General features: G+C 35.1%; 4 protein-coding genes across 17 annotated transcripts; 2 read left to right on the forward strand and 2 right to left on the reverse strand.

Annotated features, from left to right (window-relative positions):
* The first annotated feature begins 16084 nt into the window (after window positions 1-16084).
* On the forward strand, window positions 16085-19422 carry LOC112284835 (uncharacterized). The gene is made up of 10 exons (XM_024525124.2): window positions 16085-16370; window positions 16484-16780; window positions 16977-17180; window positions 17321-17443; window positions 17739-17791; window positions 17935-18076; window positions 18241-18336; window positions 18465-18536; window positions 18874-18960; window positions 19096-19422. The coding sequence occupies exons 1-10, from the start codon at window positions 16347-16349 to the stop codon at window positions 19201-19203; spliced, it is 1206 nt and encodes a 401-aa protein (XP_024380892.1). The 5' UTR covers window positions 16085-16346; the 3' UTR covers window positions 19204-19422.
* A 1799-nt stretch (window positions 19423-21221) lies between these two features.
* LOC112284836 (mitochondrial carnitine/acylcarnitine carrier-like protein) lies at window positions 21222-23880 on the forward strand. 5 transcript variants are annotated; one of them, XM_024525131.3, is made up of 4 exons: window positions 21368-21524; window positions 21732-21800; window positions 22334-23131; window positions 23241-23880. In XM_024525131.3, exons 3-4 carry the CDS (start codon window positions 22577-22579, stop codon window positions 23589-23591), a joined length of 906 nt encoding a protein of 301 aa, XP_024380899.1. In that variant the 5' UTR covers window positions 21368-21524; window positions 21732-21800; window positions 22334-22576; the 3' UTR covers window positions 23592-23880. The 5 variants fall into 5 exon arrangements, with proteins under 5 accessions (XP_024380893.1, XP_024380899.1, XP_024380900.1 ...); XM_024525125.3 differs by lacking the exons at window positions 21368-21524; window positions 21732-21800 and adding an exon at window positions 21222-21353; XM_024525132.3 differs by lacking the exon at window positions 21732-21800 and having other exon boundaries at window positions 21369-21524.
* A 14363-nt stretch (window positions 23881-38243) lies between these two features.
* Window positions 38244-41081, reverse strand: LOC112284319 (uncharacterized). Of its 4 annotated transcripts, none has more exons than XM_073535481.2 (7): window positions 40641-41081; window positions 40500-40520; window positions 40115-40215; window positions 39753-39810; window positions 39122-39202; window positions 38767-38866; window positions 38244-38624 (listed from the first exon to the last, which is right to left on the reverse strand). In XM_073535481.2, exons 1-5 carry the CDS (start codon window positions 40675-40677, stop codon window positions 39195-39197), a joined length of 225 nt encoding a protein of 74 aa, XP_073391582.1. In that variant the 5' UTR covers window positions 40678-41081; the 3' UTR covers window positions 38244-38624; window positions 38767-38866; window positions 39122-39194. The 4 variants fall into 4 exon arrangements, with proteins under 4 accessions (XP_073391582.1, XP_090108005.1, XP_024379792.1 ...); XM_090251879.1 differs by having other exon boundaries at window positions 38767-38858; window positions 40706-41065; XM_024524024.3 differs by having other exon boundaries at window positions 40706-41062.
* A 4421-nt stretch (window positions 41082-45502) lies between these two features.
* On the reverse strand, window positions 45503-48602 carry LOC112284209 (riboflavin biosynthesis protein PYRD, chloroplastic). 7 transcript variants are annotated; one of them, XM_024523806.2, is made up of 6 exons: window positions 48332-48602; window positions 47350-47892; window positions 46862-47030; window positions 46600-46729; window positions 46165-46353; window positions 45503-45993 (listed from the first exon to the last, which is right to left on the reverse strand). In XM_024523806.2, the coding sequence occupies exons 2-6, from the start codon at window positions 47884-47886 to the stop codon at window positions 45531-45533; spliced, it is 1488 nt and encodes a 495-aa protein (XP_024379574.1). In that variant the 5' UTR covers window positions 47887-47892; window positions 48332-48602; the 3' UTR covers window positions 45503-45530. The 7 variants fall into 7 exon arrangements, with proteins under 7 accessions (XP_024379574.1, XP_024379573.1, XP_024379575.1 ...); XM_024523805.3 differs by having other exon boundaries at window positions 48324-48591; XM_024523807.3 differs by having other exon boundaries at window positions 47350-47901; window positions 48332-48572.
* Between the last annotated feature and the right edge of the window lie 23487 nt (window positions 48603-72089).

The raw sequence follows: 72089 nt of genomic DNA on the forward strand, positions 1-72089 counted from the left end.
CAATGTACTCAATCTAATGAAATTATAATAAAGTTCTCATCAATTGATTTTAATTTTATAAAATATTTAAAAAAAAATGAATTTTGGACTGAACTCAAATTATTACAACATAAAAATATAAATCAGTTTAAAAAGTTTCAATTAATTATGCATTTTAAAACATCTATTTATTAATTTTCGAGTTTGTGTGCAATGTAAATATAAAAATACAAAAAATATAAACTGAAAACTGAATAAAAGATTGATAAAGTAAGATATTAAAAAATGAAAATTAGTAGATACAACTAGTTAAGCTGGTATATAAATTTTTTATTATAAATACTACCATCAATAAACTTTAAGTGGCATTTTTATTAAAAATGACATATGAAGTAACGTCAAAGTTATAAATTATCATTAATAATTAGAAAAAAATATAACATCTATAAATATATAATTACATGTTTATTTTAAAATAATAATTAGCTAAAAATAAGTATATTAATACATCCAAAAAAATTAGCACAAAGTATATATATATATATATATATACATACATACACACAGACATATATATTAAAAAACAGTAACAAAACTAAAATAGTGAGTTAAATAGTTGAAATTGTATATAATGATGTTTTTATTTTAAATCACTAATTTTATAGTACACTATTAAATTTAGCTTTTTCAAAATCAATAATCTAATCAAATAAAATACTAAGAAATATTGTTGTAAAATTATGCTCTTTGCAAGAAATTATAAATTTGAGTGTAATTTTTATATTATAGATTTATTTTTTTCTATAATATATATATATATAATAAATATTTTTATTTAAATATTTATTATATATTTATTATATTTATTATATTTATAAAATAAATTATATATTTAATATATTCTTAAAATAAAAGTAGAAAAAAATGTGTTTTGATTAATGTTTTTATATTTTTATAATTATTTAAAAAATATGTATCAATAATTTTTTATAAAAATTAAATATTAACTTATTAATTTAAATAAATTAATTGTGCTATTTAATTTCAAAAATAACAGTTTAGTTATTTAATTTATTATTATAATTAATTTATTTGTTATTACTAAAGTATCACGGACATACATATATAATCTATTAAATACCTATATGATTAGGTAGAAGTAGGTAAAAATAGATAAAAGTAGATTAATTTCATAATACCTTCTAGTGAAGCTTCCTAAAAGTTTTATAGACATTACTTTGACTTTATATATAATTGTAGTTGATTGATAGATTAGAAACCTTGTCAATAAGTTAACTACATGTTGGTAGCTTATGAAACAAGTTATTTATACTTAACAAGAATTCTAATCTACTATTTTTATCTTTTTTAGAGGTAAATAGAATATTCTATCTCTATTGTTGTGTTTTGAAGTTTGCAAACCACCCACCTTTAAACAAACAATCTTATTTTCTAATACTGATTTTTTCTTTATAGAGAGTAGATTATCCTTCTTTTTAGAAATTTTCATTTGATATTAGAGATTATAGATTATCTTCCTCTAATTTAATTTTTTGAATTTGTTTGAATTATCTATGGAAGGAAAAATTATGGATGCTACTCTCAACAGAAGTGAAAATAGATTTGCAATTATTGCAGATCTTAATGCACTTGTCAATCCTTTAAGAGTAGAAATCTCACATATTTGCAATGTGAATCATGGAAGCACTTTTCATATGCCTATGGAAGAAGTTCAAAGTTTGCATCAAGAAGTTGTGTAGTTGAAGGAAGCAAGTAGATCAACCTCACAACCAAATTCAGGGAATTTTGCTTCTACAAGTATGATGAGGACAAAAATTAATATGTCTAAGAAGTTAGATATAATAAGATAAAAATTTTGAAGATTTCTACAACAAATTAAGCTCTATTTAAGATTGCATCTCTTCCAATACTATGATAGATTTACTCAAGTTGAATTCATATTCGTACTGCTATTAGGAAGTTCTCTCTCTTGGTTTACTCTTTTAATGAAAAATGATTCGCAGCTTCTTTATAATTTGAATTCATTCTTAGAAGTATTTATGGCTACATTCAGAGAAAGTGATTGAAAAAGACTAGTAGACATTAAGCTCTTATTTTTACACTAAAGATCACAATTTTATATTTTAATTTGGATACTATGTGAAGATATTATATTTATATATTTGATATATAATTTACTAAGTATCATGGTAAGAAAAATATTAGTGGATTTTAATTAGTTGTAGAATGTAATTAGATTACTACTTTAAAAGGAGGTTATTTAAAAGAACTACTATTAAAATTTATATAACTTTATTTTTTTTTTATAATGGCTTTTAAGATTGATTTTCGTTGATAGTAACTTTTATATATTTAAAGTCATCCTTGTTAGACATTGGTGACCCTTGAAGTCTTATTTTTTTTTTTTTTATTTGATGTTTAGAACATATATCATGTAAATCTTATTAGAAAAAGTATTGGAGAGGGGTCTTGGTAGCAAAATGAGAAGTTAGGACATCTATATGGATGAATGGAGATGGATGATAAAAATCTCCATTCCTATTGGCCAAAAATCATGCCCAATAGACTTCAAGGAGGCTGCCCAAGGCCTTATTAGGGTCTAGGATTATTCTTTTGAAGTCATTTGAATCTTGAAGGCTAGGATGAGCAAGTTTAGGATTTTTACTATGGTTTTGGTACATATTTTGTGTAATTTGGAGTTTATATGAAAGAAATATGGGCGCTCAAAGTTAAGGTGATGATTTTGTACTTATTATCACTCTTTTGCATATAACTTATGCTTACAGAAAAAAAAATGAAGGATTGGCAAATGGAATTGGAGAGAACACTTTCTCGATTATATTTTTTGCATATTTCTTGATGAAATTCAAGTTAGGATGAACAAGATATTGGAAGTTGAAGTTAACACTTTAAATCTAAGAGTAGTAAGTGACCCGATTCACTAGTGGTTGTATTTTGAACTATATCTTGAGCAATTTGACGAGATTTTGGCTCAAAAACTTTAAAAACATATAAAATCATGTTAATAAACTTTTTTCATAAATTTTGTGGCATTTGAGTTTTGGATTTTTGAGATATGAAGAAAATAGTACTCTAGTGCTTGTAAATTAGGATTTAGAGCACCTGCTAGGATTTCTAAGATGCCAAAAGATTGGTAGTGAATTTATGGTCCATTTTTTCTATAGTAAAGCTTAAGGATAATAGCTAATTTATATAAATATTTGAAAGAAATTGAATTTTTGGATCAAGAGATATGAATTTTTAAAATATAGCAAGAAAAAATCCTTTGTAAAAAAAAATATGTTTTGAAGGATTTTGCTACAATTTGGACATTTTATATAAAGTGAAGAGGTTTTAGAAGCCAAGACTTTTTATATAAGTTAAAGATAGAATAAAATACTTATTAGAGCTTAGCTAATAAGTTAAAACTAAACTTTCTATAGTTAGATACCTTGTGTATTTTTAAATTGTAAATCAAACCATACGACAATAATCAGCCACCATATATGCCACTGAATTCCAAAACCTGGCTAGCAATGTGGACTGGAATGACAAAGCTTTTATCAATCAATTTTAATATGGATTGAAGATTAATGTCAAAGAGTTTTTTTTGACAATGTCAAAGGCAAAATCTTTAGAATAATTTATTGCTCAAGCCATTACATATGACAATCAATTATTTGAAAGACGTCAAGAAGAAAGACTTGGTTAGAGACAAACAAGTCAAATAATGATTGTAGCTCCTAAGTTTTTGAAACTTATTCATCAAAGCCAGAACTAATGCAAATTGATATGGTACATTTTAAATACCTCACGGAGCAAGAAAAGACTCATCGATGTCAAGAGGGCTTATGCTTAGATTGTGGAGAAGCCAATTATATTGTTCAATATTTTTCAAAGAAACAATGCAACCACAAAATGAAAAGCATGGTTGCCAAAGAAGACAATGTGTTAAAAAAACGAATTTCTTTAGCTACAATAGAGACCATCCAGTTGAAACCTTGCGTAATTCATAATAAAGGTCCTATTTCCTCTTCAAACCTTTCACCTTGTTTTATAATATAAGTTTATGTAGCACCAAAAAATCACAAAATCTTAGCTTTGTTAGGTTTAGAAGCCTCAACTTCTTTTATAAATAAAGGTTTTATCAAAAAATAAGAGATATTTTTTATTAAAAAAAATTAAATTTGTATATATAGAAGTCATAGTTGGTTGTTTGCTATCTATTAGAGATGTTATGCATGAGACTATTCTTTTAGATGTAGCAATTAAAGATCATAATAGTAGAGTTAAAACATGATGAGACTATCTCAAAAACCTAATATCCTTCAAATCTACAACAACATAAGGCTTCATCACAAAATATGACAAAATAAATCAGAATAAAATTAAACGAAATTAAACAAAATAAGACATGAAAGACAAAACTGAGCAAACAAAAACAGAACAGAATAGATCTAAATAGAAAGATGCAAAATCAAACTTTACTAAGAAAAAGGATCCAAAGCCATATCTAACCAAATGCCCTAAAAGGCCCTGACTAGTTTTATTTATACCTTATCCTATCACCCTAGACCTTCTAGAATGTTCCAAGGTCATGGGCTCCACCTAGACAACTGCCTTAAATTCTTTTTCTAGAAGGTTCCATGATATCTAGATAACTACCCTAAATCTTCTTTAGAATGTTCTACAATAGATCCTACTTAGTCCATTAACTTAACCTCAATTTTAAAAACTTCTATCATTCTAATTATCTATATAATTATCTTATCTATACCTTGTTATAATAATAGTATTTAATCTAATAAGATTTTTATTCAATCCAATTATTTTAGGATTATCTTGGTTAAAAAAGTATTATCTTCATATAAATTGAATTTCTTATAAACTTAATTTTTTTGGTAGTTTATTCCAAAATCTCATTAACAAAGTATAAATACATAAGTCTAGTACATACAAGCCCTTACTAATAAATGTGAGATCTTTTATGCATGCATGCTACAAAAAAGATCATCTTTTGTTATATATGCTATGCCCATTTTTGATGGTGGGAAGATGTCAAGTATTATTTTTAGCCAATATCAAGATTTATAAGATTTTTTAAAAAAAAAAAATATAAATACTTTTCTAAAGCATTGTTTTTATGATTGTTCCATTGTTCTTCACAAAAGACAACACATCTTACTCTATTCTAAAAACACGTTAGAGCATGAAGTTTGTATTTGTCAAGCATTACAAGAACTTAAAAATGCAAGATTATATGCCAATTTAGAAAAGAATATATTCTATACTACTTAATTTGACTTCTTAGGATACATCAATTTCATCAAAGAATTAATGATGGATCCGAAGAAAGTCCAAACTATCATGAATTAGAAGATTTTAAAAACAATAAGAAATACGCAACACTTTTTGGACTTTGCCAATTACTTTTAGAACTTCATCAAGAATTTTTCTCAAGTTGCAGCTCTACTTATACCTTTAACTTATAAAGACAAACTTTAGTAAAATAAAGAAGCTGAAGCATTGTTTCATGTTTTAATAAAGGAGTTTATTTTTGTACCAATCTTATATCGTATTAACTTTTCTAAGGCATTTTTCATGAAAACATATGCATGAAATTTTGCCTTAAATGCGATATTGTCACAAATAGGAGCTGATGACAAATTCCATCTCATAGCTTTCTATTCTAAAAAATTTTCAGCAGCCATGATTAATTATGAGTTTCACAACAAAGAACTCCTTGCAATTATAGTTTCATTTCAAGAATGACATCATTATCTAGAAGGCGCCTTGAATCCAATCTTCGTCTATACATATTACAAGAACCTCAAGTACTTCATGTTGGTATGTTTTTAAATCGTCACTAAGTCATCATGATAGTTTGGACTTTCTTTGTATTTGAACATGTCTTTATCAAGATTTGATTTGAAGATCATTTATTGACCCAAAAAATAATAAGGTTTGCTAAACACTCTTTCTAAACATTATTATCTTATACCAAAAGAAGAAGATGCATCTTTTGATCAAAAAAAGATGATTCTCTTGAAGCTAGAGGATTTTCATCTTTGAGTAATAAAATCAACATTGATTGTTGATTCAACCTTTGTCAAGCAAATTCAATCAAATATGTCCTTTGATCTTCTTGTCTATGATATCAAGTATATTCTTCTAAAATTCATGATATTTCCAGGTTTGAATTCAAGAACAACCTACTCTATTTCAAGGGACAATCATATATTTTAGAAGGTAAGGTACGATTACATCTTCTTCAAATTTGTCATGACTTTCCAATAGTCAGACATTTTAGATATAACAAGACTTTGGAACTAATATGGAGAGATATTTAGTGACTTCAAATGTATATGGCAGTCAAAGACTTTGTACAATCATGTGATATTTATTGAAGTTCTAAAACTCTTAGATAGTGATTTTATAGACTTCTTTAGCCATTATCTATTCTTGAACAACTATGGTCTTTCATTTCTATGGATTTTAACTTAAATCTTTCACTCTTTAGTTCGTATTAACATCTATTATGATTACAGATTACCTAAAGATATTATATCCAATAGAAGGATTTAATTTATATGAAGATTTTAAAAAACTCTTTTTAAGATTTTAAAGGTGGATATAAAGCTCTCTTTGGCTTTTCATTCTCAAATTGATAAGCAAACAAAATAGATGAATCAAGTTTTAGAACAATATTTGAGGTATGCTATAAACTATCATCAAGATGATTCGTACTTTGTCTATCAATTAGCAAAGTTTGCATATAATCATTTGATATATTCTCCTACTCAACAAACACATTTCTTTTTCAATTACAATTATGATCTATGACTTGATACTTTTGACTTTTTAAATTTTGATAATCTTGCGGTGGAAGATTTGGCAAATTATTTATTAAAGTTACATGCAACAATGAAGGCACAATTAAAAGGAGCTCAAAAAAGAATCAATGCGGATGTCTATCACAAAAGATCAATGCAGATGTCTATCACAAGGAACAATCATAATTCAATGTAGATGACAAGGTATAGTTACTTTGTCATAACATCAAGACTACTTATCTTTGTAACAAGTTGGACTATTATAAGCTTGAAATTTTTCATATTTGTCAACAAGTCAATCTTATTGTTTATTGATTACATCTACCAAAATCTATGAAAATCCATCTCATATTTCATATGTCTCTTCTTGAGTCATATAAAACACTGAATATCTTGGAAAGAAAATAAATGCCACCTCTTCATATAGAAATAGATAATAATCAAGAATTCAAAATAAAAGAAGTCTTAGATTCAAGGTGGTACTTAAATAAGTTAGAATATCTTGTTCATTAGTATAGATATGATATTAGTGAGTATACATAGAAGCCAATAAAGAATCTTATAAATGGAATAAAGAAAGTTGAGACTTTTCATTGATAACATCCATCAAAATCAAGGTAAAGAAAAATAAATCTTTGCTTTAAAAGAAACAAGATCTAAAAAAGATAACATTCTACCTTCTATCATTTTTTGTATTTTTTATATATTTGTGATGCTAAGAAGATGGAGAACCAATAACTAATAGATTTAATTCAAGAGCTTTGACTTGCTGACTTATCGAATAAGATATTGCAACTGTCACAATCTTCAAGAACATATAATTGAGATGAAGTTCTTGAAGAACAACATATCTTCTCTTAAATAGATGGCAAGATACAACATGTTTGATATCATGACTTTAGAAGTGACTTCCACTATTTGGTGATTTTATTAAAGGTAAGAAGAACTCTTGACGGTATTTCAAATATTTTATTTGAAAGTAGTTACGAAGGCCTCAAAAAGAATCAAATAACAAGGTAGTCTTCTCGCCTTGATATGAAATACTATTGATGGCTAAGAGAACCTATCAACCATCTTCAAAGAGAATAAAGATCAAAATATATGAGAAATATAATTTATTATATCTTGGATTTCATCAATATATTGTCACGGACACAAAATATAGACTTGAAATCTAACAAGAAGTTCAAGAAGAAGTGGCAGAACTAGATTAAACAGATGAGTACAAGAACAACACCAGAAAGGTGAGCTAGAACTCCAAGAGATGTGTTGTCGAGACTGAAGAACTCTTCAGCCTCGACTCCTATATATATTACTGGCCTATGGTTCTAAGGAAGCGCATCAAGAAGCTTCCCAAGAACTATGAAGCTTCTCGAGCAACTACCCAAGAGCTAGGAAGCTTCTCAAGTAACTTCCTAGAATCTACTAGAATATTCTAAGAATCTTCTACAGCCTTCTAAGGGAATATTTAGGGAATCTTCAAAGAATATTTAGGGAATCTTTGAAGAATATTCTAAGAGAATATTCAAAGAATCTTCTGGAAGTTTCTAGAGACTTCTTTCTAGAAGGTTCTAGAAACTTATCTCTAGAAAGGTCTAAGGACTATGTCCCTAACATCACCTCCTCCTTTAGCTTCGAGGTCTCCGAGAAGCAATGTTATCGTCAGTCAATACCAACGTAAGAAAATGAAGATCTGTCGCATAATCTCTGCTATGAACTCCAATTGTTGTTCACGAGGTAAGTGATTCAATGGTCCTTAAAGCCAACGGTAGTGGCCCACGCCTTCAACTTCTGACCAAGCATGAACCTCCGTGTCTTCATTGTGAAATTGTCCTGCAAACACTCCTTCTGGCTGACCATTGTAGGCAGGCTCGACCTCAAATACAATCACCAGCGATCTGTTGCTCGGAATCCTTCGACGTCGTCGTGGTGCAAGCGGTTCTTCATCTCGCGGTCGTCTTCGTGAGCTAGTTGCTTGAGATGACATGACAAGTGTAGTATCTTGGCTATCCATATTCAAAGGCTAAAACAATAAGAACAAACTTGGGCTACTAACAAAGTTCTACGCTATCTTGGAGAGAATGACTACATCAACTATGGATTTTGGTGGTGCTCTCTCCTCTTTTCTGTTTTCTGGATGAGCAAGCTTCAGTAAGAAGCTATCATCGAACCGGCTTGGGTTTCTCAGGATATCGTCGATGAAACTCCTATACCTTTTGCGACGCATTCGCGAGATTTTCGGCCGGCTCCCATATTCGTTCATTAATATCGTAACCACTCCAATGCACAAAGTATTCTAATTTATCCTGTCTTTGCTGTGAATCCAGGACCTTTTCCACCTCGTATTCTTCGTGGTTCTCTATTTCTATGCTAGGTGGTGGACATTGTACTCTTCCAGGAAAAGACGATTCTCGATAAGGCTCCAACAAAGAAACATGAAAGACAGGATGTACCTTCATAGTAGCTGGTAACTCCAGACAATATGCTATAGGATTGATCTGCTTTTGGATAACAAATGGTCCCAATCTTCGATAGTCCAATTTGTCACATGGTCGCTTGGTCTTAATATTTCGTCAAAGCAGCCAAACTTTGTCTCCAATCGTGAATTTAGGTGCCTGATTCCGAAATTTATCCGCGGACGCATTGTAAGATTCTTGGGCAATTTGCAATTGAAGCTTCAATGTAGTTTGAAGCTGCGAAAGCTCCTTTACCAATCCTTCAGCTGCCGGATTGTTAATCGTTGACGAACTCCATAAGTCAAGCTTCGGATGGTATCCATAATTGGAAAAGAATGGCGTTTGTTGAGTTGACGCATGAAGGGTGTTGTTATATGCGAACTCGGCTAGCGGTAGATATGCGACCCAATCATCTTGTTGATAGTTGATGGTGCAACGTAAATATTGCTCTAAAACTTGATTCACCCGTTCTGTTTGGCCGTCCGTTTGAGGATGAAATGCCGAAGAAAGCTTGATATCCACCTTCAATATTTCAAAAAGAGATTCCCAAAACTTTGACACAAACTGGGTTCCTCGATCCGATACGATATCATCTGGTAGACCATGATATCGATACACATTATCAAGAAAGAGTCTTGCTGTGTCTTCGCTTGACGATGTCTTCTTGCAAGGGACAAAATGCGCCATCTTTGTAAGCCGGTCTACTACAACAAAAATACTGTCAAATGAATTCGATGGTGGTAGATCCGTAATAAAGTCCATGAAAACCGAAGACCATAGTCGGTGCGAAATAGGCAATGGCTGTAGAAGTCCATAAGGTCGATGTCGAGGGTTTTTGGATCTTGAACAATTGTCACAAGATACAACAAAATCTTTCACATCCTTCCACATTTGAGGCCACCAGAAATCGCGGGAAATAAGTTCCAAGGTCTTATTGAATCCAAAATGTCCCGCAGCTGGAAAGTCATGACAAGATTGAAGAACTCGGAGTCGTGTTGGCCCTTTTGGAATATACAACCACTCTTCGAAATATACTAGATCTCCTTCCATCTTGAATTTATCATCACTAGCATGTTGCTTGATATCAAGGGCTAGAGAATCTTCAATGGTTGCGGCCCGTACCTGGTCGAGGAAGTCAGCATCAATTGGTACAATAGCTGCGTTGAGCCGAAATTTCTCTGGCTTCAACAATGTCGTGCACTGTTGATCAAATGGTACATCTCCAGCCTTTGGCGCGAGATATGATCTCCTTGATAATGCATCGCACAACCATTGTTGCTTCCTAGGCCGATAAGTAATAACAAAGTCGAACTTGGATAGCGACATACTCCATTGAGTTTGACGCCGATTCAAAATCCGATCCGACATAAAATACTCCAAATTCTTGTGATCCGTATATACGGTCACTGGATGTGCAGTTCCTTCGAGAAAATGGCGCCACTCTTGGAAAGAATCTACTATAGCAAGGAGTTCCTTATCGTGGATCTCATAGTTGATCTCAGCAGTAGAGAATTTTCGAGAATAGAACGCAACTGGATGGAGCTTCTCATCTATGTCCATCTGTGAAAGTATAGCTCCCAAAGCAAAATCCGAAGCATCTGTCTCCAAATAAAAGGCCTTTGTAAAGTCCGGATGTACCAAGATTGGAGCTGTAGTAAATACCATCTTCAAATCTTGAAATGCTTTTTCTGCGATAGGTCCCCATTCGAGCTTGTCCTTACACGTTAACCGAATGAGGGGGGCAGCAACTTGAGAATAATTCTTGATGAAGATCCGATAGTAGTTAGCAAATCCAAGAAAACATTATACGTCCCTAACCGTCTTCGGAACTTCCCAAGACATGATTGCTTCCACCTTCTTTGGATCCATCTTCAAGCCTTCCGTAATCGCGATGAATTCCAAAAACTCCATCTCAGTTTGGTGAAATAAGCACTTCTCCAATTTGGCATAGAGTCCTCGCTCCCGTAGTTTTTTGAGTACCAGACGAATATGCTTCTCATGTTCTTCCTCGTTCTTAGAAAATATCAAAATATCATTTAGATAGATGACAACAAAATCGTCTAGATGCTCTCGAAAGATGTCATTCATCATGTATTGAAAGACCGCTGGAGCATTAGTAAGACCAAATGGCATGACATTGTATTCAAAATGGCCATACCTTGTTCGGAACGCTGTCTTCCATTCATCTCCTTCTTTAATTCGCACAAGGTTGTAAGCTCCCCTTAGGTCAATCTTTGTAAAGATCCTTGCACGCCGAAGTTGTTCTAGAAGACCAGAGATCAAAGGCAGTGGGTAGCGATTCTTTTTTGTCACCTTGTTGAGACCTCGATAGTCCACGCACATCCGTAGTGAGCCATCCTTCTTCTTCACAAATAAGATTGGTGCCCGAGCTGGCGACTTCGAATGATGGATGAAGTTCTTGGCTAGATTCTCGTCAATGTACTTCCGTAACTCAGTCAACTCCGTCTGCGACAAATTGTAGATTGGTCCAAAAGGTGGTTGTGCTCCTTCTTGCAATTCAATGGCACAGTCATAGGGTCGATGCTCTGGCAGCATATCAGCATTCTTCTTTTCAAAGACATCTTTGAATTCTTCATACTGCTTTGGAATAACCAAAGTCGGAGTTGCATCTTCTCGAGTCGAAGTTGCGAAGATGACAAGAGGTGTATTTTGCTTAGCTTCCTTCATGAAAGCCCTTGCACCTATAAACAAGGATTTGTTTCTAGACATTGTCTTGGCAGATTCCACCTTCAAGGAGTTTGTTGGAAATGTCACTTTCCGCAACTTCCAATCTATCAATGGATTATATCTATCAAGCCAAGATAGTGCTAAAATGATAGGACATGAAGGGGTCTTGATAACATTAAACACAATATTGCTCTCATGGTTTTCAAGACGTACCTTCAATGGTTTAGTTTCATGGATAACATTGCCCGAAGACAATGGTCGTCCGTCTATGACTTCTACATGGACAGGCTTAAGTTTCTTTACAAGAGAAATATTGTGAAGCTTGGCAAACTCTTCATCTATAAAGCAAGCGGATGCACCCGAGTCTAATAAAGCATCGACTTATAGTTCTTGAATACCCAGATGTAAAGGTACCATAAAACAATCTGAAGGTTGAGCTGAGAGAAAGGGACCTTGATTAATTTTGGATGTTGAGATGTCCAGCCGTACGGTCCCTATTGTGGCTGGGCGTCCTTGTTTTCCTGCATGCTTGTACTCCTGAGTCTTGTTGTTTGAGGCTTCTGTTTCTTTCGATAATCTACAGCTTTATGGCCCGCTTCTCCGCAATATAAACACAAGTTTTGTTCAAACCGTCGCTTCCTTTCCTCAGCTGTGAGGGGTTTGAAACGTACCACATCAATTTGCATGGGTTCAGGATCTGTGGAGTGATTCTCTGGACCTTTTGAAAATGTAGCAAATGCTCCATCATTTCTCTAGCCTGATCGTCTTTCTTGTCGTAATTCAAAGAGGCGGTTGTCACAAATAATTGCCTGAGATATAAGTTCTTCTAAAGTATCCGCCTTAGGCATGGTGATCAATAAGTTCTCGACATCATCTCTCAGTCCATATCGAAATCGTGTCATGAACGCCTTATCATTCCAATCAAGATCACATGTAAGCTGTTGAAATTCTGCAGCATAGATTGCAACAGAACGTGATCCTTGTCGCAGATTTTGTATCTTTCTTTCAGCCACTCTTTCTCGATCGCTATCTCCAAACGTAGCAGTAAGTCTCTCTATGAAAGCCTCTAGGTCATGCAATATTGGAGAATCCTTCTTCAATAGTGGAGCAAACCAAGAGCAAGCATTTCCTGATAGAAGAGTACTTATGAAAGCAACCTGGGTAAATCCATTCGGATAACGAGAAGGGTATAGGCGTAGGTAAAGCCGTACTTGTTGCACAAAACCTCGGAAGTTGGCTCTTGTTCCATCAAACTTGTCTGGCATACTCGCTTTTGGTTCTTTCGTACTAATCCTTGAAGTATCCATAGGGGTCGTATGTGACACATGTCTTGCTTCTCTCAGTCGAATAATCTCTTGTTGTAGGCTATGAATTTTGCGTCTAGCTTCTTCGGTCACTAGATCAATTTGAGGTTCTTTACTTGGATTGCGAAGAAATGCAATCTCCTTTCGTACACTATTCATAAGAGCTTGAAGATCTGCAAGAGTTGCCACTCTATTGTCTACTTGTGGAGATGCACTGTCTATGACCTGGTCTACTTCCATATTTAGAGAATAGATGGATTAAAATTTTGAGAGAAGAAGAAATTGCTAAGTCTCTTGGAGAAAATTGTAGCACTACCTGTCACTAAAACCTACTCGGAGAAAAGAAAAAAAACACTAAACGATTTCAGTTTTAGAGGAGGGTAATCCGCAACCTCTAAAAATGCCTCAATGCTTTCGAGAAGAGGGGTAATCCGCACTCTATCAAGAAGGCAAAGCTTTGAAATCGATGTTAACAGTCTTTTTTACTAGCTATGCTAAACAAAAAGAAGGAATTAATATCAGTCCAAGAGAGGGTAATCCGCAATCCTTAAACGCTCAAGTATCTATAAGGAAAGGGGTAGTCCACTCTCTGCCTCAAAGAACTAAGCTCTGATATTGTGATTGAGAAAATATCAGTTTAGAGGAAGGTAATCCGCAACCCCTAAAGCGCTAGAATACCTTCAAGAAGAGGGGTAATCCGCTCTCAAACAAGAAGGATTCAGCTCTGATATTAAGATAAAGGCAGTCTCGACAAACTGTCACGGACACAAAATACAAACTTGAAATCTAACAAGAAGTTCAAGAAGAAGTGGCAGAACTAGATTAAATAGATGAGTACAAGGACAACACCAGAAAGGTGAGCTAGAACTCCAAGAGATGTGTTGTCGAGACTGAAGAACTCTTCAGCCTCGACTCCTATATATACTACTGGCCTATGGTTCTAAGGAAGCGCATCAAGAAGCTTCCCAAGAACTATGAAGCTTCTCGAGCAACTACCCAAGAGTTAGGAAGCTTCTCAAGTAACTTCCTAGAATCTACTAGAATATTCTCAGAATCTTCTAGAGCCTTCTAAAGGAATCTTTAGGGAATCTTCAAAGAATCTTTAGAGAATCTTTGAAGAATATTCTGATAGAATATTCAAAGAATCTTCTGGAAGTTTCTAGAGACTTCTTTCTAGAAGGTTCTAGAAACTTGTCTCTAGAAAGGTCTAAGGACTATGTCCCTAACATACATGATGATTGCTCCTTATGGAATTTGTTCCTAGAAGGGAGAATAATATCATGAATATACATATGTATTCTAGTAAATATCTATATGATTAGACAGAAAGACGTAAAAGTAAATAAAAATAGATTAATTTCATAATATCTTCTAAAGAAGCTTTCTAAAAGCTTTATAGATATTGCTTTGACTTAACATGTGTTTGTAGTTGATTGATAGGTTAGAAACTTAGTCAATAAATTAATTATGTGTTGATAACTTGCAAAATAAGCCAGCTATGTGGCATACATATAGAAAACTTATCTTGCAAGTTAAGATACATGTCTTACAAAGTCAATATATTTTAGAGATCTTATAGGATATTGCCACATAGTTCCTACTTAAGAGTATATATAGAAGTAAGAATGAAGCCTTCTTCAGTCTTCTCAATACTTTTTTCATCTTTAATCTTGTTTCAAGTCTATCTAATCTTCTTGGTCTTGGCAATAGCCATTCTAATTCAATATTATATCATCTTTGAATGACTTGCTAATTCTTTTGAGTAATACAAGAATGCATCAAAGATTTCTTTCTTCAAGATTCATGTCTTTGATCTAAAATGAGCAAGTAAAAATGAAAATAAAATAAGTTATCTTGTAGAAGATATTATCTTAGGTAAGTTGCTAATGGTCAAAGGATTGACTCTTAATATATAGAAAAGACATCCTATGATATAGAAAGAGGTTAAGGACCAAGAATCAAAGTCAAGAAGATAAAGTATTATTTAGAAAATATTTGAAGACTAGATAAGAGTGATTAATGCTTGGCGTAAGATACCATCATGATTATTGAGATGCCAAAGGATCCTAGAACCATGTGTGTAAAAGTCAAAGAATAGAAGTTGTCTTTTAAGGCATCAACCACAATCTATAAGTATTGGGTGTTGGAAAAGAAAGACATCTTACTCCATATTTTCTTTGTGTGCAACCTTGCTAATATAAGTGTTATGTCTTTAAAGTTGTTTTTATTCTATAGTTATTTTTAAATTTTTATTTCTTAACTGAAAGTTTTGTAACAACTTGTGTAATTACTATTGCAAATTAGGATATTTCATAAAATAGATGCAACTTCCAAAAGAATTTATCTACACCTAATGAATACATACATACAATTAATGCAAGGAGGAGGAGGATGATTGACTCAAGACCATAGACAGATAGCTTCATGGATTATTAATATAAGTCAACCTCCATTGGGAGTGAATGAGTGAGTGACTGACTAATGGGAGAGAGAGGGAGGGAGCTTCATTGAGAGAGATAGAGGGTGCACTTCATGGAACCCTGTTTGTCTGCTAGGATGGATGAATTATCCACGTAACACGCTCCAATACGGTTCTCAATAATGCGAAACCACCCACCTGGCTGGGGGTGAGGGAGCGAGAGGGCGAGAGAGAGAGAGTTGAGAACTGGGTAGAGGTAGCCCGGTCGTCAGAAGGAAAGGATATCTATAGGACAGATAGACAAATAAACAGGGTCTCCCTTTCTCCCTTTCTCCCTCCCCCCCCCCCCCCCCCATTCCTCCCCTCCCCCCTTATTCCCTCATCAGAAGTGTGCTGATGCTTCCCCTTTTCGGTTGCTACATATTCCCCTTCTCTGTTCGGTTCCGCCAAGGTTCTTCACTCGAAGATCAGGCTGCTCCTGCTGCGCCACCTCTCCGTCCCCTTTCACCCATGATGCTCATGGCTCCCCTCGCTTCTCCTTCCCTGCTGTTGCCTTCCCCTTCTTACCTCCATTTCTAGCTTCCTTCCTTCCCTCCCTCCCCTTCCCTCTGATTCTCCGCGTTTCGTCTTCTCTCTCTCTGCAATTATGTCTCTTCCCATGCCCACCACGGTACCTATCCCACTCTCCATCCCACCATTCTATTCAAGTTCAATTCCCTTCAATGCTCGTTAATTTCACTGTTTCTATCGTTAATTGCCAATTTTGTCGCCATTATTGTTCAGATGCTACTGTCATTCCGCGCTTCTCCTGCATCTGTCACCAATGCTGCATCCTGCCATTGCCACAGCCACAGCCACCGATTCCTTATCAACACGTTTCGAGACATCGACCATGGATTACGAACTTCCCACCTCTCATCTGCATCTTCTTTTTCTAGCGCAGCTGTGTACTTGGATGATGTTGATATAGCAGCGGCTAGGACAGATTGTCAACAGCCGAATTCAAGTGGCATTGTAAATAGGAATGCTCCTCTAAATGACATCAAATGTGATGGAATGAGACCAGTGTTTGAGGCCCATGTATGTATCTCACACTTACCACTCGAAGCTATAAGATGCTTCCACTACATCAGTGGATTTACGCAACCTCTGATATGTCTTTCAACCATCTCGACCTATCATAGTCTGCTTTCTCGAATTGTTCTGTTACGAGATTTGCATTATGAGTATTTCAGCATTAAGAGGCGTTTATTGTCGATTCTTGATCCCGGTGCAGGGAAAGAGCAGTCGGAGGCGAGCCCTCTTGGCAGGAGGTTTGATGCCAGTTATGCTGCTGTCCTTCCCATCAACAAATATTGCAGGAACTGTAACTCCTGCAAAGATAGATCTATCCAAGGCTCCTACACACCCATTTGATGCTGGAGATGAGCGTCTTCGTGAAGCAGCCTCCCTTTTCCAAAAAGCCCTTTCGGCTCCCACGGTCAGCTTCATTCATGCTCATTTGGCATTCCAATCCATCACTGACACTAAAAAAATCTGTCAACATTAATTGATATGTAGATGAGGTATTTTCGCGTGGATGGAATCCTGATGATGCGATGTGGTTGAATGTGTTTGCAGGTGGAGGAAGAAGAGAGTTTGTGGACAGAAGTGATTGACAAGTACGGGAATCTTGATGCCGAATGGGTTTCGGACATTGTATCAAGAGCATGGGGTAATCGAGGAAACTCTCGCAGTCGTCAGGTATTTAGTATGTTGACTTAGGTTACAAGTGAATTTCTGCCGTTCATGCACCTAGCCAATAGTGTGGGCTTCACTTTCGTGTATGAATGCCTTACGGAGCTCAGAATCAAATGTGGGTAATAAAAATTATAGATGTAATTTGCTACAGTCAATCCACACGCTCAACTCGTAAGTATTTTCATGCAGGATAATCAACCATGACTTTAATGTCGGCCTTTTCTAATCAGCGTTCCGTTGGAGCAAAATTATTTTCTGGTACACGTGTTAACTTGATAGAACCATGATATGTGTGTAGGGAAAGATGGAGGAGGCTCTAGCAGATTTTGATCGATCCATTGAGCTGGCTCCGTAAGTTCTATCAATTTTGATTCTTTTCATTGCCGGCAGTATGTCTTTTTATGTAATTCCGATCTTTCAAAACTCGCAGATGCCCCAGCTGAGATGTCTGCTATCTTATGTCATCGTTGGTGGAGATATTTTTGTGACGACAGATATGCAGCAGATCCAGTATTGAACAGAGGTGTTACGTTGGAAAGCCTTGGACGCTATGAAGAGGCTGCTGCAGACTACGAGGCGGTGCTTCTTGCTCAACCGAACGATCCGGCTGCTTGGAATAATTTGGGCAACGTGAAGGTGCGAGATTTAGGTTATACTGAGATGTGCACTTTCATTTGTGTAGTTTTCTCGTCAGGTTCGTTGGGACGTCACATGAATTAATTACGCGTTTAGGAATACTCTTCAATTTGACAAATGAATTTGAGTAAACTCGTGTTTGGGAAGTAAAACGTATGACACAGGCAGCTTCAGGACTATGGGATGAGGCCTTGTCAAACTACCGCCGAGCTGTTCAAATTGCGCCAGAATTTTCTTTTGCAGCTGCTAACTACGCATTGGTACGATTTCTTTTCTTCTAGTTCAAATTGGGGTGCATTTGCTACAATTCAAACAGCCAACATCAAATATTGACCTTCTTTTTCTTTTTCTTTTTTTCATTTTTTTTTTTTTTTTTGTTACTTTTTAGATTCTCTATCAAGTTGGAAAAGAAAATGAAGCATTCAAGCAGTTTCGATCGCTTCTTCGAAAATACCCTGAGGTATGTTGATGCTAATTTCTGTAAAGGACCTGGATTTTCGTTGTGCTCATTTTGGAGTCATGAAGTTCAGAGACATAACTGGTTTTTGATTTAAGTCACATAAGAAGAAGTATATCTAGAATAAATACGCATGAGGTATCCGAATATTATTGAATACGAACGAGTCTAGTAGCAGGGGTATGAAGAATATAGCTGGTATAGTTCTCGCAATTTGTTAAAGTCATACTGGTAATTGTAACCAATGAAAATTTAAAAGAAGTATGGGTGATAATGGAACCCACTTTAAGCCCACAACCGGCATGTGATTTTATGTTAATTCTTCTGTCTTGTATTCCAGTTTCCAGATGTGAGGGCAGCGCTAGCGGTGACCTTATATGCTCAAGGTCTAACAGCTGAGGCAGAGACTAACTGGGGGCGAGTTGAAGTATTGCCCTTCGTTCCAAGTGTTCTGTTTTTATTTGAAATAAAACTACTTTATAGTGCAGAGAAGTTTTTCGTTTATAGAATGAATGTCTTAATCCATTCAATGTGTGACTGACCCGCATTGATTGGTTTTCAGGATTTAAGATACAGAGACCGAAATTGGGTTCGTAATACTCGGAAGTGGCCACCCCGACTTGTTAAGGCTCTAGAGGGATTTCTAGACGTGAAGGCAGTAGCTAAGTGATGTCTTAGGAGGAAGTCTGTTAATACTCATATGAACTGGTTAGAACATGCAGATTTGGTGCATATGTATATCTAGTACAACTTTTTCATATCATGATTTTGAGGGAATATTCTGCTTGTGTCATGATCACTCCCTCTCTTGTAACAGTAAATCTGCTGGGGTTTTCCCCATCTCCAAGAATTGTAAAAATGTAACAGAATTCAGGCGTTGCGTGCTCAATGTTTTGGTCTTTCTCTTAAAACTGCGATGGATTGATGCACGGTTTATGTTGTTCATCTATGTGAAAATATAAGACCATTCAGAACTTCCATGTGGAATTAATTCAGAACTTGACGTGGAAGTTAGCCAGTATCCAATCTCTACCGTATTCAACAAAGATAATGATATTACACTATTTCTGAGAGGGAATCGATTCTCCGATAATTTAAAACGATAATCTGCTGAAGGAACAATCTGCAATATTTATCCCCTGAATTGCCTATTTTTGCATGCACAGCGCTCAAACTGTTCTTTCAAGTGTCAACACCTCCCATCTTGTCAACACTCTGCTCCATCTTCATCAATACATCTTTTGCATTGTAGTATACCTTGTTATTTGCCGACGATCTCGACAATTACCCTAGTTCAATAAGTTCATCGCAGACGATGCCATAACAGGGCAATCATTGTTAATAACACAAGCATCACAGAGTCTGAGCCAGACTGATTCTTTCAAATGATAAAACTCGATCAGAGCATCGACATTAATGACCAAGTCTCTAGAAAACAGTAGTCAAGCAACAATCCATGTTGGAAAGACAGAGGAGGGTCGTCTTATCCAATGGACAATTAATTCCATTCCTCTGGTGGCTGCATCTATCGAGGAATCAGCAAATGTCCGATGGCAAGAAGCCACAATGGAGAAGATAAGTCTTATTGGAGACCCCTTTAATCAAACCTAATGTATACTGCAGCGTGGAAGGCAAGATTATTTCATCCGTTCAGTTCATCCATCTAATCATGCAAGTCACATTGAATTTGGTCGATATAGTTTATTTTCTTGGTCTTTGATATTATCTGAATATGTATATATATATATATATAAATATAGATGTAAATATATATAAATATAGATGTAAATATATTTTAAAATTTTTCAATAGGTGTTCACTTTACATTTTTTTCTATAAAAATTAGACTTACCTTTGAAAAATAAATGGAAAATGATATTTAAATCAAAGCTAAAGTTGATTTATAAATTGTTTCACTATGTTCATGTAGTATATCTTGAGAGTGAAAGTGTTAAAAAGAAAGTCCTTGTAAAAAGAAAGCATATTAGATGGTGTCTATCGTTCTTTCATGGTGGCACTGCAATCAATCCTTGTGGCCATTTCCAAAGAAGATAGGCAAACAAATGAAAGGATTAAATCTTTTTTCTTTTACCTGAAGCCCATTTGCTGCTCAATGGGACGGCCCTGAAAAGTAGTAACTGAATCCACAACAAACCAGAAAGATCGACAGCTCACCCTATATCATCTGAAGGATGATGAGCTGGGGATGACGTGGATGCTGAGTCATATGCCCCATATTTTCTCCGATGATATTCATTCCACACCGATCCTTTCCTTTCTCTTCCCCACAATATGTAAGCATGTAATAAATCAATCATGCGTTGTTTCTCGTTGTTGATGTACATATTATTACTCTTATTATTATTTCTTTTTTCTTTCTCTTTCGTGAACAGGATGACGCTCTGCCTTTCAGGTGGTGAAAAAGGTTTTGGATACTCTATGAAAATGACAAAGAAGAAGATTCTAAATGTAAGCTTGAAGAATCAATTGATTATATTGACTTAGAAAAACGTGGCAAAACAGGAGGAATGTGCGTGAAGAAGAAGAATTTATAGAATAATGGTGGTATGAGGGAAGGAGAATGATTCAGCCAGTAAGTATGGTGGGGTGGGGGGGGGGGGTGGGGGCTGCTGCTCTAGGTGAAGGAAGTATTCCACATCACATCACTTCACATCCCTCACTCCCTCCCTCGATCTCTCTCTCCCTTGCCGACTTTCCACCGTGGCGATGGCGACGACTCCGACGCGAGGGAGAGCGCTTCCTATGTGGCGCTGCTGATGGATGACTCATTCTTCTTCGTCTTCTTCTTATCTCTCTCAGGTCCCCCTCCTCCCTACCTTTTCTGCGCTTCCAGGGGATCCGATCTGACTGACTGACTGACTTACAGAAAGACATTGTAGACTATATTCTTAGATTCGTTTACGGCACTCTGTGCCACCGCTGCTTCCCGTGACCCGGCTCGTCGACTTGTGCATTGGGCTTCCGTGTCTGGTTGGTCTCGTGCTCTCATCCCTCTTCAGATCGTCTGTGACTGCCTCATCACCACGGCTGCATAGTCGATCGCGAGCCGGTGGATCTGTTAGTATCCCTTGTTATTCATCTTCATTCTCCGATGTAGAGTGTTTCTATAAGGGTATGACTATATGGTTGTGTCGTCAGCTGGCTCATAGCGCTTACGAACTGACGTGTTGAATTCAGGTGGGTTGGGTCGGAAGTGTTCGAAGAGGAGCTGAATCTACTTTATGTTTCGAAGCATCACTCTTCCGTGTCTGTGTGCCATTCTCTTTTTGTCTCTCTTACATTGTTACTTGTTGTACCTCAAGGATTTTCCATGTAGCTCTTGTCTGGATGCCTGCATTACACCTCGGATTACACAGGATCTGGATGGGTTTTGATTGTGAAATCTCATGGCAGGATGTCTGGTTCATTGGAATGCTGCAGGATCTTGACTCCATTGTTGCAACATAGCTGTTCATCACTGCAATTAATAGGACAGAATATTGTGTGATGGACTTTTAGATTGACACTCAAATCGCTTCCTTACATTTTAGGGTTACGATTTCCAAGTTTTTTTTTTTTTTTTTTTTTTTGTTAAATTAATCAAGGGACCGTCTCGATCAGAAAGACCGAAAATCTACAAGCTGCTTCGCGACCTCGCATCAAGTTCAACTTAATGTCTTGTCGGACAGTGGATGTGTGCATCTTGATTGGTTTGAGGCTCGGTGAATATATAACGATGATTCTGTGCAAGAATTAGCGGTGAAAAGATGTAGCCTGACAATATGAGACTTTTGCTTCAGAGCTTGTATGCGAGGTACAACATGGGCGATGGGTGCTTGCAGCATAGCAACTGTATCCTTGATGATAGCAGCAATGGCAGGAGCAGCAGAGTTTTGAACAGGATTGCAGTCCCGAAGTAGCTTCGCAGCTGCTGCAGCACTTCACCTATGACCAAGTAGCAGAAAGTGCATCCCCAGGTCTCATTTTTAGAGATCCAGGCTGCAGGGCGAAACCAGAGCAGAGCAGAGTCAGGAGGGAGAGCAATGGGAGGTGAAGTAGCCAAGGATCTGACGGCGGGCACCTTTGCGGGGGCCGCGCAGCTATTGGTTGGGCATCCCTTCGACACCATCAAGGTGAAGCTGCAGAGTCAGGGAGCTCCAGCACCAGGTCGCCCTGCAAAGTATGCGGGTGCTGTGGATGCCGTGAGGAAAATACTGGCTGAGGAAGGTACGAAAGGATTGTACAAAGGCATGGGTGCTCCCCTCGCTACTGTGGCAGTATCCAATGCCGTGCTCTTCTGCGCTCGAGGCCAGATGGAGACCCTGTTGCGAGACCATCCTGGGCAGCATCTGGACGTGGGCCAGCAAATAATAGCTGGAGCAGGCGCAGGCATGGCGGTCTCCTTTGTCGCATGCCCAACGGAACTCGTCAAGTGCAAATTGCAAGCCCAGAGCGCGTTGGCAGCCGCCGGTGTGGAGAACGTTGCGGTGCACCGGCACCATTACAAAGGTCCCATGGATGTGGTCAAGCAGGTCCTGCGGAACGAAGGTGGCATCTTTGGCTTGTTCAAAGGCCTCATTCCTACTCTCTTACGCGAGGTATTTTACATCAGCATTACTAAAGTTGAAGATTGGCTCAGTTACAAATTCTGTCATAGCTGGGGATAAACTCAGCAGAATGTTTGTTGCTCTGGGTGGACGATTACAGGTGCCTGGGAATGCGGCGATGTTTGGAGCTTACCAAGCGACGAAGCAAATGTTAGCAGGCGGCAAAGACACTTCTCAACTGGGAAAGGGGTCGCAAATCCTGGCGGGTGGGGTGGCAGGAGCCACATTCTGGATATCCGTACATCCAACTGACGTTATCAAGAGTGTCATCCAGGTCGACGATCATCGGCATCCCAAATACGCAGGCACCGTGGACGCATTTCGGAAAGTGTATGCTGCAGAGAGTGTGAAGGGGTTGTACCGTGGATTCGGCCCTGCTATGGCCCGCAGCGTCCCTGCCAATGCTGCTTGCTTTGTTGCCTATGAAATGGTTAGCGAGGCCCTCAGTTGAACTTGTCAATCCTCTTCTGTAGAAGCACGAATGAACCTTCACACCGTTTTGCTACACCAGTCAGAAACTGGATTAGGCAGGGGTTTGATCTCTCATTTTTTTAATCCCCCCCCTCCCCCTAGACCCCCAGAAGTACATTCTTATGCGGCGGAGGAATGCACCACTCGCCTGGTGGTATGAACCATCCATCAATGGTAGAAGGCAGACTTTCATTTATGAGTGTCCAGTTTTGTCTGGAATACAGGAAATTGGAATTCGGACTTGAATTTTCTACTCTCCTTCACGTTAACATTCGTCTAGTCATTTCAAAGTGCGGTGTACAATCATTAATTTTCTTTCATGTCAGCAATGTCTAAATACTTGATGGCATAAGAAGGTTCTCATTTTGATCTCATAGATCTCAAATATTATTTGGTGGATTCTTAACTATTAAGATTGTGAGTTTAAGACTTTATAGAAAGACTTTGATAATGTCTTTTTGTGTTATTAAAGGATTTTCACTTACCTTACATGTATTGTGAAATAAATGGTTTGAATGAGTAGGAGATTTTGATAGTAAGGTTCTTTATAATGCACATACTTATTAAAAGCTTGAAAACTTGAATTGAGAGTGTTTTGAGTAAAAAATTACTCCATTTTTTACAAAAAGATATTCTAAAATTCTACTAGTATCAAATTGATTTGGTATTTTTAAGCACATAGAGACTCTTTTTTGATATTTTTGTTAAAGCTCTTTTTAGACATGGCTTTTAGTGAGGGTGAAGGTTTGAGAATGATTGAGAAGTTTAGAAAGGATAATTTCTACCATTTGAAGGTCAAAATAGAACTTTTATTGGCATCTTTAGAGCTTTCGAACATTGTAAATGAAAGTAAAGAGCTTCCAAGCATACATGCAAATGCTAAGGAAAAAAGAACTTTAAAAGATGTGAAAAGAAGGCTTTTGGCATAATTTCTACTAATTTGGATGAAGCCAATTTTTCTTACATTATCTCTTACAAAAGACTAGCAAAAATATGAAAGATTCTTTATAATATATATAAAAGCAAGAACTTATTCAACATCATCTTTACAAGGAGGAAATTCTTTACTTATAAGATGGAAGAAGGTAAAGTTCTCATAGCTTATATCAATAAGATAAAGGCTCTTTCAAATCAACTAGCAATTACTAACAAGCCTTTAAAAGAGAGAAATATTTTCATGACCTTAGTTATGAGCCATCTTAAGTCTTATAATTACCTCATTGTGGCATTAAAGTCCATTAAATTAAAGAAACTTATAATGGACTATTTAACAACAAGACTTATTGATGAAGTAATGAAAAGGAAAGAAAAAGAGCCTTAAAGTGAAGATTCGGCTTTTCTTTCAAGACAAGGTAAGGGAGGCTACTCTAATCAATATAATAATGTGAAAACTTACTTCATTTGTCAAAAATCACGTCACTTTGCACAAAACTGCTACAAGATAAAAAAAAAAAAAAAAAAAAAAAAAAAAAAAGATAAAAAAGTACCAATAATATACATGAGTAATTTAAAAGACATAATTTTATATTTATGGCAAGTTAAAGTACTTCTATGGCTGCTATATCTAAGTGGATTGTTGATTTAGATGCCACCAAATACATGACTCCAAGCAAATGTTTATTTGATACTTATGAAGAAATTTCAACAATAAATATTTTTATAAGAGACAATGGCATGGTACAAGCTATTAGAATGGACTCTATTATAGTGGAGATTGTTGTGAAAGTATAAGCAAAGAAGATCAAATTGAGGAACATCTTATATGTATCAAAGATCAAGATAAGCCTCTTTTTTAGAGAGTAAACTAGTTTCATATGGTTGTAAGGTATAAGTTGATAAGAATGGATGCTTTCTACAAATATTGGATAAAAAAATATTGCCAAAGGTTTTAGAAATGGCAATCTCTACTTTACCAAGTGTAAGAAATTGAATAGAATTAAAGTAGCCACGTTTGCTGAGTTTTCACATGATCAAGATAAATTTGGCATTTGACATAGATGCTTTAATCATTTGAATGCCAAGAGCATAAAGAAACTCTAATCCATGGTAAGTGGCTTGAATCTTGATTAATTTAGCCACAATACTATGATACTCGCTTGTAAAGGTTGTATCTAAGACAAACAACAAAGGGCCTCATTTCCAAAGGAATTTGTAATATATGCAAGGAAGTTATTAGAGATTATATATTTGGATGTTTGTGGACCAATGAAGACACCATCAATTAAAAAAATAAGATATTTTGTCACATTTGTTGATGGTTTTTGAAAGAAGATGTAGATTTTCATTGTCATATCCAAGTCAGAGTATTTTTAAGGTTTAAGGAATTTAAGGCATTTGTGAAAAAATAATGTAGGTACAAGTTTAAGTTGTTATACATAAACAATGGAGGTGAATATTTATCAAAGTATTTTGATGACTTCTTAAAGATTCAATGTATTGTAAGACAAACACCTATTCCTTACATTCTACAAAAAAATGGAGTTGCTAAAAGAGTAAATTGAACCATTATAAAGATAGCAAAAAATATGCTACATGCACAATGCCTTAAATATGAATTTTGGATAAAATTCATAGTAAATGTGATATATATAAGGAATAGGTACCCTACAAGTGCACTCACATCAATGACTTCAGAAGAAGTATAGAATGACAAGAAACCTTGTGTTTTATACATAAAGACTTTTTGATTCATCATTCATGTAAAGATATCAAATTTTATGAGATTCAAACTTGATGTAAAAGATATAAAATGTATATTTGTTAGATATTGTAAAGATACCAAGGTATATAGGCTTATGTATTTTAAATCCAAAAATATCATCAAAAGTCGTGATGTAGAATTTTTAGAGTATAAAAATACCTGTGAGATATATTCAAGTGGAAGTAGTGGTATATTTATAGATAAATCTTTAATTTCAGCAAAAAAAGAAGATAAAGATGATGACAAAGAAGATGGTCGAAGTGTGAATGAAGGTAAAAAGGTAATGAAGATAAAAGAAAAGGCCTCTACAATTTCTAGGACCAATATTAAAGATATTGAAGATTATGATGATGATGACGATAATGAAGAATACCAACCTTTGAATGAAAAAAGACAAGCTTTAAAGTAGAAGAAACTAAGAAGAGAGTATGGAATGTAAAAAGATGAATCTTCTTCAAATGTAAAGAGATATTCTTTGAAAGAAAGAAGACCAGAAGGTGAATGATAAAAGAACCATATCTTTCCTCAAGTAAGTGAAAAATATGCCAAAGTAGCAATTCTTGCTAGTTTATTGAATTTGTGTGATGTAATGAAGTCCACGGATACTATGAAGTAAGAGAAGGCTATAGAAGAAGAGTACAAATCACTTATGGATAATGGAATATGAAAATTGATTCAACTTCTACTAAATCAATCTTTTATTAGTTGTAAATGGGTGTTTAGAACCAAAAGAGATACAATAGGCAATATTATGAGATATAAGGCAAGATTAATTACCAAAGGCTATTCAAAAGTTTTTAATATTGATTTCAATAGAATATTTGTTTTTATAGCCAAATTCACTACTATTAGAATTATTGTGGCAATTGGAGCAATAATGGACTTTGAAATGCATCAAATAGAGGTGAAGATGGTATTTTTAAATAAAAAGTTGAAAGAAGACATCTACATGGATCTATTTCAAAAATTTATTGAAGAAGGCAAATAAAACCATATTTTTAAGTTGAAGAAATCTTTATATGGACTAAAATAATTCCTAAAGGCTTAGTACCAACTTATTGATATATTCTTTGTGAAATAAGACTAAATTTTCTTAAAGATCTAAAATCCTTCTAATCTATAATAATATAAATTCCATCACAAAATAAGACAAAATGGACAAGAATAAAACTGAACAAAACTCAATAAAATAGAATATAAATGATAAAATACAACAAATAGAAATAGAATAGAATATATATATATATATATATATATATATATATATATCAAATTTTACTAAGAAAAAATGACCAAAGCTATACCTGACTGATCAGTCTTATTTATACTTTGTCCAAGAATTTTGAGCTTTTTAGAATATTTTTAATGGTAGATTCTATCAAAATAACTATCTTTTTAGAAGATTTTAGAGGTGGATTCTATCTTAATAATTGCCCTCTTAAAAGACTTTAGAGGTGGATTCTACTTGTATAACCAACTTTAATTCTTTTAAGATGTTCTATGGTGGATTCCATATGAACCACCAACTTGACTTCAATTCTAAAATTTTCTAGAGACTTCTCAAAAATAGCCCTAATTACCTATTTCTATACATCAATATTATAATTATCTTATCCATGCCTTGTTAGAATTAATCCCCTTCCACTAATGAAAAACATCCTTATTTTGCTCTCGATAGTACTTCTAGATTGTTTCTTGATAATAAATGAGGTCTTGTATAAGTTTTCATATTGCATTGTAGATGAAATAGTCTTTCTAAAGGACCTTATATTAAAGTTGCAGACATCCATTGCCTTAACAAAGGTAGCAATGCTTCAAAATATTATCCAATTTATACTCTTGTTGGTCATTAATCACAATTGGTGGTGGTAGTGGTTGGTGTCGGTCGAAGAAGTGCTTTGGTTTAGTATGAAATTTCTTGAGTTATAAAATATGAAAGATTGAATATATCCAAATATGTGGTAGAATCTTGAGACAATATGCAATATGAAAAATCATTACAGAAATACAGAAAGGTCCAAGCCATCGAGGTACTAGCTTACGCATTTGGATTGATGTAGCAAGTAGAAAGTTGGTACTGGAGAGTAATACCTAGTCACCCTCATGGAAGGTCCTTTATTATTGATGATTATTTATATACTACTTCTATTGATTCTATACATTGTCATAATATGTATTGTCTTATTTGAAAATGCATGAGGTACTTGGATATTCAAGGTGAAGTTGTCATTTATAATTATCTAAAAAATCCTAATAGGTTTCATCCTTATAAGAAGAATGTAATTCGAATTTTAATTCAAAAGTGCTTAAAGCCAATACAAAGTACTCAAAAACACTCTTCTTAAAAACTTAAATCATACATAAACTCTAATTATCTTATTACTTTTACAATTAGGTAATTTTGATTTGTCTTTGTAAGTCCTAATCCTAATGAGTGAACTTTGGCAAGTTGTAAGTCTTAATTTGACCACTTGCTTAGTGCAAACTTTTACACAAAAATTTCATTATAAGTCTTCTACATGCTTAAAAAAAAAAATCAATCCAATTCAACTTATAGATTGTGAGAATAAGTCCAAAAACTTTACTAATGTCACTTAGTTGCTAACTTGAAAGTTGATGTAAATGTTCTAATAGCTATTTCTCCTTCTCTAATCATTAACTTCAATTCAAAATCAATTTATAGCTTGATCTTAAAGTCTTCTACCACCAAGCATAATTTCAACTTGATTCAATTAGTACATCTTTAGATATCATAAAAATCCTATTCAACCTCAAACTACCAACTTTTAATACATTCTTGTATCAAAATTTAGTTATCTTTTAATTGCACTATTAGATTGACACAAAATTTTATACACACTTAACACATCCAATCAACCAAATACTATCAAGATTTGAACTATAGATGTAACACCAATTATACAAATTAGCCAAGAATGCTAGTTCTAATTATATTATATAAATCCCAAATCACGAATACAAATTCTAATTTTGAACAAAAATTTTAAAGTCATTCCAAGCCCTCTAAAAATAAGTCTTATATCTCTAAAATCAACTTAAAGCTAGTTCATCAATCCTAATTGCTGACCTTCAAATACTCCCTCTACTTTATTCTAAGTAGTTATTTTTGTGGCTAGAGGTTTGATTTCAATCTTATCCAGAAATGATCGATCCTTGGATATCAATCTAATCTATTCTAGGGATTTTTTAGCCCAATCCTATCCTCAATTTAATCTTAGTATCAACCGTATTAATTATTTACCTCTTTTAATTTGATTATTATCAATTTATGGCCTTTTTAATGTAATAAAAGAATTTCTATAGTCTAGAAGGTAAAATTACTAATCAACCTTTAATCTAATAGCTATTAAGATAAGAAAATAAACTAAGCACCTTTTATAAAATTCATGTTTAAATATCTTGAATTATTATTAAACCAAGATGATTAGATACTAGTTAAAATTTTATTTTTGATTATATTTTCATCATATTGTTGTGCTACAATCCAACAACAATAATCAAGTGGTATCATGCTTCTTACAAGGCAATTGTAAGCCATTGTATAACTCTTCCATTATTGGATTGTTGGTGTCAATGAGATAATGGAGAATTATTGGCATAATTAGATGCTGATTGATATTAAAGAAGAATGGTGAATGACCAATACTTGATTGAATACTATCATTGTAAGGAAACTCCAAGAGCATCAAATATTCATCTTAATTATTATAATAAACCACCACAAATGCTTATAGCTTATCTTTGAAGGTTTGATTTATATGCTGTGTTTATTTATCTATTTGAAGATGGAAGGCTGTAGACATAGCAAGTCATGTGCGTAGTAATTTGAATAAGGCTTGCCAAAAAATTTCCATAAAGTATGTATTTTGATCTATAATGATGACATGAAGTAATCTATAGTAACAAAAGATTTTCAAAAAAGATCCATGTAAGTATTAGAGCATCAGTATCTGATCGCATTGTAGCCAAGTGAAGTTGCTTCAAGAATTGGTCTGTAAAGATAGTAATTGTAGTGTGATTATGAGACGTATGTAGCAAATACGTAATGAGGTTCTTGGTCACTTAATCTCAGCGTGCCATAGATAGTGGAATTGGCTGCAATAGCCTAACATGTCTCATATTACGTGCTTTATTAGGTTGACATGACTTGCAAGAGCTCACAAAAGCTTGAATCTCATGGTCCTAATCCATCCAAAATCATGTCCTTGATAGTCATTCTAGAGACTTTTTATGCTCTAGATGCCTAGATGTTGGAATATTGTGTCCTTCATGAAGTATACATATCCGAAATATGATATTGTCACATATATAAATCTGCTTCTTTAAATAGAATAAGCCATCATTAATACTATAATCTTAATATTGTATATTATCCATGTTTAGCTGATTGTTAATCATTTTTAAATAAATATCCTAATTTGTAGCTTCTTTCCATTTTATTTCTTTGGTTAGGTTTAAGATAACACTACTAATGGCAGCAACTTCTATCTTGTCTTCCAATTTGGCTTTCAAATTTGGTCTCTACAATAAATTTTGCAATAGAATATGTTGTTGCTTTTGCTTGTATTTAAGCTAAATATAAAAAAATTACAATTATTTTTTTTAATGATGATGTTATAATTTCATATTTTTTAGATACAAATTATGTAGTAGGGATTGATGGTTATTCCAAACTATCACTAGTTATTCAAAAAAATAATGTTACCACATCTTTGTGGCATGTATAATTATTAATTGCTCTCAATTACATGCACAATAATTGAGCTCTGTCCTTCTAAATTTACGTTGTCATATTATAAATATTTATAGTATGTAAAAATTAGTTAAAACATATTTTATGTTCATAAGTCTTGATGTATGTTAGAATGGTTAATAAATTAATTTAAAGAGAGTGGATATAAGGAACTTTATTTTAAATTTTATCTATTTTTATTATAGTATTTAAATTATATAAGATTTAGATGTTTAGTATAGAGCTTTAAAAGAAGGTAGAAGCCTAAGGATGAAAATCTAAACTACCATGAGGCTTATGGAGAGGGATGAAATCAAGGCATGGTCGAATGAAGGAAAAAAATAAAGATCTTTATTTCTATTGGTCGAAGGCCATGCCCAATGGACATTCAACAAGCGATTTGTGACCATAACAAGGATTTTGGCAACTTTAGAAGAGGCATTTGAGAATCAAAAGCAAGAGTTGTAAGGTTTAGGATTCGGACTATAATTTTTATATAGATTTTAGAGAATTTGGAGTTAGAATGATGAAGTTATAGATGTTAAAAATTAAAGTATTTTTTAAGATATAATATTATTATTTTGAAGATACAAAGAGTTTTATGATAGATTTTGGAGATTGAAAGTTGCAATGATAAAAATGATTTCAAGATCCATATCTTTTATGAAGGAATTTCTGCATTTGAAGTTTGTATGAAGAAGTTATAGAGCATTGAAGATAGCACATGTAATTCAGAGGCAATAAGTGAGTCATTTTATTGATAGTAATAGTTGGAGCCATATCTTGAATTTTTGAATGAATTTTTGGCTAATTATTTTTAAAAATGTGTGTTATTGAGTTAAAAAGCTATATATCAAAGTTTTATAATAATTGAATATTTAATTTGTGAGATATGAAGAAATTTGCACATGGATATATGTAAGCATGGATTTGAAGCTATTATTAGTATTTTGGTAATATCTCAAGATTTGTAATGAATTTATAGTTAAAATTTTTTGTGGTAGTTGTTAAAAGTACATCAATACTTTATGTAAAATTTAGGTTTGTTTGGATGGTCCGATCATGAGATATGAATTGTTGAAGTTTGAGAAGAATTTATTTTAAGGATATATAAGTTTTTTATAATATTTTTATCAGATTTTTGGTGATCTTTGGTACTTAAGGCTCATGTATTGATGTAATTGCCTCTACAAGGATAATTTTATATATAGACTTGATTTTTACTTTATCTAGAGGCTTAATTGAGTATTTAATGAAAACTAAAAGTATAGCACTTTTTTAAGGCAAATACTCTCTACTACAATAGTGTGATTCATATACCACAAGTTGAAGGCCCCTACCAAAGTCTTGTTGAAGGACCACTTCAATAACAAAGTTGGAAGCATGAATGTCAAGTATATAGAAAAGATTGAAATCATACGACATTGTATTATAATTATTTATAGTATATAAAAATTAACTAAAATAGATAATATATTTATAAGTATTGATGTACTTTAGAGTAGTTATTAGATTAATTTAAAGAGATTTTATATAAGAAAATTTATTTTGAGGTTTATTTATATTGATTATAATATTTGAATTATATAAGATTTAAATATTTAATATAAAATTTAAGGAGAAGATTGGAGCTAAAAGATGAAGATCCAAATCTCTAAAAAAACTTATTTGGAGGAATGAAAGTAAGATATGGATGGATGAAAGCTAAAAATAAAGATCTTCATGCATATTGGTCAAATGCCATGCCTAATAACTAAGATTTTGATAACTTTACAAGGAACATTTGAAAATTAAAAGCAAAGATTGTAAGGTTTAGGATTTGGACTATAATTTGTGTGCAAATTTTAGAGGATTTGGAATTAAAGTGATGGATTTTTATGATTGATTTTGGAAATTAAAAACTATGGCCACAAGGGTGATCTTAAGATCAATATCTTTTGTGAAGGAATTTCTGCATATGGAGTTTGTATGAAGAAGTTATAGAGCGTTGAAGACAACACATATAATTCAAAGGCAGTTAGTGAATCACTTTATTGATAGTAATGGTTGGAGCCATATCTTGAGTTTTTGGATGAATTTTTGGCTCAAAACTTTCAAAAGTATGTGTTATTAGGTTAAAAAGATATATATTAAAATTTTATGTTAATTAAATATTTAATTTGTGAGATATGAAGAAAATTGCACATGCATGTATATAAATAAGGATTTAAAGTTATTGTTAGGATTTTGGCAATATCTCAAGACCCATAATAAATTTGCACTTAAAAATTTTTGTGGTAGTTTTTAAAAGTACATTAGTACTTCATGTAAAAATTTGGTTTATTTGGACAGTTTAATTGTGAGATATGAGTTGTTAAAATTTAGAAAAAATTCATCTTAAGGATATACAAGGTTTTATAATATTTACATCATATTTTTTGTGACCTTTGGTATTTATGGCTTATATATTGATGTAATTGCTCCTATAAGGAAAATTTTATATATAAACTTGGTGTTTTTTTTTATCTAGAAGCTTAGTTGAGCAATTAGTAATCACCAGAAGTCTAACATTTTCTTAAGGCAAATATTCTCTACCATGACAACCATTGTAATATTGAAGTAATAATGAGTGCTTCTTTCAACCTATTTAAGGTGCTTTGTTTTTCTAATTACCATTCAAATGAAACACCTTTCTTCAATTGGTTTATCAATGAAGCAGCAATTTATAAAAATTGCCAAATAAAATGGCAATATTATCCAGCAAGGCCTAAAAATGAGCAAACTTCAAAAGCATCATTGAGGGCTGGCCAATCTTTCATTGCTCTCATCTTATTTTGCTCCATATTTACATCCTTAGAGGACACTTCATGCCCTAAAAAATAATCTCTAACTTCCAAAGTTTACACTTAGATTACTTGTAATAAAAAATACTATCTTGTAGCAAGCATAGCACTTTTTTATAGGTATTGCTCATACTCTTTAGAGATTTTACTATAGATTAGGATATTATCAATAAAAATAATGACATACTTGTCCAAAAGATCCCAAAACAATCTATTCACGTGATCCATGAAAGAAGTTGGAACATTGGTGAAGCCAAAAGGTAAAACAAGCTATTCAAAATGTTCATAGCTCATACAGAATGCCATCTTTTTTATATCTTCTTTTGCAATAGGTATTTATCAATAGCCATTGAGAAGATCTAATTTGCTAAAGATGGTTGTACCTTGAAGTTAGTCAAGAAGATCATTCATGCATAGAAGTCGATATGCATTCTTAATAGTATGCTTATTGAGGCTTCAATAATCAATACAAAATCAATTCCATTGGCCTTCTTGGATGCAAAGAATATAGATGCTTCCCATAGCAACATGCTTTCTTGAATGAGGTCCTTTTTCAAGAATTTTTTCAATATCTTTTGTAGCTCTTCAAGTTCATTTGGTATTAGGCAATAAATTAATTAACTTGTTAATTTGGTTTTAGGCAATACTTCTATTTGAAAAGATGTACCTTGATGAAGTGGCACACCACTAAGTAAGTCAATTGGAAAAATATTTCAATATTCACATATGAGTTGCTTTGCCCCTTCAACTTATTCAGTTGTCTTTTCTATCATTGAAGCAAGATTTAAAACTATTATATCGACTGCTATATTATATTTGCTTCTTCAAAGAGGTCATCTATACAAGTAAGCTTTTAGCCTCAAATTATTTTGTTACCTCTCTCAATGCAAAAGTATAAAGAATCACCTTGCTTTTATTGTCTTTGGAAGAGATCATCCTTACTTACCAATCAATTTGCATATTTTTTACCTTTAGCCATGGTATACCAAGATAATGTCATATCTAAGCTTTATTACCTTGAACTTTTCTTTCAAGGTATAGATGTGATTCAACCTCAAGATTTCTTCTTTACATGTTTCATTTAATACATTCTCTCAATCATCAACTAAATACATACTTTTTTCTTTCATCAGCTTGGTTTTAATTCTAAGTCAATTAGCAATCACAATCAAGATATAATTTTTTATAGAGCCGCAATCTATAAGTACTCAACATGGTTGTCCACTGAATCAACCTTGTATATATATTAATCAAACCTTTTGATAGTTTTCTGAGATCATGCCATTTGTCTTTGAGAGACAATAACTATCTCTAGTATTAATTTTCGGTGCTTTTATTTGAGAGCCTTATTTTCCTACTTTGCTTCTTTATCATCTTATGAGTCTCAAGATTATGAATCCATCTTCATTTGTTGGTATCTAAATTTTGATACTTTAGACAATCTCTTATCTAATGGCTTGGCTTTCAATAATAATAATAATAATATAATTTCTTATGTGCCAATATTTGTCGTATTTGTAGTATTAATGGTCCTTACAAGGCATCAATCTCCATCGACATTGGTTATCATGCTATAATATTGAATAGTGGCATAAGATTTTTTCTTATAGGTCATGCTCCATGGCTTTTAAAATCTATAGAATCCATCCTCTTTACAATCCTAATTCCCTCTTCAAATGTTTGTGGATCCCTTAATTCCATCTTTTGCTGAACTGTAGGTTTCAATCCTTAGATAATTTAATCTATTATCTTTGCTTCTAAAACATTGTCAATTTAGAGACATAGAAACTTCAATCAAAAGATATAATCTTGTACTCACTTGGATTATATAAAGTTAGCCAATTTCATCACAAGTTAATTTTTTTGCATTAATGGATCAAAATTGATTCCTAAATTTTGTCTCAAACTCCTCCTAGTTATAAAATCTACCTTGAGTTTCATACTTTTGATATCAATGTTGCCACCAAATGATTGTTGCACCTTTCAAATAGCTAGCTGCATACATAATTCCTTCATTGAAGCTTACTCCATATAGTTGGAAGTATTGTCACATATTAAAGAGCCATTGGCATACATATTATTGCTTTGAAGTTCAAGAATATGTTTCACACTTGCTTAATTTTAGCCTAGCAAATATCAATTCTAAGGATTTGAAGCTTCTATTTGTCCTTATAGAGTAGCTGTTTGGTCTAGGAGGTATTGCACTTGAGCTTCTATCTACGATGGCTTCGCTATATCTCTTGTGTTGCAAATTTTCTTACCAAACTTTGCTATCGTAATCCTTTTTATTCTTCTAATTGATTTTTTAAAAGTAGCTCATGGTAGCTTCAAAATAATAACCATAGTAACTACAACAACTGACCTCTAGCTAGATAGTGGCTATTAACACACTACGAAAGAATAGACCAACATTCATTCTGATACCAATGAAACAAGACTAAATTCTTTTAAAGATCTAAAATCCTTTCAGTCTATAGCAACATAAATCTTACTATAAAGTAGGGCAAAATGAATCAAAATAAAATTGAATAGAATTAAACAAAATAGGACATAAAAGATAAAACAAAGCAAAAAAAATAAAACACAATACAATAAAAAATACAAACCAAACTTTACTGAGAAAAAAGAATCAAAGTTATACTTGATTGAATGCTTGAAATAGCCTCAATTAGTCTTATTTATATTTTATCTAATCATCCTAAAACTTTATAGAATATTTTTAATGGTAGGTTCAACCGAAATAATTACTCTTTTAGAATAATTTAGAAGTAGGCCCTAACTTGGTAACCACCTTCTTAAAAGAATCTAAAGGTGGATCCTACTTTGATAACTGCCTTGCAAAAAATTTCTAGAGGTGGATCATACCTAGATAACCATCTTTAATTCCTCTAAGGTATTCTATGGTGGATCCTATATTGACTACCAATTTGGCTTTAATTTTAAAAAATAAAAATAAAAAATAAAAAATAAAATAAATGACCTCAATTACCTATTTTTATGTATTAATAAGATAGTTATCTTATCTATGTCTCATTACACTTTATGAATGAGAGATTTGTAAGGAATGAGGCTGATCATTCCTTGTATGGGATGCAATCAAATGAGTTCATATTGATTATTATCCTCTATGTAAATGATTTAATCATATTGAATAACAATATAAAGAAAATAGATTAGTTGAAGACAAAGTTAGAGAAGGAATATGAGATAAATGATTTGAAAAAGCTCTACTATCATTTAAGAATGAAATTTCTAAGAGATTGTAGTAACAAGACTATTACAATGAGCTAAAGCAAGCACATTAAAGAGATGTTAAAACAATGCAATATGAAAAAATGTAAGTCCATTAAAACACCTTTAATAGCCAATTTGAAGTTGATGAAGCTTATGGATGAAGAATTTGCTCACATTGAAGATAATATAAAAGATATTCTATATGAGGCAATAAGAGGTTCACTTATGTATGCAATGGTTGGCATAAGGATGGATCTTGCATATACGGTGAGTGTTATATGTCAACACATATGAAAGGCTGGACTAATCCATTAAGTAACCATCAAGAGGATTATGAAGTATTTGAAAGGTACTTTAAACTTCAAAATTTGTCTTAAAAGACATAATATTGCATTACATGGTTATTATGATGTGGATTGGATTGAAGATGTAAAGATAGAAAGTCAACAATATGATATATATTCTTTACTAAAGTAGGAGTAATCTCATGGAATTATAAGAAACAACCAATAATTACAAAGTCTACAATAGAGGCAAAATACATGGCAACAAATCAAGATACAATAGAGGCATTTTGGCTAAAAAACGTTTTAGAAGATATTAGACTTGTGTAATTGAAAGCAACTCCAATGAAGTATGATAATCAAGGATATCTTACTTTTATAAAGAATTTAAAGTATCATTCAAGAACCAAGAACTTAATTCAATAATAGATGAATATCAAGTACATTAGATGTAAATTCCTCCTATAAATAAAGAATGTTGAAAAAGAGAGGCATCTCATTTCACTCTTGTCTTGTATATAACCATTTTGATTTAAACTGACTTATATCTTATTTAGTGAATTTCTTCAATAATTTCAAGTTTTTATGAATAATTATTAATCATGTTTTTTTTTTTTTTTTTTTTGAAAGCCAATTAGTTTTGACATACTTGATTCCTACATATGTATTCTTTATGTTGCAATAAAGAGAATCAATTTCAATCATCATCCTCTCTACTTGAATTCCAGCCATTACTTCTAGATTCTTTTCAATGAGCACCCATTGATACCTGTCGATTTGAATAGAGCCAACAGAAATTCATCAAATTTTCTAGTTATACATTCTACTACAAGGGAAATTTTCAGTTAAACCTTTTTCAGTTAATGTAGCAGATTATGGCAGTCCAAGTCTGACGTTGAAGCCAAGAAATTTACCAATATAAAGGTTAGGAATAGCTAGTAGCTGATCCCTTTCTTAGCTAGTTCCTGTGAAAGAATGCACTACACCTGCAATAAATCTGGTGACACAAAGAAAATAATTAATTGACAAAGACCCTGAGTACGACTGCCATTGAGGAGCCTTTTCCCAGTCAAAAGACTATTATAAGACATCAGACTGAACAGTCAACCTGTGTTGATTGCATTTGATAATGTCAAGAAAGTCGGAAGCAGCGGCCCTCATGTGAAGGAACATAGGTAATTTTGTCGCCTCAGCGATCTCGAATTGCCTTTCAAAATAACTGCAAAACCAGTAATTTTAATAAAAACGCATATAACGTATTACTCAAGACTGAGAACGACTCCTAATACCAAAATCTTGAAAAGTAGTTTACTCTCTGAGGTAAAAATAACTTGTTTAAAATAGTATGAAAACAAACGTACCGGCGCTGAGTCTCAGCTGAGACAAAATTGGAGGCGATCATAGTCCAAGCCACACTCACCAACTGCTACAACCTGTTATTCGTATACTGCACCTAGTATACTGCACCTCGCGTTACTTCAAGTGATGTCCCTTTTGCAAACTCTAAAATTAACATGAGTGCTTGCTTAATGTTGACCACATTACTGGACAGGTATTACCGACTTTACATCCAGCTTCTCAAAGCCAGAATATGGTCATGCTCAACAAAGCTTCTTTGAAAGAAGCTCACACGGTTAAAGTCAACATTACATTTCAAGCTTGTACTCAAAGAAAGAGCCAGAAGTAAATGCAGATATCCATGTGATGAGTCAGTACCTTCCCTCTGGCAACACCATCTATAGTGAGTTGCAAAAGGTCCTGCAAATGCTTCTCTGAGTCTCCACTCTCCTCAAATTCCTGGGAAATCACAAAGCCATCCCAATTTCAGATCATCATTAAATGCACAATCAGTGGCAAAATGTTCTGAAATCATGAGGATGATGTACTTTTCAAAGCAACAGTTTCAACTTGAGAACTCTAGATCCTCCTTGTGGGATTCACACGCTTACAAGCGAAGGTACCAAATATAGGCTGTTGATACAGGTCACACCGTGCATCTAACTGTAAAGAATAAACGGTCTGCATTTCTTCCAACGATGTGATGTCATGCGGGCACATCCCATGGCAGCAGGACATGGTATTGCAAAAGAGATTTCATTCAAACGGACACTAACGTTCGAAGCACCCTTACAGATGTCTGGTGTACAAAACGAAACAAACTGTGCGACGCTACAGAACTGAAATATGATCAAGACTTCATTGTTTTTTCCTGTCCAAATTTCAGACCAGATATAGAGACAATTTAAGGATCATCCAGCATTACAGGATGCATTTGATCATTTTTTTGTTGGAAACCGCCGCTTCCTTGACAGATATATTCCTTAAAGAAAATTTGAAGAGGCCATACCATCTATGTCAGTCAAAGACAAGGCCTCCTTCGACTCCTTCAAAGATCCTCCTGTCACCTAATCGGCAAAACCACAATCATCAAAGTTATGACAAATACATCGATCACAGATTCATATATTGTTCTTTATTTCACAGTTTTGATACACAAAGAGAATAAAAAATAGAAGTATGTCGTACATGCACGTAGAGCACAACCGTCTTATTCATGATACATATTACTAAGTTTCAGCAAAATTTCTTGAACAGCATCAACAAGTCCTTCTGCTGTCCAAGATTGAAAACTCGAAGCTTATCTATACTTGTCAGAGAAAACAAGAGTATAGGGCAAAGTAGGTAAGACTGTGCCGCATTTAGTCTCACAATGATACGAATAAGTCCAGCATCCCAAGCTCGCTGCAATACGTGAACAAGATCTGGCGGAGGGCACTTCTTGCCATGGTAGCTCCCGGAAAACATGCCATCTGATACCAGAAAATCACTCAAAAAAAAGATGAAGCAAGACAAGCAAGCTCCAGATCAAGAAAAAATCGTCAATCCTGGCAGAGAAAATATCTGGAAAGAAATTTTATGGACTTGAATCCACAACCCCTGAAACCCTTTACCCTTGAACAAAATTGATACTTATTTGAGGAATAAAAAACTATTTTAACAAAAGAAACCACTAAAAGTAGAGAAGTTACAAGGACTAAACAGAAACCCTACAGCAGGTACAAAACCTCATAGCCAGAAGCAAATTAAAATGTACCCGTAAGATTGGCTCCAATATCTGCAAAACATCATCCCAACAAGTCAGTCAGACAACAAAAAAGAAAAAGTGGTATCAACACAGCTAATGATGCCACAAATTCAGCACATTTGATGGGAAATTTAAAACCATGGGTACAACCTGCAGCGAAACATAATATTATATTGAATGGCCGCATTTGTGAAGCTAGAACGCATCATCCTTACCACCCAGAATGAACAGAATCCCTCTAACACATGTTATCATGGTAAAACCATGCACATATACCGCCTCAACTATTCCTTAGTTCTTCTAAATCTTGAATGCAATTGATAATTTCTCTTCGTATCGCACCAATGCACATTAGTCTAATCGACATTGTGGCTTCTAGGTCACACTGCGTGTAAGTAAATGCAACCCAGTCTCGCAAAATATAGAGTTTTGAAACGAGCTATAGTAGACTACTGGCCTCAGTTGCAAATGTTACGTCACAATCTGGGTGATAAAACTAGAATCATGAAACGGTCAACGTGCCAATAAACTTGGGTTGAAGCGTCAGATCCATTTCTCAAACGCTCACGCTCGCTCAGGTAAAGACACACAAGGTCCCTCGCTGCTGCTCTCAAATCGTGACCTGGAGCAGATAATGGAAGTGGTCACTGGTTCTTTTCTACATCCTTCCATTCTAGAACTCTGTCCATCACGACTTCCTATAAAAAGTTGCTGCACAAAATCACACAAGTGATGAAATTGGAAAAAAGAATATCAAAACTCAAGCATCATCACCGCAGTGTGAACAGGATAATCTCCATGTGTTGCTGAGGTAGTTTCTGGGTTTCCGGCTCGTTCCGATGTCAATGTAGCAACTTCAACCTTCGAAAATATCCCAACCCCTTGATAATTTGTCAAGTTTAGGAGGCAGGGCAGGTTTTAAGATATTTTGGAATGAAGTGAGCGACATCCCAATATGTTATGCATGAGAAAATGCTATGTCGAATTGATAATTTTGCTAAATTTATGAGAGAGCCAGGAATCAACGATGAACACAAACAAAATATCTTCCACAAGATATTAATTTAATATGATTAGAAGAAAATTATAATCATCAAAATCAAAATATTAAAATCAAAATATTGAAGGACAATTTTAGAAAGAAAGAAAGAAAAAAAAAAACCAACATAAATAGTAATAATAATAATAATAACAATAATAATAACTAATATACATTACTAATTATTTTTATATCATATTATTTAATTATTTTAAAATATGTTAAATCAAATGAATTCAAATTTGCTTTGAGTCCCTTATTTGATATTTCTAAAGCTATATTGACAACAAACAAAAAATACAATTAAATGTAAACAACCACTTGAATGTTTGTAGAAATATTAAAGATTAATAAATCTTAGATTAATTACCACTACTTATAATTTAATCTAAGTAAGTTGCTACTGATCAAAAGGCATCAAAGGTTCAAGGAAAATTATTAGAGTGTTGGTGAAGTTTAAAGAAATCTAGGACTTGATTGGATGAAGCAAAGTAGGATGATGTTAAGAACATGAATTTCAAACAATCAAAATGGCAATACACTTTTGTATCCCTTGAAAAGAGTAGATATTCACTCAAAAGTAGTGTAGATTTAATGGTAGAATGACTATTATGAAAAATAAGAAGACAAGAGACTCTTGAAACAAGATCAAGAATAAAAAAGGCATTGACAAAAGTGAAGAAGGTCTTACTCATGCTTCTATATACACTATCTATAGGAGCTATGAGGTAATGTTCTACAGGACTTTTGGCACATGTCCAAATTGCAAGAAACATTTATAACTTACAAGATAAGTTTCCTATGTATGTGCTACATGGCCAACTTATTGGCAAAATTTTCAACTTACCAATCATCAATTAACACATATAAAACCAATTTGCATTTATAAAGCTTTTAAGAGACTAAATCTAGAAGATATTATCAAATTTACTTACTTGTACTTATGTTTATTTAGATAAATATACATGTGTATGACATTACTCTTTCTTTTAAAAACAAGTTCGACATGAAGTAAAAATCACATAATGAGGAAGTCTAAGATGCAACAAATTAATTTTGTTGTATACTCTTATCTTTGTTATTTTTGAAGATAGTTGATAAGTCTTCTCAACCATTATTAATATCTCATAATAAGACAAAAAAATATTCCCTTATTTGATAACTATTAAGGTTTTAGAAATTTCTTTCAAATAAAATATGTAAAATATTATCATATATGGATCATAGCTTTAATAATATCACTAAACATTGAAAGTCTATAATTAAAACTTTGATATCAAATACATTATATCTCACCATCTATTTAATGAAGAACATGTCGTTCTTCAAGATCTTTATCTCTATTACATTGTCTTGAAGCCTATAACAATTTCAATGCTTCATCTAAAAACTTATCAAAAAATAGCTTATATATTGAATCTTTTAATTGTTGATTTTTCATCTTTTTAGTCCCACAAATATAAAAAAAAATTACAGATAAAAATAGAAGATAGAATACAATCTTCAATAAATATATATATTTATTTATTTATTTTTATTCTTTATCGTTATTTTAAAAGATTAAAAAAGTATCAACTTTATTTAAAACATTACTAAGATTCTTAATTGGCTTTCATATATGTTCACTAATATTATATTTGTATATATGTATAAGATATTCCAACCTATTTTGGCACCACCTTAAGTGTAAGACTTCTTCTACTTCAAAATCTTAATTATAGTCAATTTTTATAAAAAAAAGAAAAAAGTGAAATTTGTCTTCTTTTTGATATATCTACTATCTTGTATAATTCAAAAAGAATAAATAGAATACAAGATAGATCTTTATAGACTCTTATAGGTATAATCCATAAGCAATTAGATTGATCTATTGACAAATAATAAATGGTTTGAGTCCATGATAATCCAACTTGTGATAAAAACAACTAATCTTTATGTTACAATAGAAAAACCATACTTTATTTCCAACTCGGAATTAAGGTTATTTTTTACAATAAACATCTATATTAATATTTTATTGTTCTTAAGTTTTTTTTAATTGTATCTTTATTTTTACAAGTAACTCTTATAAATGATTTGCCAAGTCATTTATTATAGAATTATCAATTTTTGAGAAGTCACAAATATCAAGTTATAGATAATAATCATAATTAATAAAATATATATATATATATATATATATATAATATATTATTACAGGCAAATTTTGTCAATATAAAAAAAATTATCTAATCATCTTAACGGTAATTGATGGTATATCTCAAATACTATTCTAAAACTTAATTTACCTATTATGTTTGTCTATTGATTTGAAGTTAAAAATTAGAAGATAGTTTTATGTCTAAATTAGTGGTTGAAAAAGTTTTTGAGGTCAAAGATATAAAGTTTTTGATTTTGAATAAATATCACATGATTGTACAAAGTCTTTAACTACCTTTTATATTTGAAGCCATCAAAAATATCTTGATATTAATTCCAATATCTTATTGTATCCAAAATATCCTGCAACTATAAAATTGTAAGTAGCTTGAAAAATATGTAGTTGTGTTTTATCTTCTAAAATATGTAAGTGTTTTTCAAATAGTGTAGATTTTTTTTAATTCAAACTTAAAAATATTATGAAATTTAGAAGAATTTTTTTTATTATCTTTAATAAAAAGATCCAAAAATATATTTAATTAAATTTAATCAAAAAAAGTTGAATCAATAGTCAATATTGATTTTATTATATAAGATGAAATTGCTTCGGCTTTAAAAGAGTAGTACATTGTTGATTAAAATTTATATCTTCTTCTTTTGGTATAAAATAAGAATACCTAGAACGAATATTTGATAAATCTTATTTTTTTAATCAATAAATAATCTTGAATTTAAATCTTAGCAAAAACATGGTCTAATAGATTTGATAATGATTCAAAATATATATTGATATGAAATACTTGAAGTTCTTATAATTTGTTTAAATAGTTACTTGACTATAAGTACCTTCAAAATAATGGTGCTATTCTTGAAATGAATCCACAATCAAAAAAAGTTCTTTTTTTTTATTATTTTAATATTAATCTTAATTATTACAAAAAAAATTAAATAAAAAGCTATTAAGTGAAGTTTGTCATTTGTTTCCATTTGTGTCAATATCGCATTCAAAATAATGTCTAATTGAGCTATTTCCATAAAAAAAAGGCATTAAAATAGTTGACACAATACAAGATTGGTGTACAAATAAAAACTATCTTTAGAACTTCAAATACATCTTCAACTTCTTTATTCCACTCAAGGTTGTCTTTACAAGTCAAACATCTAAATGAAGTTGCAACTTAAGAAAATTTCTTGATAAAAATTAGATGATAATTGGCAAATTTTAAAAAAATATTAGAAATCTCTTATTGTTCTTAATATTTTCCAATCCATGATAGTTTAAACTTTCTTAGAATCCATCGTATAACTATCATTTAAAATTAATTTTTACTTAAGATCAAGTTAATTTCTTAAGATCAATTTTTTTTACAAAGTTTTTATATGATTGTATATCTTGTTTATGAAGAAAAAAGATGGATCACTATGGATGACTATGGATTATTGAGGATTTAACAAGATTACCATCAAAAATAGATATCTACTACTTTTGATATTGTGACTTTTTGATCAATTGAATTAAGCAAAGATTTATATAAAAAAAGATCTACAAGGAGTATACAAATTTGATACACATAAAAAATGAAATGAATAGAAGATTGTATTTTGAATTGGATATAGATATTTTGAATAGAATGTCATGCATTTTAGACTCATAAATGTTCTAACTATTTTTTAATATCTAATTAATAATATTTCTTGAAAAATTTTAGATGATTTTATTATTTGTTATCAAGAAAATATTTTAATCTAATCTAAGAATATAGAAGAGAATATACATCATGTTTATTGTGTGTTATAAAAACTTAGAGATGCAAGACCAAATAGAAATGTTACATGTACCAAGGGGCGCCTGGGAAGATCCTTTAAGAACGTTCAGGAAAATAACCTTCAATAACAACATCCTGGCCTACCATGTGACTGGACACTCTCTCTAATTTGACTAGATCACTGTCCATGCGGAAGCATGGTTCAGTTCTGTTCTCTCCAAGAAATATAGGCGCTACCTGCACAACCACTTTTTGAGCCGCCTCTTCATCCAGGGCTTGCTGTCCCAGGAAGTTCTCCAGGCCTGAAGATACAGGACCCCTAGAATCTAGTAGAACCGAGGTGGCTCCGAGCTGGTAACACACACTCAAGACATTCTCCAAGGTTAAATCGTTCATCATCACTACATCCACGCCTCCCGCTCGTAACCTGGCTTCTATAGATTTCCCATCTGCACTCTTTCTCTGGATGTCGTCAATGCATGATTTCTGGTCGGCCAGCACCAGGGTCTTGGCATACGATGTGTCAAAGACTTTCGACTCCACTGGCAGATCCAGAGACCTGCACCCACGAGAAATATTCCCTTAAACCCATTACTTTTCATTCAGTTCTATGAAATTACATGCTGACAAGATTCTAAAGGAGTTGTGGAATATCCCAGTTGATCATTAGAACGTGCACTACAGATAGAAAACAAATGCGGCGACAGAATGGTAACATCAAGCAAATTACCTGGCAAGGATCACGCGCAGAGGTTGCTTGGCGCCTGGCTCAGAGGAGAGGAGATCTGGATCATCTAAGACAGCCGCATCTGTAATCACGACAGCATCATTCTCCTGCAACAATTTACTGTATAGGCCTCCTTGTGCATTGCTAAGCCCCATGTTTCCCAAAAACCCACCGTCCATTGACATGGAATACCTAAAATACCAGGAATGATTGGCCGAGTAGATGGATCAGTTACGTCCAGCTGAATAACATAATTAAAATGGAGTAGATACATAAAGGAACGAAATTGTATTATCATGAATTGAAGGGACAAGCAAAATGATCAATTTCAACGAACGTGAAATTTAAAGCAACTGCAGGTACATGGATTCGTGCGAAATAACGTATGCTCTTCCTGGGAACTAATGAAAAGTAAGAGAGGAAGAGTGACAGACATACCGAAGGGTGACAAAGGGCCGACCAGTGGCCATCCGGTGCATAAAGCTTTCATTTGCTTTCAAACAAAGCGTTTCCTCCACACCCACCACGACTTCAATTCCTGCATTTCGTAATGTCTTGATGCCCTTTCCTGTATCAAATAAAAATCAAAGCATTGAATTTACAGCAGCAACAGATCGGCAGTACGAGAACCATGTTCATCTCCAGCCATCGTATCATCTACCAAAACAAGAGATGGGTGTATTCCAGCGAATAAACCTACCTCCAACTTGAGGGTTTGGATCGACGACACCGACAACCACACGCTTCAGCTTAGCCTTCACTAATGCCTGACTGCAGGGCGGGGTCCGACCGTAGTGGTTGCACGGCTCAAGACTGACATAAGCGGTTGCACCCTGTGCCAAGGGCCCTGCTTCTCTCAAGGCGAACACCTGCCACCACAAGATGAGGTTGCTCTTCTAAGGACAAACTCAAGTCTTGGACAGTGTAACATATGATGAATGCCAACTTCAATGAAACCAAGGAAAATGATTTATTCTGGAGCAAATAACCTTGGGATGAACATTCTCCCACCACATTACTATATGATGCTTGTAGTTCTCAAACAAATAAAAGAGGACCAGTGCTATAAAAACTAGATGGATTCAAAACTTCAACAAACACCTCCTTTGTGGAATACAAGTTCATGTCACCACATTCAGCTAGAAAACCTTCGAGGGTTGAAGAAAACTGTGCCATTCGGAAGCTTACCTCAGCATGAGGTTCTCCAGCCTTGGGATGAAACCCGCGGCCAACAATCCTGCCATCCTTGACAATAACACAACCCACAATTGGGTTGGGTGAAGTTTTTCCAACTGCTTGCCTTGCAAGATCCACACACATCCTCATGTAAAATGCGTCCACTTCTGTTGCCCCTTGCGGCAATATGGACTCCCCACTTGCATTAGGCGCTGATGAAATTGCACATCTGATTGAAATCATCTTATTTGAGTAGGAGTGCCTCCTGAAAACGAGAAGGTTTGACATCGCATTGCTTGACGCTCTGTTTCTAATTGCTGAAAAATTGGCCAAGAAGCTTGAAGATAATGATATCCAATGAATATGCGAGGATTTACAACTTGGTGCAAGGACACCGATTCGGAGAGAGGGTAAACGGAGGGAAGGGAGAGTGCGCAGAGGTCGTCCAAGAGAAGTGGTTGTAGATGCAACGGAGCTCCTAGTGCCCGTGCCAGCTTGAACGGAAGATAACGAAGGCGCCATAGCCACTGTAGTATTCACAGTGTACATCCAATCCTGCGGATTCTACACAATTAGGATGAGACGTGCAAGAGATCAAAACCCAATATCTGCATTCACAACTACAACGTTCGGTCCTCATACACATCTAAAAGACACTACACAACTGTTCAATAGAAAGACATTCACAAAGCAGAGACCACAAATGCCTGCAGCTAAGAATTCACGAGAAAAATGGTTCCAATTACATTCTAAACATGCATTGTGGAAAGAGCATCAATACATTTTGCATATTCTCAAGAGAAGATAAGTGAAAAGGAGAGAAGAAACTGTAACTATCAGAGGGTATGCACTGCATTAAAACAGATGCCGAAGAAACAACTAAGATCCATCCCCTCACTTGAGAATCCAAGAAATCGAAAATATAACCTAGGATTACAGAGGATCAGGCTCCGAAATAGATATATGAACCAAACAGAAAAACATACCCACATACCCGCAAATGCCAGGCGAGCCGGAGACAGATATCACACTGAAGAAAATAATGACGGGTCTTGGTGGAATTTCCGACAGCAATCGGAAAAGTACAATGTGAAGATGTTCAATAATCAGTCACACGCTAAGCCAACACCTGATGCTGGAATCTGAAGCTGAGCCTCCTCTGCGAAGAAATTCGACTGCCCGAACCAAGAGGCGCCGGCTGGCAATCATCTACATCCAAATTTAAGGGGTCTACGCCAGCCCAAATGAAGTCCTATCGAGTCCATGTCGAGTTTGTCGAGCTGAGGACTTTTGAACCTAGGCTCAGGGTTGGTTCGGTGGAGCCGCGGGGGATGGACAGATGGATGCACAGATGCCCGCATGGATGGATCAGCCGCCACTGCTTCCACACGTCGACCGTCCCCCTTCCCCTACTTTGCATTAATCTATCAAATTGCCGTAGACTATTTAGTTTTATTTTATTCTTTTAGCTTATTAAATTAAAAATATTTTAAAACATTATTATTATTAATATTTACATAAATATGTATTTACAGTGACAAACAAAACCGAGTACAAAATCTGAAGTGCCAACTTTCAAGAGCAATTACAGAAATTTCAATGATTGCTTTATAAATCTGAAAGTTACATGGAATAATACACACAGTCTTGTACACATGTACAAAGTTGCACATCAAATTGATAACTAAACATCCTTCTACAAAGTCAAATCAACAACTATGTCTTGTACTCAGTATTGTTCAAAGAAAATCTTCAAACTTCAATATTTAGTCCAATAATCTTTTGCTTCCAAAACAGCTGAAATCCTTCTTGGCATACTTTTGTATAGTTTCTCACAATCTTTTGCATCAAAACTAGGGTAAATACTACAAACATTCTCCCACAATTCTTGAACACCTCTTGGTCTTGGAGTGACTTGGCTTAAACGCTGTTTGAGAAGGGCCCAAAAATGTTCCATTGGATTCAAATTTGGAGATTGAGCTGGCCATCGAAGGAGCTGAAATGGCTGTGAAGAGAGCCACAACTGAACACTTTCTGCCATATGTTTGGGATCATTATCACGTTGAAAAAACACCTTAGTAGGATCTAAGTTGTAATTCTGTGTGGTACTTTACAAGTAGGTTTCTAAATTTTTTTTGTACAAGTGTTGCTCCATTCTACCTTCAATTTGATACCAAGCACCTGGCCCAAAAGCAGTCATACAATCCCAAATCATAATTGAACCACCACCATGTTTGATAGTTTGACTAACATGTTTAGGTCCAGGTCGTTCTCCTTCTCTCAACCAATACTAAGACCTACCATCTGAGTTGATTAGGTTAATCTTTGTCTCATCACTGAAAATAAGCCGTCTCCAATCATCAATGGTCCAATTTTTGTATTTATGAGCAAAACTCAACCTTGCAAGAACATGTCTTTTGGCAAGTAGAGGCTACTTTTGTTGCATACAAGCACCCAAACCAGCTTCTCTCAAACCATGCCTCAAGGTGATGTCTCAGAAGTGTTTACCTATTTTTTTTCAAAGTTGTTTTGCAACTGCACTTGCCATTTTGAGACAACCAGCAGTGACAAGGTGCACACCAAGTCGCTTCTCTTGCTCTCCTAAAACCTTTGGACGTCCTCCTCTTTGCTTTTCTATTTCACCACTAATCTCCCTCCTCAGATGAGCTACTGAAGGCTGACTCATTCCAAGTGAGTCTGCAACTTTTCTTGTAGAAACACCACTCCTAAGCTGCACCAATGCTTGATGCTTCAATGATTCACACAACCGAGGCATAGAGATACAATTGACAAATCAACTTTCACTATAGATAGTACACAACAAGAGCAAGACAACAAACAAAAAATGCCCTCAAATCTTGCAACAAGGAGTGTACATTAAAATTTCGAAATTCGGCAAGAAGAAGTAACCAAAACTGAGTACGCACGTCTGTGTGCTTCTACAACACTTTTCTCATAAACCCTACCTCAAATGATAATGAGATTTTTCATCCATATAGAGGACTGGATGAATACACACAATAAAAAAGTAATTCTATCAATTGACTTATGTGTCAGTTGGAAGGATCAATGAACTATGAGTATTCAGATTTTGTACTCGGTTTTGTTTGTCACTGTATATACTAGCAAAAACATATGTGATATAACATGTCTATTAGATGAAAGAGTGAAGAAAATATCATACTAGTGAAAATATTATTTCACAATATTGTAACAAATTATTTTATAGATAATAGTCAAATTTAGTAAAATTAAGAGTGCAAATATTGCCTTTTAGAAAAATGGGCTTTTATTTACTTTGTAGGACCATAAATAAGACAAAATAAAGAAGATTAAATATATATATATATATATATATATATATATGTACAATTAAGAGTTGATTTCAGCAAAAATTACTTCAAGAAAAGAAGAATTGTTACCCGGAAAGGATTGGTTGCCAACTATGATTGAAATGAGAATCAAAGGCACAAAACTATGTACTTATGGCAATTTTAGGATTTTTTTGCAAATTAAAGAGTGGAATTTGAGAGAAGACTTCATAGGATTTTTTTGAGCATGATTTTTGAGCAATTTGAGTTTGTAATGACATTCTAAGAACTTTGGAAAATGGGAGAATTTTATAAATTTGGTAGTAGATCCATGGATAAAAATTTGTGGGTTTGTGTTTATAATTGTCCTTATTGCGTGTTGTAATTTTGAGCATGATTAAAAACAATTAGATTGAAGGTTATTGAAGTTGAAAAGGACTAGGGTCTCAAAAATGGAGTTTTAAGGGTTACTGAGAGTTTCTAAGATTTTTAGCAATTTGCTAATTGGATTGAAATGAAATTTGCACAAGTAGATAGTAGACTTAATTTTTAACATATATGTGAATTTTGAGAGGTATTTAATGTTGGAATTAAGAAATTTTGGCTTAAGAAAATTGACATGAAAATTGGAGAAGGAACCAACCAATAATTAAGTGGATTTTAGGATTTATCTTTTATTTGATAAGTTTGATCTTCTTAAAAACGTTTGTGCTTATTGCTAGCTTAAGTTTTGAAAAGTATACAAAATTTGAATTAAAATCAATAGTTTGATTTTTAGTTATGGAAGTTTCAATTTGCCATAGGATTTTTTAAGAATTTTTATACGATTTAGAGTTGGTTTAGGATTTAGGATTTGATTACAATTTATCAAGGATTTACTTAAGATTTGATTAGGATTTATTTAAGATTTTATTCGAATTTATTAAAGATTTTATTACGATTTTTTTAGAATTCGATTAAGATTTTTTTAGGATTTCTTTAAAAAAAATTTAGTATTTGATTAGAATTTGTCAAGAATTTAATGAAGATTTTTTTAGAGTTGTTTAGGAATTCATTCAGATTTGTTTAGGATTTATTTAGGATTTGATTAGAATTTATCTAGGATATGATTAGTATTCAATTAGAATTTTTTTCAAATTTTTTTGTATTTTTTTTAGAATTTATTTAAAAATTTAATAAGACTTGATCAATGTTTGATTATTTTTTTTAAGCTTTAATTGTAATTTATATATGATTCTATTGAAAATTTTAAGACTTGTTGTTGCAATTTTCTTTTACCTTCTACAAATAGGTGCATGCCGCATTCTCAAGGAAGGCTTCACATAATATGACATTGTATTAAAAGAATAATACTAATGCTAAAAAAAAATTCTATTGCCACCAAAACTTGTCACTTACCATACATCACATAATACAATATATTTCTCTTGACCAATGTTGTTATTATATTATATAAAATTTAATATAAAAATTAAATGAACATCTAGTTGTAGAAAGGTTTCAACTTACCTTAAAGTTATTTTTTTAATTAAAAAGAATATATGAGGTATTTAAAAATACTCATTTTAATAATTGTAACTCTCTTAAAATTTTCAATTCAATTATTTTAAATCTCTAAGATAGTTGAGTGTATTTCAAGCTATCATAGGCATACATATTTATTCTAATATTCATTTATATAATTAAAAAGATTTATTTTATAATATTTTTTAGAAATACTTCTTAAAAGTTTCATAGATGTTGCTTTGACTTTACATGTGTTTGTAATTGATTGGCAGGTTAGATACTTAGTCAATAAGTTAACCACGTATTGGTAGCTTGATAAATAAGCTAACTATGTGGTGCACATATAGAAAACTTGCTTTGCAAATTAAGATATGTATCTTGTAAAATCAATATATTTTAGAGGTCCTATAGGATATCACCATATAACTCATAGTTAAGAATATATACGGAGGTAAGAGTGAAGCCTTCTTTACTCTTATCAACACCTTTTTAGTCCTCAGTCTTGTCTCAAAACTTCTAAATCTTTTTATCTTTAAGAATAGCCATTCTAGTTTAATATGATATCATCCTTATTGTATCTTGCTGGAATTGAAGTCTTCATAGTATTGGGCTCTTCTATCATGGCAACTTCTTCTCCTTCTTCACTTTGAGAATGCACTTCTTTATCTTCTTGTTTGTTTGTTGGAATTGAAGATGTGTCCACAAACACACCACTACTCCCACTTGGACACATCTCCCACTTTTCACTACCACTCATAGATGGTGTCCTCATGGATCCACAAACATCCGAATGCACAAGCTCCAGCAATTGGTTTGCTCTTGTTGCAACTCCTCTAGGAAATGGTGTCCTATGTATTGAGAAAAGAACTCTTTAAGTAGTTGCTAATGGTCAATAGAGTACAAGTGTTGTTAAGGATATCCCATAAGGTAGGGTGCTTGTCTATAGTGCATTAGAGTACAAGGGGAGGGCTGGTCCAAGGAGATATCCCATATGGATTGTAGCACTTGGTACCTTGGTACTAGTATATAAGGAAAGAGTTGGCATGGGAAGAATCATCTCATACCACACTCTATTTGTTATAGTGCAACCTTGCTGGTCCTAACTTACTTGTGTGGAGTATGCTTTCTATGTTTCAATAGGTTATGGGCCCACATTCTCTTACCAAGTAAGTTGTTCTTGCATTTTATTTTCTTTGTTGTTTGTTTGGTGGTTGAGATCTTATGGTATAGTATTACTAGTGTTTTTTTGAAGTCATTACTCCTGGATTTGTGAGTGTATGAGGTTAGTGCAAGATCTTGACAGTGTCTTTGCTGAAGTAACACTAGTATTTGAGAGTTTTATGAGAAATTGAGTCATTTTGAGTGAGGTGATGTGAGGGAGATGTTTGAAAGCCATAGAATTACATGACATAGCATTTCCCACCATTTAGACGTGATTTGGACTCAAAGTATGCAAAAAGTTGCAAAACAACGAATTCTGAGTTTGTAGTTCAGCAATCTTTGAGTAGTCATATCTTTTGCATTACAACTCCAAATCAAGAGATTTTTGGACCTACTTGTAGCTTGAGATGGCATCTTTTGAGAGTGATAGCTTAAGAATGGTAGAAAAGTTTAGAGGTGACAACTTTCACCACTGGAAGGCCAAAATGGAGCTACTTTTGGCGTCATTGGATCTTTGGGAGATAGTATGTGAGGAGGAAGAGGCACCTGGATTAGAGGCAAGCATGAAGGAGCAAAAGGACTTCAAAAGACGAGAAAAGAAGGCTTTTGGCATAATTGCCACCAACTTAGATGAAACCAACTTTGCTCATGTCATTTCTTGCAAAGGAGTAGCAGATGCATGGAAGACTCTTTGCAATGTCTATGAGAGTAGGAATCTTTCCAATGTGCTATGGTCAAGGCAAAAGTTCTTCACCGTGAAGATGGAAGAAGGTGAAGATCTCATGGCTCATGTGAATAAGGTAAAAGCACTTGCAAACCAACTTGCTGTTGTTGACAAGCCTTTACTTGAAGAAGATGTTGTGATGACATTGCTCTCAAGCCTTCCGGACTCCTATTCCTCCCTCATTGTGGCATTGGAGTCCATTTCAAAGAAAGACCTCACTTTGGACTATGTCACGGCAAGACTAGCCCATGAAGTGACCAAAAGAAAGCAAAAGGAGTCTATTGGGGAGCAATCAGCACTATTTACAAGACCAAGTAAGGCAAGTGCCTCTTTTCAACGTTATCCTCCTAAAACTTGTTACATTTGTAGAAAACCAGGCCATTTTGCTAGAAATTGTTTCAAGGTAAAGAAAGGAGAAAGAGAGAATGCCAACAATGCTTTTCATGATCATGGAGGTGAAGATTTTGCATTCATGGCAAAACAAACTCCTTCCATGTTTGATATGAGCAAATGGATTGTGGATTCCGGATGTACCAAACACATGACTCCATACAAGTGTTCATTTAACACTTATCAACCAATTCAAGCAACCAAGGTTTGGTTAGGTGATAATTGTATGGTACAAGCCATTGGAATAGGCACCATTATAGTAGAGGTGGTGATGAAGGGCATAAGCAAGAGAATCACTCTCAAGGATGTGTTGCATGTGCCAAAGATGAAGAAGAACCTCCTTTCGGTGAGTAAACTTGTAACTCATGGGTACAAAGTGCAATTTAACATGAATGGATGTTTTGTGAGAACCATGGAAGGCAAAGAAGTAGGCAAAGGGAGTAGGAATGGCAATCTCTATATTATCAATTGCAAGAAGATCAATGGAGTGGAGGTTGCTGCCTTTCCTGAATTTCCATCAAATGAAGAGAAGATGGGCATTTGGCATCAAAGACTTGGGCATTTGAATGCCAAAAGCATGAAGGGGCTTCAATCCAAGGTAAATGGCATAGACCTTGGCCATTCTACCATAAATCTTGTTTGTGAGGGATGCATTCAAGGCAAACAACATAGGACACCATTTCCTAGAGGAGTTGCAACAAGAACAAACCAATTGCTGGAGCTTGTGCATTCGGATGTTTGTGGATCCATGAGGACACCATCTATGGATGGTAGTCAAAAGTGGGAGATGTGTCCAAGTTAGGACCAGCAAGGTTGCACTTCACAAATAGAATGTGGTATGAGATTATTCTTCCCATGCCAACCCTTTTCTTATATACTAGTACCAATGTACCATGTGTTACAACCCATATGGGATATCTCGTAGGACCAGCCCTCTCCTTGTATTCTAAGGCACTATAGACCAGCAACTAACCTTGTAGGATATCCCTCATTACTCATATACTCTATTGACCATTAGCAACAACTAAATGAGTTCTTTCCTTCAACACTCCCACTTTGCTACTGGTCAATTAGCTATCAATCCTAATGCCTTACTCAATATGTTGTGTCTCTCTTTCACCAAGGCTTTTGTTAGCAAATCAGCCAACTTATCTTTGGTTTCACAATACATCATATCAATAACTCCCATCTCTATCTTCTCTCTTATAAAGTGGTGTTGAATATCAATGTGCTTGGTTCTTGCATGATGCTTTGGATTCTTTGCAAAAGCCAAACATCCTTGATTGTCACATCTCAATGGAGTGGCTTCCAATTGCACAAGTCCAATGTCTTCCAACAACAACCTCAACCAAATTGCCTCCATTGCTCCATGACTTGCTGCCATATACTCCGCCTCCATTGTGGACCTTGCAATGGTTGGTTGTCTCTTACAATTCCAAGATATGGCTCCCATTCCAACAAAGAATACATAGCCCGTTGTTGATCTTCTATCATTTGTATCTCCAGTCCAATCCGCATCACAATATCCATGTAATGCAATGTTATTTCCTTCAAGACATAGTTTATGGTTCAAAGAGCCTTTCAAGTACCTCATGATGCTTTTGATGGTTGCCCAATGCATAGGACCTGGTTTTGCCATGTGTTGACTTACAACCCTTACTGCAAATGCAAGATCCATCCTTGTACCCACCATTGCATACATGAGTGAGCCTACTGCTGCCTTGTATGGTATGCCTTGCATTTGATGCTCCACTTCAGCATATTCCTCATCCGTGAGCTTCATCAACTTCAAGTTGGCTTCCAAAGGAGTTCCAATGGGCTTGCGATCTTGCACATTGAATCGTTTCAATACTTCTTCAATGTACTTGCTTTGACTCAATGTGATGGTCTTTGATACTCTATTCCTTGTAAATTCCACATCCAAACAATAATGAAGCTCTCCCAAATCACTCATTTCAAACTCTTTCTCCAATTTCTTCTTCAACCAATCTAATTTTACCATGGTGTTGCTTAAGATGATTAAATCATCTACATAGAGGATCACAACCAGCAAGAAGTCCTTGGCTTGCAACACATACAAAGAATGGTCAGCTTCACTTCTTATAAAACCTTCCTTCACAAAGAATGAGTCAATGCGTTGATACCATGCTCTTGGTGATTGCTTGAGTCCATACAATGACTTCTTCAACTTGCATACAAGGTTGGATTTGTCTTGATCAATAAATCCTTGAGGTTGCTCCATGTAGATGTCTTCTTCCAATTCTCCATTCAAGAATGCTGTCTTGACGTCCATTTGATGCATCTCCAAGTCTATTGATGCTCCAATTGCTACTATGGTTCTAATGGTAGTGAATTTGGCCACTGGAGCAAATGTCTCATTAAAATCCACTCCAGCAACTTGTGAGTAGCCTTTGGCAACCAATCTTGCTTTGTACCTCACAACATTGCCCATAGCATCTCTCTTGGTTCTAAACACCCACTTACATCCAATTGCTGAACGATTTGGTGGAAGTGGAGTCAACTCCCATGTCTTGTTGTCCATAAGAGATTTGTACTCTTCTTGCATAGCAATCTCCCACTTCGTTGCATCACCACACCTCATTGCATCACACAAAGTCAATGGATCATCAAGAAGAGCAACATTGGCCTGATCTTCACTTACTTGTGGAAAGATGTGGTTCTTCCACCATTCACCTTGTGGTCTTCTTTCACGTGTTGGATATCTTCTTTCATGCAAAGAAGATGAGCCTTCATGCACCTCTTGCTGCCTTCTATGGCTCATACACTTCCTTCTCTCATTCATTGGTTGATATTCTTCATCTTCATTCTCTTCATTGTCTTTGTTGTATCTTGCTGGAATTGAAGTCTCTATAGAGTTGAGCTCTTCTTCAATGATATCTTCATTTCCATCTTCACTTTGAGAATGCTCTTCTTCATCTTCTTCTTTGTTTGCTGAACAAACAAACAAACAAACAAACAAACAAACAAACAAACAAGAAGATGAAGAAGAGCATTCTCAAAGTGAAGAAGAAGAGGAAGATGCCATGATAGAAGAGCCCAATACTATGAAGACTTCAATTGGAGCAAGATACAATAAGGACAATGAAGAGAATGAAGATGAAGAATACCAACAAATGAGTAAGAGAAAGCACTCCATGAGTCATACAAGGCAGCAAGAGGTGCAAGAAGGCTCATCTTCTTTGCATGAAAGAATATATCCAACACGTGAGAGAAGACCACAAGGTGAATGCTGAAAGAATCACATCTTTCCACAACAATTGGATGTAAGTGGGTGCTTAGAACTAAGAGAGATGCAAACGATTGAAGGTCAACAATGGGCTATGTTTTTTTTGTTTGAGTCGGAGCCATATCTTTGAATAGCAATAGACAACCAAACATTGCAAGGTCCACAATAGGGGCGGAGTATTTGGCAGCAAGTCATGAAGCAATGGAGGCATTTTGGTTGAGGTTGTTATTCGAAGATATTGGACTTGTGTAATTTGAAGCTACTCCATTGAGGTGTGACAATCAAGGATCTCTTGCTTTTGGAAAGAATCCAAAGCATCATGCAAGAACTAAGTACATTGATATTCAGCATCATTTCATAAGAGAGAAGATAGAGATGGAGGTTATTGATATGATGTATTGTGAAACCAAAGACATGTTTGCTGATTTGTTGACAAAAGCCTTAGTTAGAGAAGGACACAACAAGTTGAGTAAGGCATTAGCATTGATAGCTAATTGACCAATAGCAAAGTGGGAGTGTTGAGAAAAGAACTCTTTAAGTAGTTGCTAATGGTCAATAGAGTACAAGTGTTGTTAAGGATATCCCATAAGGTAGAGTGCTTGTCTATAGTGCATTACAGTACAAGGGGAGGGCTGGTCCAAGGAGATATCCCATATGGATTGTAGCACTTGGTACCTTGGTACTAGTATATAAGGAAAGAGTTGGCATGGGAAGAATCATCTCATATCACACTCTATTTGTTATAGTGCAACCTTGCTGGTCCTAACTTACTTATGTGGAGTATGCTTTCTATATTTAAATACTATGTTGTTTGCCTTGAATGCATCCCTCACAAGCAAGTTTCATGGTAGAATCGCCAAGGTCTATGCCATTTACCTTGGATTCAAGCCCCTTCATACTTTTGGCATTGAAATGCCCAAGTCTTTGATGCCAAATGCCCATCTTCTCTTCACTTGATGGAAATTCAGGAAAGGCAGCAACCTCCACTCCATTGATCCTCTTGCAATTGATAATATAGAGATTGCCATTCCTAGTCCCTTTTGCTTCTTCTTTGCCTTCCATGGTTCTCACAAAACATCCATTCATGTTAAATTACACTTTGTACCCATGAGTTACTAGTTTACTCACCGAAAGGAGGTTCTTCTTCATCTTTGGCACATGCAACACATCCTTGAGAGTGATTCTCTTACTTATGCCCTTCACCACCACCTCCACTACAATGGTGCCTATTCCAATGGCTTGTACCATACAATTATCACCTAACAAAACGTTGGTTGCTTGAATTGGTTGATAAGTGTTAAATGAACACTTGTATGGAGTCATGTGTTTGGTACATCCGGAATCCACAATCCATTTGCTCATATCAAACATGGAAGGAGTTTGTTTTGCCATGAATGCAAAGTCTTCACCTCCATGGTCATGAAAAGCATTGTTGGCATTCTCTCTTTCTCCTCTCTTTGCCTTGAAACAATTCCTAGCAAAATGGCCTGGTTTTCCACAAATGTAACAAGTTTTAGGAGGATAACGTTGAAAAGGGGCACTTGCCTTACTTGGTCTTGTAAATAGTGCTGATTGCTCCCCAATAGACTCCTTTTGCTTTCTTTTGGTCACTTCATGGGCTAGTCTTGCCGTGACATAGTCCAAAGTGAGGTCTTTCTTTGAAATGGACTCCAATGCCACAATGAGGGAGGAATAGGAGTCCGGAAGGCTTGAGAGCAATGTCATCACAACATCTTCTTCAAGTAAAGGCTTGTCAACAACAGCAAGTTGGTTTGCAAGTGCTTTTACCTTATTTACATGAGCCATGAGATTTCACCTTCTTCCATCTTCACGGTGAAGAACTTTTGCCTTGACCATAGCACATTGGAAAGATTGCTACTCTCATAGACATTGCAAAGAGTCTTCCATGCATCTGCTGTTCCTTTGCAAGAAATGACATGAGCAAAGTTGGTTTCATCTAAGTTGGTGGCAATTATGCCAAAAGCCTTCTTTTCTCGTCTTTTGAAGTCCTTTTGCTCCTTCATGCTTGCCTCTAATCCAGGTGCCTCTTCCTCCTCACATACTATCTCCCAAAGATCCAATGACGCCAAAAGTAGCTCCATTTTGGCCTTCCAGTGGTGAAAGTTGTCACCTCTAAACTTTTCTACCATTCTTAAGCTATCACTCTCAAAAGATGCCATCTCAAGCTACAAGTAGGTCCAAAAATCTCTTGATTTGGTGTTGTAATGCAAAAGATATGACTACTCAAAGATTGCTGAACTACAAACTCAGAATTCGCTGTTTTGCAACTTTTTGCATACTTTGAGTCCAAATCACGTCTAAATGGTGGGAAATGCAATGTCATGTAATTCTATGGCTTTCAAACATCTCCCTCACATCACCTCACTCAAAATGACTCAATTTCTCATAAAACTTTCAAATACTAGTGTTACTTCAGCAAAGACACTATCAAGGTCTTGCACTAACCTCATACACTCAAAAATCCAGGAGTAATGACTTCAAAAAAACACTAGTAATACTATATTATAAGATCTCAACCACCAAACAAGCAACAAAGAAAATAAAATGCAAGAACAACTTACTTGGTAAGAGAATGTGGGCCCATAACCTATTGAAACATAGAAAGCATACTCCACACAAGTAAGTTAGGACCAGCAAGGTTGCACTATAACAAATAGAGTGTGGTATGAGATAATTCTTCCCATGCCAACTCTTTCCTTATATAGTAGTACCAAGGTACCAAGTGCTACAATCCATATGGGATATCTCCTAGGACCAGCCCTCCCCTTGTACTCAAATGTACTATAGACCAGCACCCTACCTTATGGGATATCTTTAACAACACTTTTACTCTATTGACCATTAGCAACTACTCAAAGAGTTCATTTCTCAATATTTATGCTCCATAAATTCAACATCACGACTTTTAATGATCTTCTTGGTATCCAAACGCATGAGCCTATATGCCTTGGTACCTTCACAATATCCAAGAAACACACATTTTGTACCTTTTGCATCAAATTTGGATGGCATACAATCTGGTACCTTTGCATAAGCAATGCATCCAAAAGTCTTCATGTGTGAAACACAAGGTTTCCTCCCACTACAAGCTTCTTGTGGAGTCATTGATGTAAGTGCATTTGTAGGACACCTATTCCTTGTATACATTGCATTCACCACAGCTTCCGTCCAAAATTCATGCCCAAGGTTTTGAGCATGAATTATACTCCTTGCCATCTCCACAATAGTTTGATTTGCTCTTTCAGCAACTCCATTTTGTTGTGGAGTATAGGGAGTGGAAGTTTGTCTTGCAATACCATGAATCTTCAAATACTCATCAAAATGCTTTGACAAATACTCACCTCTATTGTGTGTACGCAACATCTTGATCTTGCACTCACATTTCTATTCCGCAAGTGCCTTAAATTCCTTAAACTTTGAAATGCATTCACTCTTTGATTTAAGGATGAAAATCCACACCTTCCTTGAAAAGTCATCAATAAATGTAACAGAGTACCTTGATCCTGCCATTGATTGTGTCCTCAATGGTCCACAAACATCAGAATGCACAATCTCCAACAATTTGGTTGCACGTGTTGCAACTCCACTTGGAAATGAAGCTCTTTGTTGTTTGCCTTGAATACAACCTTCGCAAGTAAGATTTGTGCATGAATGACCAAGATGTAAGCCACTAACCATGGATTAGAGCTCCTTCATACTTTTGGCGTTCAAATGACCAAGGCGTCAATGCCAAATGCCAAACTTATCTTGATCTTGTGGAAATTCAGCAAATGCCGCCACTTCATCTCCATTCACCTTCTTACAATTGATGAAGTAAAGATTGCCATCTCTAAAGCCTTTCAAAAGATTATCTCCATCCATTGTCTTCACAAAGCATCCATTCATATCAAATTGCACCTTACAACCATGAGAAACAAGTTTACTCACCGAAAGAAGGTTTTTCTTCATCTTTGGCACATGTAACACTTCCTTCAATCTGATCTTCTTCATTTGATTCTTCACAACAATCTCCACCACAATGGAGCCAATTCCAATGGCTTGCACCATGCCATTATCTCCTAACCATACTTTTGTTGTTGGAATAGTCTCATAAGTGTCAAATGAACACTTGTATGGAGTCATGTGCTTGGTAGCACCCGAATCAATGATCCATTTGGACATGGCAACCATAGACGTGCCTTCATTTGCCATGAATGCATAATCATCTCCACCAACTTCAACACATGCATTGTTAGCATTTTCTCTATCTCCTTTCTTGGCCTTGTAGCAATTTCGTGCAAAATGACCCGGTTTTCCACAAATGAAGCAAGTTCTTGCATTGCTTCTCACATTGTCACGTTGCTTGGAATAGGTATCTTTGCCTTATCTTGAAAAGAGAGCTGAATCTTCACTTTGATGCTCCTTCTCTTTCCTTTTAGTTACTTCATGTGCAAGTCTTGATGTCACATAGTCCATTGTAAGCTCCTTCAACCTCAAAGACTCCAATGCCACAATGAGGTAGTTGTAGGACTCGGGAAGACTCATGAGTAGAGTAATGACAATGTCACCATCCTCTAAAGGCTTATCAACAATTGCGAGTTGATTTGCAAGAGCCTTTACCTTATTAACATGTGCCATGAGGTCTTCACCTTCTTCCATCTTACAAGTGAAGAATTTCCTTCTTGTGAAGAAGATGTTGGACAAGTTCTTGCTCTCATATATGTTGCAAAGTGTCTTCCATGCTTCCGCTGGTCCTTTGCAATGGATAATGTGACAAAAGTTGGCTTCATCCAAATTAGTGGCAATCATGCCAAAAGCCTTCTTTTCACGTCTTTTGAAGTCCTTGTGGTCCTTAGGGCTTGCATCTATGCTTGGAGGGTCTTCACTTTCATCTACAATGTCCCAAAGGTCCAAAGACGCCAACAAAAGCTCCATTTTGACCATCCAATGGTAGAATTAGTTGCCTCTAAACTTCTCAATCACTCTCAAACCTTCACCCTCACTAGAAGCCATATCTAAGAAAGAGGGTATCAAAAAATATTGAGAGAAGGACTCTCTAAAAGCTTAAAGTCACCAAACAAAGTTTGCACTAGCAGAATCTCAGAATGCCCTGTTATGAACAAAAGAATGGTATCTCACTGAAAACACTTTCAACTCAACTTGTGAAGCTTTCTACAAGTCATTGCACCCTCATGGAACTCACAATCACTCGTCTTAATCACTTTTTCATCAAAACACTCAAGAATAATGAAGAAACTTCACCAATTCAAAAGACACTATCAAGGTCTTTTTACAAAGTCTTAACTTCACAAAAGAAGAAGATAAGAGCCTACTAAGCCATCTTAGAGATGTATAAGTTTAATACCTATAGCCTCCTTATACCAACAAACCTAATATCAACAAATACCATAAGATCTAATCCACACAAAAAGAAACAAATAGAAAATGACTTCAACTTACTTGAATAACACAACAAAGAGTGAGTGAGCCCATTACCTATTGAAGAAATACTAGAAGCATAACATAAGTAAGTAGAAATCAGCAAGGTTGCACATAAGAGAGTGTGGAATAAGATGACTCTTACTTCCAACACACGTTATTTATAATTAGAGTTCACATCGAATATGTATAGACTTCATCCACATTCATCTATAACTAGCCACCACTCGAGACCCTAAACTTAACCGCCTCTCATGAGTCTAAACCTAGCCGTGTGAGGAGACATTAAACCTAGTCGCGTGTCGAGACCTTTGCCGCCACTTAGTCCTTGGATTCCTTTGACCATTAGTAACTTACCTAAGAGAATATTCTCTACAAGATAACTTATTCTACGTTTACTATTACCTATATATCTCAACATCTTTATCTTTTACTTCAACACCATATGGGTTGGTACCTAGGTAGTAGTATATAAGAAAAGGAATGGCATGGATAGAATTATCTCCTACCACACTCTTTTTGTTAAAGTGCAACCTTGCTAGTCCTAACTTACTTGTGTGGATTATGCTTTCTATGTTTCAATAGGTCATTGGTCCACATTCTCTTTCCTATTAAAACATAAAAATTAAACTCCACACAAGCAAGTTAGGACCAGCAAGGTTGCACTTCACAAATCAAGTTTCCTATGAAATGATTCTTCTCATTCCAACCTCTTGCTTATATTCTAGTATCAAGGTACCAAGTGCTACAACCCATATGGGATATCACCTAGGACCAGCCCTACCCTTGTACTCTAAGGCACTATGGACCAGCAACTAACATTATGGGATATCGATAACAATACATATATTCTATTTGACCATTAGCAACTACTTGAAGAGAACTTTCTTTCAACACTCCCACTTTGCTATTGGTCAATTACCTATGAATCTTAATGCCATACTCAACATGTTGTGTCTTTCTCTGATCATGGCTTTTGTCAACAAATCAGCCAACATGTCTTTGGTTTCACAATACATCATATCAATAACTCCCATCTCTATCTTCTCTCTTATGAAATGATGCTGAATATCAATGTGCTTGGTTCTTGCATGATGCTTTGGATTCTTTACAAAAGCAAGACATCCTTGATTGTCACACCTCAATGGAGTGGCCTCCAATTGCACAAGTCCAATATCTTCCAATAACAACCTCAACCAAATTGCCTCCATTGCTCCATGACTTGCTGCCATGTACTCCGCCTCCATTGTGGACCTTGCAATGGTTGGTTGTCTCTTACAATTCCAAGATATGGCTCCCACTCCAACAAAGAACACATAGCCCGTTGTTGACCTTCTATCATTTGCATCTCCAGCCCAATCCGCATCACAATATCCATGTAATGCAATACTATCTCCTCCAAGAGATAATTTGAGATTCAAAGAGCCTTTTAAGTACCTCATGATTCTCTTGATGGTTACCCAATGCATAGCACCTGGTTTTGCCATGTGTTGGCTTACCACACTTACTGCAAATGCAAGATCCATCCTTGTGCCCACCATTGCATACATGAGTGAGCCTACTGCTGCCTTGTATGATATGCCTTGCATTTGATGCTCCACTTCAGCATATTCCTCATCCGTGAGCTTCAACAACTTCAAGTTGGCCTCCAAAGGGGTTCCAATGGACTTGCAATCTTGCATGTTGAATCGTTTCAACACTTCGTCAATGTACTTGCTTTGAATCAATGTGATGGTCTTTTATTGAAACATAGAAAGCATACTCCACACAAGTAAGTTAGGACCAGCAAGGTTGCACTATAAGAAATAGAGTGTGATATGAGATAATTTGTTCCATGCCAACCCTTTCCTTATATATTAGTACCAAGGTACCAAGTGCTACAATCCATATGGGATATCTCCTAGAACGAGCCCTTCCCTTGTACTCTAATGCACTATAGACCAGCACCCTACCTTATGGGATATCCTTAACAACACTTGTACTCTATTGACCATTAGCAACTACTTAAAGAGTTCTTTTCTCAACACTCCCACTTTGCTATTGGTCAATTAGCTATCAATCCTAATGCCTTACTCAACTTGTTGTGTCCTTCTCTAACTAAGGCTTTTGTCAACAAATCAGCCAACATGTCTTTGGTTTCACAATACATCATATCAATAACCTCCATCTCTATCTTCTCTCTTATAAAATGATGCTGAATATCAATGTACTTAGTTCTTGCATGATGCTTTGGATTCTTTGCAAAAGCAAGACATCCTTGATTGTCACACCTCAATGGAGTAGCCTCCAATTGCACAATTCTAATATCTTTCAATAACAACCTCAACCAAATTGCCTCCATTGCTTTATGACTTGCTGCCAAATACTCTGCCCCTATTGTGGACCTTGCAATGTTTGGTTGTCTCTTGCTATTCCAAGATATGGCTCCCATTCAAACAAAGAATACATAGCCCATTGTTGACCTTCAATCGTTTGCATCTCTCTTGGTTCTAAGCACCCACTTACATCCAATTGTTGTGGAAAGATGTGGTTCTTTCACCATTCACCTTGTGGTCTTCTCTCACGTGTTGGATATCTTCTTTCAGGCAAATAAGATGAGCCTTCTTGCACCTCTTGCTGCCTTGTATGACTCATAAAGTGCTTTCTCTTACTCATTTGTTGGTATTCTTCATCTTCATTCTCTTCATTGTCCTTGTTGTATCTTGCTGGAATTGAAGTCTTCATAGTATTGGGCTCTTCTATCATGGCATCTTCCTCTTCTTCTTCACTTTGAGAATGCTCTTCTTTATCTTCTTATTTGTTTGTTGGAATTGAAGATGTGTCCACAAACACACCACTACTCCCACTTGGACACATCTCCCACTTTTCACTACCACTCATAGATGGTGTCCTCATGGATCCACAAACATCCGAATGCACAAGCTCCAGCAATTGGTTTGCTCTTGTTCCAACTCCTCTAGGTTCCATAAGGTAGGGTGCTGGTCTATAGTACATTAGAGTACAAGGGGAGGGCTGGTCCTAGGAGATATCCCATATGGATTGTAGCACTTGGTACCTTGGTACTAGTATATAAGGAAAGGGTTGGCATGAGAAGAATTATCTCATACCACACTCTATTTGTTATAGTGCAACCTTGCTGGTCCTAACTTACTTGTGTGGAGTATGCTATCTATGTTTCAATATTTGCCTTCCATGGTTCTCACAAAACATCCATTCATATTTAATTGCACTTTGCACCCATTACTTACAAGTTTACTCACCGAAAGGAGGTTCTTCTTCATCTTTGGCACATGCAACACATCCTTGAGTGTGATCCTCTTGCTTATGCCCTTGACCACTACTTCCACTACAATGGTACCCATTCCAATAGCTTGTACCATACCATTATCACCTAACCAAACCTTAGTTGCTGGAATTGATTGATAAGTGTTAAATGAACACTTGTATTGAGTCATGTATTTGGTACATCTAGAATCCACGATCCATTTGCTCATATCAAGCATGGAAGAAGTTTTTTTTGCCATGAATGCAAAGTCATCACCTCCATGGTCATGAAAAGCATTATTGGCATTCTCTCTTTCTCCTCTCTTTGCCTTGAAACATTTCCTAGCAAAATGCCTTGGTTTTCTACAAATATAACAAGTTTTGAGAAGATTACGTTGAATGGAAGTACTTGCCTTACTTGGTCTCGTGAATAGTGCTGATTGCTCTCCAATAGACTCCTTTTGCTTTCTTTTGGTCACTTCATGGGCTAGTCTTGCCGTGACATAGTCCAAAGTAAGATCTTTTCTTGAAATTGACTCCAATGCCACAATGAGGGAGGAATAGGAGTCCGGAAGGCTTGAGAAATTGCTACAAGGCCAAGAAAGGAGATAGAGAAAATGCTAACAATGCATGTGTTGAAGTTGGTAGAGATGATTATGCATTAATGGCAAATGAAGGCACGTCTATGGCTGCCATGTCCAAATGGATCATTGATTCGGGTGCTACCAAGCACATGACTCCATTCAAGTATTCATTTTGGCACTTGTGAGACTATTCCAACAACAAAAGTATGGTTAGGAGATAATGGCATGGTGCAAGCCATTGGAATTGACTCCATTGTGGTGGAGATTGTTGTGAAGAATCAAATGAAGAAGATCAGATTGAAGGAAGTGTTACTTGTGCCAAAGATGAAGAAGAACCTTCTTTCGGTGAGTAAACTTGTTTCTCATGGTTGTAAGGTGCAATTTGATATGAATAGATGCTTTGTGAAGACAATGGATGGAGATAATCTTTTGAAAGGCTTTAGAGATGGCAATCTTTACTTCATCAATTGTAAGAAGGTGAATGGAGTTGAAGTGGCGGAATTTGCTGAATTTTCACAAGATCAAGACATTTTTGGCATTTAGCATAGACGCCTTGCTCATTTGTATGCTAAAAGTATGAAGGAGCTCCATGTTGAAAAAAAGAACAGTATAAGCATAACACAAGTAAGTAGAAATCAGCAAGGTTGCACATAAGAGAAGTGTGGAATGAGATGGTTCTGTCTTCCAACTCTCGTTACTTATAGGTAGTGGTTGCTACCCTAAATGGAGTTCTTCCACCATTTGACTTTTACACATATGCTCCTTGGATCCTTTGGCTCATACCATGAGGGTATCCAAGGATCCTAGGAAGTGTATGAGCCATAAAAGGCAGCAAGAGGTGCATGAAGGCTCATCTTCTTTGCATGAAAGAAGATATCCAACACGTGAAAGAAGACCACAAGGTGAATGGTGGAAGAACCACATCTTTCCACAAGTAAGTGAAGATCAGGCCAATGTTGCTCTTCTTGATGATCCATTCACTTTGTGTGATGCAATGAGGTGTGGTGATGCAATGAAGTGGGAGATTTCTATGCAAGAAGAGTACAAATCTCTTATGGACAACAAGACATGGGAGTTGACTCCACTTCCACCAAATCGTTCAGCAATTGGATGTAAGTGGGTGTTTAGAACCAAGAGAGATGCTATGGGCAATGTTGTGAGGTACAAAGTAAGATTGGTTGCCAAAGGCTACTCACAAGTTGCTGGAGTGGATTTTAATGAGACATTTGCTCCAGTGGCCAAATTCACTACCATTAGAATCATAGTAGCAATTGGAGCATCAATAGACTTGGAGATGCATCAAATGGACGTCAAGACAGCCTTCTTGAATGGAGAATTGGAAGAAGACATCTACATGGAGCAACCTCAAGGATTTATTGATCAAGACAAACCCAACCTTGTATGCAAGTTGAAGAAGTCATTGTATGGACTCAAGCAATCACCAAGAGCATGGTATCAACGCATTGACTCATTCTTTGTGAAGGAAGGTTTTATAAGAAGTGAAGCTGACCATTCTTTGTATGTGTTGCAAGCCAAGGACTTCTTGCTGGTTGTGATCCTCTATGTAGATGATTTAATCATCTTAAGCAACACCATGGTAAAATTAAATTGGTTGAAGAAGAAATTGGAGAAAGAGTTTGAAATGAGTGATTTGGGAGAGCTTCATTATTATTTGGGTGTGGAATTTATACCGAATAGAGTATCAAAGACCATCACATTGAGTCAAAGCAAATACATTGAAGAAGTATTGAAACGATTCAACATGCAAGATTGCAAGCCCATTAGAACTCCTTTGGAAACCAACTTGAAGTTGATGAAGCTCACGGATGAGGAATATGCTGAAGTTGAGCATCAAATGTAAGGCATACCATACAAGGCAGCAGTAGGCTCACTCATGTATGCAATGGTGGATACAAGGATGGATCTTACATTTGCAGTAATTGTTGTAAGTCAACACATGGCAAAACCAGGTCCTATGCATTGGGCAACCATCAAAAGAATCATGAGGTACTTGAAAGGCTCTTTGAACCATAAACTATGTCTTGGAGGAAATAACATTGCATTACATGGATATTGTGATGAAGATTGGTCTGGAGATACAAATGATAGAAGATCAATAATGGGCTATGTATTCTTTGTTGGAATGGGAGCCATATCTTGGAATTGTAAGAGACAACCAACCATTGCAAGGTCCACAATGGAGGCGGAGAATATGGCAGCAAGTTATGGAGCAATGGAGGCATTTTGGTTGAGGTTGTTGTTGGAAGACATTGGACTTGTGCAATTGGAAGCCACTCCATTGAGATGTGACAATCAAGGATGTTTGGCTTTTGCAAAGAATCCAAAGCATCATGCAAGAACCAAGCACATTGATATTCAACACCACTTTTTATATATTCCTTGGTTATTGTGAAGCCACCAAGGCATATAGGCTCATGTGTTTAGATATAAAAAAGATCATCAAAAGTCGTGATGTAGAGTTCTTAGAGCATAAGAGTGGTAGTGAAAAGTGTTAGATGTGTCCAAGTGGGATCAGTGGTGTATTTGTGGACACATCTTCAATTCTAACAAACAAACAAGAAGATGAAGAAGAGCATTCTCAAAGTGGAGAAGGAGAGGAAAATGCCATGATAGAAGAGTCCAATACTATGAAGACTTCAATTCCAGCAAGATACAATAAGGATAATGAAGAGAATGAAGATGAAGATTACCAACCAATGAATAAGAGAAAGAACTCCATGAGCCATACAAGGCAATAAGAGGTGCATGAAGTCTCATCCTCCTTGCATGAAAGAAGATATCTAACACGTGAGAGAAGTCGACAAGGTGAATAGTGGAGGAACCACATCTTTCCACAAGTAAGTGAAAACCATGCCAATGTTGCTCTTCTTGATAATCCATTGACTTTGTGTGATGCAATGAAGTGGTAGATTGTCATGCAAGAAGAATACAAATCTCATATGGACAATGAGACATGGGAGTTGACTCCACTTCCACCAAATTGATCAACAATTGGATGTAAGTGGGTGTTTAGAACCAAGAGAGATGCTATGGGCAATGTTGTGAGGTACAAGGTAAGATTGGTTGCCAAAGGCTACTCACAAGTTGCTGGAGTGGACTTTAATGAGACATTTGCACCCATGGCCAAGTTTACTACCATTAGAACCATAGTAGCAATTGGAGCATCAATAGATCTTGAGATGCATCAAATGGACGTCAAGACAGCATTCTTGAATGGAGAATAGGAAGAAGACATATACATAGAGCAACCTCAAGGATTTATTGATCAAGACAAATCCAAACTTGTTTGGAAGTTGAAGAAGTCATTGTATGGACTCAAGCAATCACCAAGAGCATGGTACCAACGCATTGACTCATTCTTTGTGAAGGAAGGTTTTGTAAGGAGTGAAGCTGACCATTCTTTGTATGTATTGCAAGCCAAGGACTTCTTGCGGGTTGAGATCGTCTATGTAGATGATTTAATCATCTTAAGCAACACCATGGTAAGATTGGATTGGTTGAAGAAGAAATTAGATAGAGTTTGAGATCAGTGATTTGAGAGAGCTCCATTATTGTTTGGGTGTGGAATTCACAAGAAGTAGAGAATCAAAGTCCATCACATTGAGTCAAAGCAAGTACATTGAAGAAGTATTGAAATGATTCAACATGCAAGATTGCAAGCCCATTAGAACTCCTTTGGAGGCAAACTTGAAGTTGATGAAGCTCATAGATAAGGAGTATGCTGAAGTTGAGCATCAAATGCAAGGCATACCATACAAGGCAGCAGTAGGCTCACTCATATATGCAATGGTACGTACAAGGATGGATCTTGCATTTGCGGTAATTGTTGTAAGCCAACACATGGCAAAACCAGGTCCTATGCATTGGGCAACCATCAAAAGAATCATGAGGTACTTGAAAGGCTCTTTGAACCTCAAACTATGTCTTGGAGGAGATAATATTGCATTACATGGATATTGTGATGCGGATTGGGCTGAAGATACAAACGATAGAAGGTCAACAACGGGCTATGTATTCTTTGTTGGAATGGGAGCCATATCTTGGAATTGCAAGAGACAACCAACTATTACAAGGTCTACAATGGAGGCGGAGTACATGGCAGCAAGTCATGGAGCAATGGAGGCAATTTGGTTGAGGTTGTTATTGGAAGATATTGGACTTGTGCAATTGGAAGCCACTCCATTGAGGTGTGACAATCAAGGATGTCTTGCTTTTGCAAAGAATCCAAAGCATCATGCAAGAACTAAGCACATTGATATTCAGCATCTTTTCATAAGAGAGAAGATAGAAATGGGGGTTATTGATATGATGTATTGTAAAACCAAAGACATGTTGGCTGATTTATTGACAAAAGCCTTAGTTAGAGAAAGACAGAAGAAGTTGAATAAGGCATTAGGATTGATAGGTAATTGATCAATAGCAAAGTGGGAGTGTTGAAGGAAAGAACTCTTTAAGTAGTTGCTAATGGTCAATAGAGTATAAGTCTTGTTAGGGATATCCCATAAGGTTAGGTGCTAGTATTTAGTGCATTAGAGTACAAGGGGAGGGCTGATCCTAGGAGATATCTCATATGGGTTGTAGCACTTGGTACCTTGGTACTAGTATATAAGGAAAGGGTTGGCATGGTAAGAGTCATCTCATACCACACTCTATTTGTTATTTTGCAACCTTGCTGGTCCTAACTTACTTCTGTGGAGTATGCTTTCTCTGTTTCATCAGATACAACAAGTTGAGTAAGGCATTAGGATTGATAGGTAATTGACGAATAGCGAAGTGGAAGTGTGATAGGAAATAACTCTTCAAGTAATTCTTAATGGTCAATAGAGTACAAGTGTTATTAGGGATATTCCATAAGGTTAGGTGTTGGTCTATAGAGCATTAGAGTACAAGGAGAGGGCTGGTCCTAGGAGATATCCCATATGGGTTGTAGCACTAGGTACCTTGGTACAAGTATATAGAGAAAGGGTTGGCATAAGAAGAATTATCTTATACCACACTCTATTTATTAAGGTGCAGCCTTGCTCGTCCTAACTTACTTGCATGGAGTATGCTTTCTATGTTCTAATACCTATAAATAATGAGAGTTGGAAGAGAGAACCATCTCA

This window comes from Physcomitrium patens, chromosome 7 (assembly GCF_059467195.1).
Source record: "Physcomitrium patens ecotype Gransden chromosome 7, ASM5946719v1, whole genome shotgun sequence".
Taxonomy (NCBI): Eukaryota; Viridiplantae; Streptophyta; class Bryopsida; order Funariales; family Funariaceae; genus Physcomitrium; species Physcomitrium patens.

What these genes read in the sequence shown, in the direction of transcription:
- LOC112284835 (XM_024525124.2), top strand. Translation starts at nt 16,347, where the DNA reads ATGTCTCTTCCCATGCCCACCACG. An exon ending in GACCAGTGTTTGAGGCCCAT is followed by an intron (nt 16,781 to 16,976) that starts GTATGTATCTCA and finishes ATCCCGGTGCAG; the next exon opens with GGAAAGAGCAGTCGGAGGCG. An exon ending in CAGCTGCTAACTACGCATTG is followed by an intron (nt 18,337 to 18,464) that starts GTACGATTTCTT and finishes GTTACTTTTTAG; the next exon opens with ATTCTCTATCAAGTTGGAAA.
- LOC112284836 (XM_024525125.3), top strand. Translation starts at nt 22,577, where the DNA reads ATGGGAGGTGAAGTAGCCAAGGATCTGACGGCGGGCACCTTTGCGGGG. An exon ending in TTCCTACTCTCTTACGCGAG is followed by an intron (nt 23,132 to 23,240) that starts GTATTTTACATC and finishes GGACGATTACAG; the next exon opens with GTGCCTGGGAATGCGGCGAT.
- LOC112284319 (XM_090251879.1), bottom strand. Translation starts at nt 40,745, where the DNA reads ATGATAACATGTGTTAGAGGGATTCTGTTCATTCTGGGTG. An exon ending in GATTCTGTTCATTCTGGGTG is followed by an intron (nt 40,521 to 40,705) that starts GTAAGGATGATG and finishes GATGTTTTGCAG; the next exon opens with ATATTGGAGCCAATCTTACG. An exon ending in TATTGGAGCCAATCTTACGG is followed by an intron (nt 40,216 to 40,499) that starts GTACATTTTAAT and finishes TTCTGGTATCAG; the next exon opens with ATGGCATGTTTTCCGGGAGC.
- LOC112284209 (XM_024523803.3), bottom strand. Translation starts at nt 48,193, where the DNA reads ATGCAGTGCATACCCTCTGATAGTTACAGTTTCTTCTCTCCTTTTCAC. An exon ending in TCCAAACCCTCAAGTTGGAG is followed by an intron (nt 46,730 to 46,861) that starts GTAGGTTTATTC and finishes TATTTGATACAG; the next exon opens with GAAAGGGCATCAAGACATTA. An exon ending in CGGCCCTTTGTCACCCTTCG is followed by an intron (nt 46,354 to 46,599) that starts GTATGTCTGTCA and finishes CTGGTATTTTAG; the next exon opens with GTATTCCATGTCAATGGACG.